General features: G+C 57.2%; 6 protein-coding genes across 14 annotated transcripts in view; all 6 read right to left on the bottom strand.

The window, feature by feature from the left end:
- Ppp1r12c (protein phosphatase 1 regulatory subunit 12C) overlaps positions 1–5,519 on the bottom strand; it is a 17,790-nt gene extending 12,271 nt beyond the window's left edge. For all 5 annotated transcript variants that reach the window (XM_027921088.2, XM_027921089.2, XM_027921090.2 and 2 more), the window contains exons 1-3: positions 5,187–5,519; positions 1,695–1,825; positions 1,499–1,617 (exon numbers count right to left, since the gene is read on the bottom strand). In XM_027921088.2, coding sequence (XP_027776889.2) covers positions 1,499–1,617; positions 1,695–1,825; positions 5,187–5,504 — 568 coding nt within the window. In that variant the 5' untranslated portion in view covers positions 5,505–5,519. The remainder of the gene's footprint in view (positions 1–1,498; positions 1,618–1,694; positions 1,826–5,186) is intronic.
- A 3,984-nt stretch (positions 5,520–9,503) lies between these two features.
- Positions 9,504–18,948, bottom strand: Tnnt1 (troponin T1, slow skeletal type). Of its 2 annotated transcripts, none has more exons than XM_027921233.3 (11): positions 18,849–18,948; positions 18,697–18,729; positions 17,867–17,888; positions 16,099–16,162; positions 15,801–15,917; positions 15,531–15,608; positions 13,734–13,847; positions 13,076–13,185; positions 10,449–10,539; positions 10,287–10,327; positions 9,504–9,658 (listed from the first exon to the last, which is right to left on the bottom strand). In XM_027921233.3, exons 5-11 carry the CDS (start codon positions 15,897–15,899, stop codon positions 9,613–9,615), a joined length of 579 nt encoding a protein of 192 aa, XP_027777034.2. In that variant the 5' UTR covers positions 15,900–15,917; positions 16,099–16,162; positions 17,867–17,888; positions 18,697–18,729; positions 18,849–18,948; the 3' UTR covers positions 9,504–9,612. The 2 variants fall into 2 exon arrangements, with proteins under 2 accessions (XP_027777034.2, XP_071460529.1); XM_071604428.1 differs by having other exon boundaries at positions 17,867–17,885.
- Positions 18,949–21,528: 2,580 nt separating this feature from the next.
- Tnni3 (troponin I3, cardiac type) lies at positions 21,529–24,104 on the bottom strand. The gene is made up of 7 exons (XM_071604908.1): positions 24,093–24,104; positions 23,950–24,036; positions 23,439–23,480; positions 23,095–23,226; positions 22,676–22,765; positions 21,998–22,174; positions 21,529–21,612 (listed from the first exon to the last, which is right to left on the bottom strand). Exons 1-7 carry the CDS (start codon positions 24,102–24,104, stop codon positions 21,529–21,531), a joined length of 624 nt encoding a protein of 207 aa, XP_071461009.1.
- Positions 24,105–25,233: 1,129 nt separating this feature from the next.
- Positions 25,234–31,080, bottom strand: Dnaaf3 (dynein axonemal assembly factor 3). 2 transcript variants are annotated; one of them, XM_027921287.2, is made up of 12 exons: positions 31,009–31,080; positions 30,821–30,909; positions 30,366–30,508; positions 29,666–29,759; positions 28,236–28,393; positions 27,757–27,939; positions 27,520–27,645; positions 27,293–27,415; positions 26,825–26,954; positions 26,182–26,296; positions 25,973–26,047; positions 25,234–25,887 (listed from the first exon to the last, which is right to left on the bottom strand). In XM_027921287.2, the coding sequence occupies exons 2-12, from the start codon at positions 30,903–30,905 to the stop codon at positions 25,497–25,499; spliced, it is 1,623 nt and encodes a 540-aa protein (XP_027777088.2). In that variant the 5' UTR covers positions 30,906–30,909; positions 31,009–31,080; the 3' UTR covers positions 25,234–25,496. The 2 variants fall into 2 exon arrangements, with proteins under 2 accessions (XP_027777088.2, XP_027777089.2); XM_027921288.2 differs by having other exon boundaries at positions 26,182–26,293.
- A 4,268-nt stretch (positions 31,081–35,348) lies between these two features.
- Positions 35,349–39,695, bottom strand: Syt5 (synaptotagmin 5). 2 transcript variants are annotated; one of them, XM_027921268.2, is made up of 8 exons: positions 39,524–39,695; positions 38,833–39,005; positions 38,267–38,386; positions 37,988–38,155; positions 37,422–37,589; positions 37,084–37,201; positions 36,698–36,831; positions 35,349–35,860 (listed from the first exon to the last, which is right to left on the bottom strand). In XM_027921268.2, exons 1-8 carry the CDS (start codon positions 39,600–39,602, stop codon positions 35,660–35,662), a joined length of 1,161 nt encoding a protein of 386 aa, XP_027777069.1. In that variant the 5' UTR covers positions 39,603–39,695; the 3' UTR covers positions 35,349–35,659. The 2 variants fall into 2 exon arrangements, with proteins under 2 accessions (XP_027777069.1, XP_027777070.1); XM_027921269.2 differs by having other exon boundaries at positions 37,084–37,198.
- A 1,736-nt stretch (positions 39,696–41,431) lies between these two features.
- Positions 41,432–64,661, bottom strand: Ptprh (protein tyrosine phosphatase receptor type H). 2 transcript variants are annotated; one of them, XM_071604266.1, is made up of 19 exons: positions 64,538–64,661; positions 60,722–60,755; positions 60,234–60,500; positions 59,301–59,567; positions 58,368–58,634; positions 56,799–57,065; positions 54,736–55,002; positions 54,110–54,376; positions 52,407–52,673; positions 50,407–50,485; positions 50,246–50,293; positions 46,715–46,805; positions 45,964–46,054; positions 45,612–45,688; positions 45,379–45,513; positions 44,697–44,819; positions 44,437–44,594; positions 42,404–42,539; positions 41,432–42,323 (listed from the first exon to the last, which is right to left on the bottom strand). In XM_071604266.1, the coding sequence occupies exons 1-19, from the start codon at positions 64,586–64,588 to the stop codon at positions 42,174–42,176; spliced, it is 3,042 nt and encodes a 1,013-aa protein (XP_071460367.1). In that variant the 5' UTR covers positions 64,589–64,661; the 3' UTR covers positions 41,432–42,173. The 2 variants fall into 2 exon arrangements, with proteins under 2 accessions (XP_071460367.1, XP_071460368.1); XM_071604267.1 differs by lacking the exons at positions 41,432–42,323; positions 42,404–42,539; positions 44,437–44,594 and having other exon boundaries at positions 44,726–44,819; positions 45,607–45,688.
- Between the last annotated feature and the right edge of the window lie 1,534 nt (positions 64,662–66,195).

Raw genomic sequence — 66,195 nt, 5'->3', positions numbered from 1 at the left:
ACTGTCCTTGTTGGAGACGCCAGCTGCGTATCAGGGGCCAAGAGTTCAATCTGCAGCAGTCTGAAAGTGGCTCAGAAATGGGATGGAGAGAGGGAGGAAAGGAAAAAAAGAAATGCGTTTATGTCTCTATGTATGGGAAGAAGGAAGTGAGAAGGAGGATGGGAAGGGGAGTGTGAGCATGCACACCATCAGAGGACCCTCAACACTGGACCCCACCTGGGGATGCCCAAGAGGGGCATCCACTCAGAAAGCAGGCTAGTGGGTGCCTAGGGCTTGGGGTGGAGCTGGGGGAGGGCTAAGGCCTGTGGGGTTCCTCTCATGGTACTGACTGCACAACTCTAAATGTAGTAAAAACCACTGAATTGTGCATTTCAAATGGGTACATTACAGGATATGTGAATTATTTCTTTAAAAACTGCTTTTAAAACAGTGACTATCAGCAGAGGTTACGCGGGCATTCATCACACTACCTCTGTGAGAATTAAGTTTTTCCAAAATAAAGTAAGGAGACGGGAGGGGAGAGCCCAGTTCTGCAGCTGACGGTATGGCCTCCCCCACTGAGCCCCAAGGGCAGCTCCCAACCTCCCATGGCCTCCATCCCACCTGCTCAACATGCCAGTGCCCAGCCCATAGGCCTCTCCACCCAGGCAGAGACGTGCAAGGCAGACGAGCCGGGAATCTGGGCACCACCTCCAGCTTCTGCTCCTCGCCAGCCTCCCTTACCTCCCAAATGGTCCTCCAGACCCACAGGTAGCACTGTGCCCGCACTGGGCCCTGACAAGGTGACAGGTGCATTGTCCCTGCTTTATGAACTAAAGAAGCCGAGCTTCAGGAACACTGGAGTCAAACAGCTGGCCACAGGTGGCACTGGGAACCAAGCCCAGTCAGGCTGCAGAAGCCACACTTGCAACCAGGGCTCCTCCAGGGGCATCCCTCAGGTGTCCCCTGCTCCCAGGGACCAAGATGGGCTGCTCAGCATCCCCCACCCAACATGCTCCCGGAAATCCTTGCTTCTATCCCTGAACTGGGGAGCTGTGGCCCCTCAGTTTACACCAACCATCCCCTGAACACACTTCTCAGGAAGATGAGGTACTCGCACCCTCACCTAGCCCTGGAGAGCCTTTCTAAGCAGGACACCCCCTCCCTAGAGACACAAGTGCTACCACACAGAGACTGAACAGGCTCCTGAACCCCACTGGAAGAACCCAGGGTACACAACCCTCAGACCTCAGGGGAGACCAGTGCCCAAAGACCCCTGTAGGCCTCTGCTCCCCCTCAGAAAACACACCACCTCTGGCTCTCATGCAGCCAACAAGGGGGTGCGCTCTCCCGTGCACAGCAACCTGGGAGATCTCCCCAAGCACAAGCACTAAACCCACCACTTCACAAACAGGAAACAGAAGCACAGAAATGCCAGAGAAGCCTGGAGGTGGGCTGGGCCTGCACCCAGGCAGCCTGATACGGCAGCACTCGACCTGCATGTAACACAGAGGCCCACCTCGGTGGGCGATCTCCGCCTTCAGCAGCCCCTCCATGGCGTCCGACTCGGCCAGGTCCAGGGGCAGGTCACCATCACTGTTGACGGCGGCAATGTTGGCCCCATGGCTCAGAAGGTACCTGGAGGCAAGGGCAGGTCAGGGCTGCCAGGTCTGGGCCCACCACCCAGTCCAGGTCCTGCCCACCCCCTGCCTCACCTGGCAATGTCCAGGTACCCACAGGAGGCAGCCACGTGCAGGGGTGTCCAGCCCTCATTGTCGGCCTGGTTCACAGTGGCACCCTGCTCCACTAGGAAGCGCACCACCTCCAGGTTCTCGTCGATGCAGGCCTGGGGTGGGGACAAACCCATCAGTTGGGCCTCACCTTGTCCTGCATGGAGGCCCAGCAAGGCAGGACTCCTGAAAAGGACCACGAAGCAGACCCAGGGTCCAGTGAGAGTGGCCCTGGAGAAAAGGGCCCTGATGGCCACTAGCACAGGCCCTGAGGCTCCTCTGGTCACCCAGCCGTTTAAGCCAGCTGGGTGTCCAGAGTTCAGTGGAGACAAGAGGACTTCAGCAGCCTGAACAGGACCCAGATAGAGAAGGGACAGGATACCACATCCTGTATGGAACGCCTCGATGGCACTGTGACAGAGCACAATCCACACTCACTACCTGCAAGACAGGGCTTCCCGTGTTCTAAGGGGTGAGGCCCAGCCAGGCTGGAGAACACTTGGCCGCAGACCCCCCAGGGACTATCCTTGAGGGGAGCCAGGACTCTGCCAGGCTGGTAAAGTCACCACATCCCCAAGACAACCAGGTTCGAGGGCAAGATTCCCACAAGGGGCATGTTCCCTGTGCCTAAGGCCCAAGCAGAAGGCCCTCTAGCAGCCAGAGGCCTACTGTGCACTCGGCCATCCTTTCTGATCCTCCTGCCCTGAGCAACTGAAAGCTCAGGGAAACCAGAGCCCGCACCAAGTCAGCACAGCACTGAGGGCCAGAGGAGGGAGTGGGGCTGGAGTCCATGTGGACGTGGGTGAGCACTGGGACCTGAACTGGGTTCAAAGGAAAGGGGATGGGCATGAACTCTTTTGAGTCCTCAGAATAAATTAACCCTCCAACTCCCTCTTCTCCCAAACTACCCATCTGGAGAAAGGGGAGGCAGCTATGAGGGCCAAGAGCATGAAGTCATGGAAACTCAGGCTGCAAGAGGGGGGCCACATGTGCCCTGGGAACGGGATGAACTCTGGGCTCCGTTTATTTCTACCCGGTTGTCATGGTGATGGGAGGGGGGGCAAGGAGGGAGATGGGTCTTTCCCTTTCAAGGACCTGGCCAGGCACAGGCATCCATGTGAAAGATGCCTGAGGCCTGGGCACCAAGGACCTAGAATCAGGCCCAGTTCCTCCTCCCTCAGACCCAGGGGTCCAGGCCCAGCCTCCTCCCTCAGACCCAGGGTCCAGGCCCAGTTCCTCCTCCCTCAGACCCAGGATCCAGGCCCCAGTCTCTCCCAGCTCAGACCTAAGAATCCTGGTTCGCAGCCCTACTGCTCCAGACCCACTGGTGCACAAGCAGGGAGAGGGGAGGAGAGGACCGGTCTTGCCCACCCTGAGGCAGGACTGAGGCGGGAGCACTCAAGGAACATAGCCGGCCAGGTAGTGGGGGCTTGGGACCAGGCTCAGGGAGGATTCCGCCAGGTGGAAAAACTAGCTCAAACTCTGGAGTCACCAGGTTATTCCTGGTGCTAACACCAGGCCAGTCCCAGGAAGCTGGTCCCCCACACCCAGGCCTGATGGAACCTCAGCTCTCACTGGCCTCCACGCTGAGCGAGACTCCCCTCTCCTCAGACCACCCAATCCTTCAGGCCTCCTGCAAAGCCCGGAGGGTAGGCTCGCCAGGGCTCGCGGCGGAGGAGACTTGTCTAGGAGGCCACTTGGTGGGAAAGGACAGAGGGACCCCCTGAGTCCAGTAAAGGAGGTTGCCTGGGGCCTGGGGGATGCAGAGGAAAGGGGCTAAGGAGCCCTCGCAGGGAAGCTCCAAGAGGAGCCAGGGCACGGGAGACGGAGAAGGAAGGGAGACTCCGGTGCCTGAACCCTTCTCCTGGCCTGGTAAAGAACTCAGACCCACGGAGGGAGCCTGCTCCGGAGAAGGAAAATGTCCCACACAGCACTGGGGCTTCCGCAGGCAAGGAAGGCGCAGCGTCTCCCCAGGGGACACCTGTGACACGCCAGACACACCAGCCCCAAGAAGGGAGCTCTCCATACATGAGCTGCCCCCACCCTAACCTCCTGGGGAGGGGCTGAGGGAGGCACAGAGGGGAAAGGCTCTCGGGGCTGGATCAGCATCAGGCCTGCGCGCGCGGCTGCTCTGGCTCTTCCTGGGAGTCTGAGAAGGGCTGGCGGAGCCTCCCAGCTCCACGCCCAGCCTCAGCCACGCTCTTTCCAGGGTCTCCTCTGCTTTCTTCAGTAACCAAACTACAGGGGGCTTAGCAAGGCGAAAAGGCGAGAAAGGGGAGGAGATGGGCTCTGCCCCCAGAGAAGGAAGCTGCAGCCAGGAGGGGGTGCTGAACAGTTCAGGAGCCCAGAAGGAAGGACTGGGGACGGGGCGTTCTGTGCCAACCCTGCTCCTGGTGGCACCAACCTGATACAGAAGCAAACAGAACCAGGGGAAACCCTGGGAACATAAAGTGGCACTAGCTCTAAGACACAGGCAGCAAGCAGGGTGTCTTTAAGGGGACAAGGGGCTCTGGAGGGGGAGGCTCCAGAACCCCTGGGGAGGTGACTTGACACCAGGGTTCGAAGCCTTCAGAGGGGGAAGCTGCCCAAATGAAGAAAGTGAGAGGTGACCCAAATCCACAGAAGGGGAGGGTGTCTGGGCAAAATGACCAAGAGAATAGAGAAGGAGCTCAAAGTCAGAAGTGGGATGCTTTGAGGGTGCCAAGGAAAGGGGAGAATGCAGAGGACAAACACCCCAACAGAAGGCCCAGCTGGGAGGAAAAGGGAGAAGGAAGAGAGAAACTGAGTCCCAGGGTACAGCAGATATGGGAGGTGACCCTACAAGGGAAGATGTGCCTCGAGGAACAAGGTACAGAGCTTAGACGCCGCTGGCAGAGAGGGATGATCCTAGGGCAGCAACAGCCGCGGCAAAGGAAAGGAGGAGTGTGGCATAGGTGCAGCCTGACGGTGGCACTGAAGGATCTGAGCCTAGCCAAGGAGGTGGCCAGGCCAGGCGCCGCAGAAGGAAGGAAGCACAGGCCCACGACAGAGGGGGATGCAGCTCCGTGGAAGTAGGACCTGCCTTGAAAAGGGAAACTAGGCCAGCGTAGGCATGGACGCCAGCAGACCTGCAAAACTAAGCGGTTCACGTAGGAAAGTGATGGCAGACTAGATGGCAGAGAGGTGGCACCGGTGGAGGTGGCACAGACGAGTGAAGGGCGAGCGGGGTCGGGAAGAGGGCAATGGTGCGACCCGCCAGACTGAGCTGTCAGAGATGGCTCACGTCCTGCGGAGGACCGCGCAAGGTGTCAGGGGCCAGGCCAGCGAGAGCTGCTCAGCACAAGGACAAGGAAGCTCGAGGCGGGCCGGCGAGGCGGGATAGCAAAGCGGGCCGGAAGACGGGGCAGCACAAGACTGAAAAGCCAGTGCCGGGAGCAGCGGTGGCTCGGGCCCGGGAGGGAGGACGCCAGGGCGGCGCAGACGAGGGCGGGCGCTGACCTGGTGCAGGGCGCTGATGCCGTCGGCGTTGGTGGAGTCGAGCACTGCGCGGGCGGGCGGCGGGGCGGCAGGGTCGGGCTCGGCGCCGGGGCCCGGGTCCGCCGCGCGCAGCATCAGGCGCGCCTCGTCCAGGTCTCCGCCCGCGCAGGCCGCCAGGAACTCGGCGGCGCGCTCGAAGCGGACGGTGCGGGCGCGCCGCTCCGCAGGGCCCGGCTCGGAGCCCGCCCGCGCCCCCCACTGCCGCAGCTGCTCCTGCCGGCGCTCGCGGGCCGCCGCCGCCGCCCCCGGGCCCGCCGCCGGGCCGTCCTCCCCCGACATCGCGCCGCCCGCCCGCCCAGCGAGCGAGCGAGCGCTCTGCGCCGAACCGCCGCCGCCGCCGCCCGCCCCGGGGGCCGCCGGGAACTGCTGTTCGCCGCGCTCCGCCTGGGGACCGTGGCCCGGCGCGCTGACGTCACGACGCCGTCCCAGGGCGCGCAGGGAAACGGAGTTCGCAGCGCCGAGAAGCCAAACGCCCGATGGGAAGGGGCGGGGCAGAAGCGGGCCGCGGGGATCGCTGGGAAAAGGAGTCCCTGGCGCAAGTTGCTCTGCTTGCTGTACGCGGAGGCACGCTGGGAAGTCGCGGCTCCAAGGCGTCAAACGGGATCCGCCTGGAGGAAGGCGTGCACCGTGGAACGCTGGGAAACGGACTCTACAGGGTGCCCCACGGCATCCTGGGAAGCGTAGTGTGAGATATAAAGGGACAAAGGCCGGGGATTCTCCGCCCACCCCAGCCCCGGCGCGCTGACGGGCTAGCTTTATACTTCAACAACTTTATTATGGGCTTTTATTTATCTGGGCCTGGGGGCCGGGGAGATGGCAGCGTCCTGAAAGACAGAACTAGCGTGGACAATCACGACACCGACTTTCCACATACAACTTTCTTAATCTTCCTCCTTCCACTAGAAATACGCTCACGAGGGCAGGGGCTTTTGTCTTGTGTGGGTGCTATTTATTCTCAGTGGCTGGAACTGAGCTCACAGCCCGCGAGGGGAAAAAACTTGAATGAATGGACTCCCTAGGCCGTGGGAAACGCCGGGGCGCATGGGAAATTGAGTCTTCAATCCGGAAATCATTTAAAGGCAAAGCACCCCCAGCTTGCCACAGGGTGGGTTGGGGAGCGCGCCTCGGGCTGCCGGGGAGTAAGACTTCAGGTGTAAAATTAGGGCGCTGGGCTAAGAGCCAGGAGGACACTGGGAAATGTAGGCCTCAGGGCCACGCCCCAGAAGTCCCCAGTCCGCACACTAGGCACACTATGCACTGAGGAGCCCCGCAGGTCAGCGACCCCACCAGCGCTCCCGGCCACGGAGCCCTCCGGGGAGTGTAGTCCCAGCTCCCCCGCTCTAGTTGCACGGTGGGATTTGAAGTCCCGAACGAAGTGCTTTCGTGGGCTTGGAAAGCCGGTGGGGTTTTTTTGTTGTTGTTGTTGTTTTTTAAATATTTTTTTAGATGCTGATGAACGTTTATTTTATTAATTTATTTGTATGTGGAGCTGAGAATTGCACCTAGTGCCTCACACATGCCAGGAAGCGCTCTGTCACTGAGCCACAACCCCAGCCCGGTTTTTGGTTTTTGGTTTTGGTTTTGGGTACTGGGGATTGAACTCAAGGACACTAAACCCCTGAGCCACATCACCAGCCCTTTGTTAATGTTTTTTTTTTTGTTTGTTTTGTTTTGTTTTTGTTTTTGTTTTTGAGACAGAGTCTTGCTAATTTGCTGAGGCTGGCCTCGAACTTGTGAACCTACTAACTCAGCCTCGACAGTCTGGATTTATAGGCACAGGCCACTGCACCCGACTTGGGCAGTGGTCTTAATAGTAGACCCAAGACAGAAGCATACCTTGGTGTTAAATATCCCGCACCCAAATCCAAACTAGGAAGGATATGAACACTTTGATATAGGAACACAAAAAAGCTGCCAAAACCTGGACAGAGATGATAAACTTTTTCCCAAGGACACTGGAGCAGCATGTCCACTATGAAATCCTTTAGCTTATGCAGAGACGCTACTGATGCCATGAGGCTGGGGATGGCAGGCCGTACATATAAAGAGTCAGTCCCATGGATCTTGAGTAGTAGTCGCGGAACCCCATCCTCCTTTCCTCACGTTAGCAAGAAGTAAATCGTCATGGTGCTGTTCAGTGTGGGTATGTGTGTTTCTGTGGCTCTTCGTAATTGTAATGTGTTGAAATTGTGTGTGTTTATGGTCCTGTCTGTGGTTGGACGTGTCTTGTTTATGAGCACTGCGATTGTGTTTGCAAGGGTTCATGTAAATATGTCTGTGTTCTTGCAACTATTATTATTTATGTGCAGGAAAGACACTTTGGGGCATCTGGTCAACCCACCCAGTGGTCTGTGAGACACATCTCAGCATAAGCGCTGTTAGTAATCTTCACATCAATTGCTAGCTTTATACTTCAACAATTTATTTTTTTATGGACCTTTATTATTTTTTTTAATCTTTATGTGGTGCTGAGAATTGAACCCAGTGCCTCACACATGCCAGGCAAGCACTCTACCACTGAGCCACAACCTCAGCCCTCAACTTCTTTTTTAAAATCCTGTTCTACCACAATGGTTGTGAAATCCAGCTCTGGATTTGACCATCCTGAGTTTGAATCTTGTCTCTACTTGCTTCCTAGCTCTGTGACCTGTGGCTAGTCTGTGCCTCCTGCAGCTGGAGAGATGGTGCCAGCATCATGCACCTTCACCCTCAGGTCCCACAGCATAAATCTCCCTCTGTCTTTGTTTATTTGTTTGTTTTTGCACCAGGGATTGATCCCAGGGGCTCTTAACCTCTGAGCCATATCCCCAGCCCTTTTTGTTTTTTATTTAGACAGGGACTCATCTTGTTGCTTAGAGTCTGCCTAAAATGCCGAGGCTGACCTCAAACTTGCAATACTCCTGCCTCAGCCTCCAGAGCCCCTGGGATCACAGGTGTGGCCAACATGCCCAGCTCTGCCCTTCTCTTTCTGGTGCTGAAGTCTTCACACTTCTCAGGACTGCTGTTTTCTCTCAACACCAACAGTGGAATTTTGGTGCTTTACCTCAGAACCCCAAGGCCCCCCCAACTGCTAGCAAAAATAAGCTCAGAACGATAAGAAGAAACTTTTCCCTCTTCCCCTGTGATGGCAGAAAAACAAACACTAGTCTGCACAGTAAAGATGGTTGGATAAGCGGGTGAGCTGAGAACACAGAAGTAACAAGCCAACTCCTATAAGGCTCAGAGCAGAGGGGAGACTCTGGTGTCAGCTCCAATCTCTGATTTTAAAACTCTCCTTAGAAGAGTTATTTGCACAGAGAAACAGTTTAAGAGAGATTATATCATCAGGGACATCCAGAGCTGGCCTGCCTGTGACACACTAAGCTGGGTCTCCAAACTCAGCCCAACAGGAAAGAGACTTTGCAACAGGTGTCCCCAGGAACAGTACCCTTCTGAAGGCTGGCTTGGCTCTGGGCCTGGCGGAATCCTCCCAGCACACAGCAGTTGCAGAGAGGGAGTGCGACCTGGGTGGGAAGCCGGCTCTTCCAGGTTGCTATCTGTCCCTGCTCCTGTCCAACCACTGTCCTGTGCTCCCCTCCCCCTTTCCCATAGGTCAGCTCCATGATGATGGCAATGATGACGTTTTCCCTGTTTCTCTTCCACCACTGTAGATTCAGGGAGCAAGAACCTGTCTTTATGTCTGTAGGATGTCCCTTTATGTCTTTATGTCTCTTCCAGAGACACAACCAAGTCTGACTCATAGGTTTGTTCCCACCCCTAAGAACCTGGGTTATGGTCCTTGGGAAGGAAGTGAATGAGTTCCATGTGCAGGTGCTGAAGTCTAGACACCTGTGTTGGAGTGGAAGGAACTGGCCAGGTCAGAGCTGCTTGACCCCCATAACTCCTTCTTCCTCAATAACACGGCCCTTATTTTGTCTGGTGTGGAAAAGCACCCCCTAACTGAAGACTGAGCCACGGATTCCCACATCCCGGCCTGGCCGGGGATGACGCTGCCCTGCACCTTCCCTCGCTGAGGGCCTGCTGGGAGGTATCTGCCTTTGGGAGTGACGGGAGTGCATAGGGTCTTGGAGGGCACCTATCCAGGGAGGAACTGCTGGGTCATGGGCAGCCCGGTTTCTCTTCCTGAGCACAGCTTTGCAGAGTAGCTGTGGGTGTCCACCCCTCGGGGAGTGCCAGGGTCCCACCGCACATCATTTTGGTGCTTCCTGGTGACTCTACCAAGCAATAGCTACTTGTCAAGCGCGAGCAGATCACCCACCCACATTAACACCAGAGCACTGAGAGGTGCCTCGGGGGAGCCTTTATTTCAAGCCACAGACGGGCGGAGCCCTCCAGTGCTCCCGGAACCTCGAGGGGGGCCGTCCGAACTCCTCACTTCCAGAGCTCCTCACTTCCAGCGGCCTCCAACTCGGCCCTTCCCTGCCCCCTTCCGGCTGTGGGACAAGGAGGCAGTATCAGGAGCTGAGGCTTCCCAGCCTCGGAGATGGGCACAGGCCCTTAATTCAGGAATTCCACCAGGGAAACACCCACCGCCGCCCAGAGGAAGAGGTGGGCAGATTGAGGGAGCACGGGAATGGGGGACTGTGGGCGAGTTCAGGGTGACCTGTGGTGCAGAGAAATGCCCATGGGGAAGGGTGGCCTGCGGGTGGGCGACATGCAAGGCAGGGCGGTGGCGGGGGTGGGGGCAGAGAGCGGGAAGCGCAGGACATCTGTAAAGCAGGGTTTCTCCACCAGGCACGGGTGACCAGGCGGCTCACTGTGCATTGTGGGTGTCGCGCAATCTCACCAGGGGCTCCACCCCCTGGACACCAAGTTGTGACAACCTGAGTGTCCCAGCATTGCATATGTCCCCTGCGGATCAAGATCTCTGGTTCCCCCCACCCCCCCACCCCAGGCTACATGGACACAGAAAAGGGACTGAAACCGGAGAGTGGAGACAGGACAGAGAAGGATGCCCTGAGAGCGAGGGACCAGGGAGAAAGCCCGGGATCTGCCAAGAGGCCTGGGTGGGAACCCAGCCTGGCTGCGGCTGGGGACGCCGGGACTGAGCCTCGCACTTACAACTTCTGGGCGTGGCTGATGCGGTTGTAGAGCACGTTGATCTGTGGGGGCGGGAGGCAGAGGCTGGGAAGGCCGAGGGGACACCCGCCTGCCCTGCCCTGCCCCTCCTGCCCGCCCTGCCAGCCCCGGGCCAGCCCGGCCTCCAGCAGGGGAGGCGCCCACCTCGTATTTCTGCTGCTTCAGCTTCTCCATCAGGTCGAACTTCTCGGACTCCAGCTGGTGTATCCAGTCCGACAGCTCCTGGGCCTTCTCCCTGGAGAGGCAGGAGGGCACGATGGAGGGGAGCCAGGCCGCAGAGACAGAGAGCCGCTTGGGCCCAGAGAGGCTGACAGCACCGCAGAGCGACACAGCCGGCTCCAAGCTTGGCACTGTCAGTCCTGGAAGCCAAGGACTTTCCATCTGTGCTCACTCTCTCAGCTCCCATGGTCAAGAGCTGCGGCCCCAGACACGGGAAGCCCAGGCTCCAGTCCTGGCTCTAGTCTCTCATTTATGACCATGGCCCAGGGACTTCTCTAGAACCTCTAGGATTCCTCCCCTAAAAAATGCAGAAATAAAACTGAAGCAAGGACGGCTGGCTGTCTACCAACCGTGCCCATATCCATTCTCCCTTTCTTCTTGGGAAACAGAACCCTGTGCCATAGGCCCAGCGGACAGGCAAACTCTCCACCCTCCTTGCAGGTAGGCGAGGCCAATGGGATCAGAGTAGCTCGCTGGCTTCAGCAAAGGCCTTGTGGCTCTTTCCTTGCAACCTCCTTCTGCTGCTTGGTGCCCCAGCAGCTCTACTGGACCATGAGGTGATTTCGAGGATGGGAATGTTGGACTAAGAATGGTAGAACAAGAAGACAGGCGTCTGCGTCTCTGGTGATTACACACCAGCCATGGACTACTTTCCTTCAGATTTCTTCTACATGAGAAACAAACCTCTGTGTTTTAGGCTGCTGTAGGCAGCCTCAGCTACTACAGGCCAAATCTGACCGAGCAAGGTCCAGGGCTCTGAGCCGCAGGGGGTGAGGCAAGGCGTGTGAAGTGCCTGGCACACAGGGAGCCCCCGGAGAGCCAGCCCTCCTACATCTGTTCATCATCATTAGCGTTCCTAGTCCCCTTTGGCTTCCCCGGGAGCTCTCCTCCATGGGGTACAGGTGGTCCCCCGCGGGTGCAGGTCCCTGAATTCCCTCCACAGTACCCCACCACTCCAGCCGCAGCACTTCCATTGTGTTAGCAACTGTGTGGGATCCGGCAATCACAGAGCGCAGAGGGTGTGCCCCCTCTAGCAGGTACTACAGTCACACGACAAGGGAGCTCGGTACCTGTGGGGTCCATACAACGTCCTGCTGGATACTGAGGGACACCTGTATTTTATTTAAAAGGCGTATAGCCCCTTATGCCTCAGTTTCTCTCATCCAATACATGAAATTTTGTAATTTGAGATTCTCAAAAACTACGATTGAACTTGAATTATGAGTAGGTGTGTAGCAGGGGGAAGGGGGAAAAGGAAGAAATAGGAAATATGAACATCATCACCACATTGCTTTACGCCAGGCCCCGTGAGGGTCTTTACGTGAACCATGTGTGGGGAGGGTGGACACACAGCACAAAGGACATCCAAGCCAAACTGTGCAGCTTGGGAGGCTGAGGCAGGAGGATGGCAAGTTGGAGCCCAGCCTCAGCAACTTAGCAAGACCCTGTCTTAAAGTGAATACTAAAAAGGGCTGGGGATGTGGCTCAGTGGTTAAGCGCCCCTGGATTCAATCCCTGGTATAAAACAAAACAGGATTTCCAATCCCCCTGCAACACCTGGCCCTGGACTATAAACCCCAGCGTGCCACAGGAGTGCGGGGGCCGGGACTACTGGGGGCCCAGGCGGGTCGCTGACACCTGGCTGGGCCCCCTGTGCGACCCTGGACTTCTCCGGACTGGCCCTACGGACTACATTTCCCAGCATTCCTGTGCACACTGCCCCAATTCCAGTGAGCTGCTCACCTTGGTAATTTGAAAGTGTTTACACCACGGAAATAGGCAAGCTGAGCCTAGACTCCAGCCCAGGACAGCCGACCATACACCTTTACTATCAAATCACTTCACAGCACAGTAGCAAGTACAGACCACCACACCAAACTGCTCGGGTTCAAGGCCCGGCTCTTCCACGTGCTTGCTGTTCAGCCCTGGAAAAGTTGCTTCACTTCTCGGTGCCTCAGGTTCCTCACCATGAACGTGAGGATGCCAACAGCGCCCACCTCGTGGCTGTGAGTCCCCCACAGGGGACTGCTATTTATTGTCCTCACCACACTGACCCCCTCAGAGCACCTGGAGGGGGAGCGTGCAGACTTTGCTCTCATAGAATCGTTGGGCCAATGAGAAGCAGGAGTCGGAAGCTAAAGCTCAGATGACCCAGCCCCTTCAGAACCCAGGCCAGCACACAACAAGACACAGGGAGCCCAGAGGGACAGGCCTGGGGACTGCACCCCTGCGGGGCAGAGGGAAGAGAAGAGCGTGCAAGGCCACAGGGCTCAGCCAGAAAGTCCCACCAGATGGCGGCTCGAGCGCGGAGGAAAAGGCGCCCCCAGCACCTCAGAAACAGCCGTCCAACCCCAGGCCAGGCCCCAGTCTCCATCCAGGGGCAGCCTGGACGTGGGTCCCCTGGAGCCGCACGATCCAGAGGGCAGCAGGAGCCAGAGGGGCTGCACATGCCGAGGTAAAGCAGCACCCAGCTCAGATCCAGAGCACTGCCCACCCAGGCTGAGCGAGGGTCCCTCACGTCCCCTCCCGCACCCAGGTGCCCCGCCACACACCGGAGCTGGTCCTCGCCCAGGTAGTCGATGTCCAGAGGCTTCTTCCGCTCCGACAGGATGCGCAGTTTCATCTCCCGACCCGTCTGCCGCTTCCCACGCTTCTGCTCTGCCTGGGAGTGGGAGAGAAACTGAGACAGGCCAGGAGAGCAGGCCAGCCTCCCCCCTCAGACCCAGGGTCCAGGCCAGCCTCCTCCCTCAGACCCAGGGTCCAGGCCCAGCCTCCTCCCTCAGACCCAGGGTCCAGGCCAGCCTCCTCCCTCAGACCCAGGGTCCAGGCCCAGCCTCCTCCCTCAGACCCAGGGTCTAGGCCCAGCCTCCTCCCTCAGACCCAAGGGGCCAGGCCCAGCCTCCTCCCTCAGACCCAGGGTCCAGGCCCAGCCTCTTCCCTCAGACCCAGGGTCCAGGCCTAGCCTCCTTCCTCAGAACCAGGGGTCCAGGCCCAGCCTCCTCCCTCAGACCCAAGGGGCCAGGCCCAGCCTCCTCCCTCAGACCCAGGGTCCAGGCCCAGCCTCCTCCCTCAGACCCAGGGTCCAGGCCCAGCCTCCTCCCTCAGACCGGGGGTCCAGGCCCAGCCATCCTCCATCCAGAACCAGAAGTCTGGGCCCACCATTCCCTCCCCATGGAATATAGACTCCCGGCCCTTGCAGGCTGAACACACCTTGACCAGGTAGCCCCCAAAGTGGGCCCCCATGTTGGACAGAACCTTCTTCTTCTTGGCATCGTCCTCTGCTCTCTTCTTGGCCTCCTCCTCTTCCTTTCGCATCTTCTCCTCCTGTGGGGGTGGGGGGTTCACCCACGGCCTCCCTTTTCCCTTGCAGACTGAGGGGGAGGCCCTGGGATGCAGCGGTATGGAGAATAGTGAGGAAAGTCCTGCCTCCCCTCCTGGCCTGGCTGTGTGGCCACCCACACAGTCCTCCCCTGGGGCTTGAATGTCCTCCCAGCAAACACTGAAGAATGGGGGGGGGGGTGCTGGCTTCTCCTGCGGCCTGCAGCCTGAATGGCCCCGTGGGCTCTGCTGTGAGCCTCGCCTCCCTGGTCTTGAGAGGCCAGAGGTGCTAACGCCAAGGTGTGGGGCGTACAGAGGCTGGTGGCCGGGGCTGGGCTGGGGTTCAGTGGTGCAGCACTTGCCTAGCATGTATGAGGCCCTGGGTTCCATCCCCAGCACCACAAAAAAGAAAAAGGGGCAGCCGGCCAGGCTCCAGGCACCACAGTGCTCCAGCGTCAGCAGGGCACCTTAGAGACCCGGGCTCCTGCAGCTGAGCCCCTCCCCTCTGAGGGGTGGTGGGACCATGGCTTCTGCAGGCCAGCCTTCTCTCCCCATCGCCAGCTGCTGCTGTAATCTGCAAACTTAAAGCAATGCAGTTCCGGGGTTCAGAAGCCTGAAATGGCCTCGCTGGGCCCAAACCGAGGGGTGAGCTGACCTGGTCCTCCAGGCTCCTGGGAGACGCCCTTCCCACCTTTTCTAGCTCCCAGGGGCAGTGCCCTCCCACCCGGCCTCTGGCTCCCAAGGCAGCAGGCAGCATCTTAAATCTCCCTGGCTCTGGCCTTCCATCCTCCCCCTCCTGAGGACCCTGGCGCAAGGGTGGCGGGAAGATGCAAATCCACAACCACCTTCCAGATCCTGATCTGGTCTCTTCTGCAAAGCCTGTTGGCTGGGCATAGTTGCACAACCCACAGACTGTGGGCCTGGGGTGTGGGCACCTCGGGGGCATATCCTGCCTTCCACTGCACCCTGCTCTCAGCCTTAAACAGTGGGTTGTGTGAGGACCCACTTCTTAATGCCAACACGGTGACATTTCAAACCACCCTAGCACCCTCCGGGGTCAGCTGTGGCCAGGGCTCAGCTCTGTGGGGGAAAGAGCAGCTTCAGTGCCTCCCTGGATTTGAGCAGAGTTTAGGCCAGGGCTGCTGGTGGTCACTCTGCAGGGTGATCAGCCATTGCAGTTTGCATGAGACTAACAGGATGTGGAAGTTTCATGGCTAAACCCAGGAAATTACCAGACAAGCCAAGAGGAGAGTTGGTCACCCTGGTATTCACAGAAAGGTGGCCAAGGATTGGACGAAGAAACGCTGTCTGTGGTGTCTGAGTCTCCTGATCCAATCACGCCTGAAGCAACAGCAGTTCTAGGCTTTTTTTTTTTTTTACCAGGGAGGGAACCAAGGGCACCTCCCCAGCCCTTTTTGTTTTGTTTTGAGACAGGGTCTCACTGAGGCTGGCGTTGAACTTGCAATACTCCTGCCTCCGCCTGCCAAGCGCCTGGGACCACACGCGTGCACCACCCGCCTTTCCTTTCTGCTGAACCCAGTGAGGGTTGAGTTTCCATCCCTTCCAACAGAAAGAGCCTTAGGTGATACAGCGTAGGGACTTCCGCAGAACCACGGAGAGTGTCAGGAACGGGAAAAGCAGCACCCCACCAGGAGGGAGGGTGCGCCCCAGGGGAGGGGAGGCACCCACCGCCAGCTTGGCCTGCCGCTCCCGCTCCTTCTCGGTTCGGAAGCGCTGCTGCTCGGCTCTCTCCGCCCGGCGCCGCTCCTGGGGGCAGGAGAATGAGAGGGTGGGAGGCGCCCGGCCGTCCCTGCCCAAGCGGGGCCCGAGGGTGGAGAGGAGGCCGGAGCGCCCGTTCCCGCAGCCTCCGTCCCGGCTCCGGACCAAGGGGAGCTCACGTCCCCCAAGATCCGGCGAGGCGCAGCGCGGGGAGGGCGGGCGCCCCAGTGCCCCACTCACAATGCGCTCCTTCAGCGCGACGAGCTCCTCCTCCTCTTTCTTCCGCTGCTCGAAATGCACGTCGATGAGCGTCTGCAGCTCCAGCAGGTCTTTCTCCATGCGCTTCCGGTGGATGTCCTGCGGGGCCAGGGGGACCCGCTGGAGTCGGCCGCAGGCCCCCGGTGTCGGGGTCCCAGCTGACGGCACGGAGGGCCCCCGCAGATGGCGGCAAAGCAGCGTGTGCGCGCGTCCAGCGAAGGCAGTGGGCAGCGCCTCCCTAACCCGCCGGGGCGCCGCTCTGGGGACGGCTGCTACTTACATCGAAGTCCACACGCTCCCCTTCTGGGATCTTCGGGGGGATCAAAGGAGGAACCACCGGACGGCTGCGGGGCAGGTGGGGACAGTGAGCGGACCGACCTCCCAGACGGGGTTTTATACGTGATGGCGTTTGAATACATTAGGTGGAATAAACTGTGCCTGGACAATTCATGTCACCTGCTTTTGCAGACATTTTTAAATGTGGCTAATAAAGCATTTCAATGACACATGTGGCTTGTGTCCTGTGTGTGTGTGGGGGGGCTGTCCTCGAGAACACTGTATTGTTTAGGGAATGATGTCAAGAGAAAAGCCTCTACGTGTTCGGTAGACACAATTGTTCTAACGTCTCTGATCTGCACCCGTGGAATTCACAATCCCGTGGTTCCCCCAGGAGGCCACTGTGCTGAGGCTGCACCAACTCCATCTCCAGCCCACCTCTCTCCTGAGCCCAGACTCATGTTGATGGACCCCTCCCGAACATTCTGTACCTCCCCACCCCGGGCCCCAGCAGAGCTCAGCAACTTCTGCAGGCAGTCCCAGCTCACTGTCCCTTTGTTCCCAGCCCAGAGACCCTTGAGGGCTGTCCTTGTCACCTCTCTCCCTTGCCCAACAGCTCATCTAACCCAAGTCCTGTCCCTTTACCTGGATTCTCTCAATCTGCCCCTTCCTTTACATCCCACAGCCCCCTGCCCCAGCACAGTCCTCTTTCCTTCCCACCTGAACCAACCTCCCAGCCTCCTCTCTGGCCTCCCTGCCTCCAGTTTGTGGCTCATCCTCCTTTAAGACTCCAGAGGGACCTTTCTAAACTCCTGATCTGAATCCTTCCTCAACTTGGCCCTACCCTAAATACAAGTCCAAGCAACTGGCCAGGATTCTGACCCTCCCCCATCACGCCCCTGCCAGCTTCTCCAAACCTCCCCTCCTCTCATCTTCTCATACGCATTCAGCAGTCCATGGTGCCCTGGTTGTGCCCCATGTCTTCACACCCCTGGGCCTTTGCACTTGCTGTGCCCTCTGCCTGATGCTCTTCCCCTGACAAACTCCACCCCCTTCTCCACAGACCTTCTCTGGCAGGGAAACTCATCTGCGTTCTCATGTACTCTCTCCACTAGATCTAGCCTTTCCATGGCTCCCCAGTGCCCTGGCCTCTACAACTCGGCTCCTTCTTGCACACTGAACTCTAGGTATAATGAAATTTGCACTACTTCCCATCCAGAATTGATGCTTCTGGTTTCCTTCATACTTGGATGGCTGCTTCCTTGCATCTCCAAGCCTTGTCCCCAATGTCACTCTATGAGCTCCCACAGCCTCCACTGATCTGCTTAGCTTAGGATGCTCATTATGAGAATGACTATCAGTACCCTGGGCTGGTTTATATGCGGCCACTAGTCCTGGCACACACCCAGCCTTCTCTCCTACAATGTCCCTCCTACCTCCTGTCCACTAGAGGTGACTCCCAGGAGAAGCCTTCCTGGAATGCCCAGAGCAAGGGCAGGGCCCCCTGCCAGGCTCCTCTGGAACCTGGGCTCCCATTACTGTCCCTGGGTCTATTTCACCATTATGGTGGCAAAGAGGGTCTGCCCTGCCACACACCGTGTGAGGTCCTGGAAATGCAAGCTGAGAGGTGTTGGCTTAGGTTGGGGTAGGGTTAGGTTAGTCGCCTCATTCCCATGCCCTGTCTTTTCTACCTTTTTATACCCTACCTCTGGAGGTGGGGGAATGTTTAGGAGCAATGATGAGTACCCCAGCCCCACCCCATAGAGTCTCACCTTGGTTTGGGGCGCTCTTCTTCTGGTGATAAAGGGGGATACAAAGAGACAATTAGGAAGAGTTATGGGGTGAAGAACCTGATACCCCGTAGGGAACCCCCAAGCTTCTGCCCAGGGCACCAGGGAAAGTCTCAGAGTCCAGTTCTGGGGAAGGGGCACAGGGAGAAGAAAGGGGAGAAGGAAGTCGGGTGGCCATAAGAGAGGAAGAGGATCACACGCATCGGATATACATTCAGCACTGGTGTGGGGGTCCCACCCCCTCTCCGGAAACCCCAAGTCCAAAGCCCAGACCCACCTCTCCTTATATGCCCAGAGCTCCTGCCCTCCTCCTTCAAGACCCGGCGTGGCGGGATCCCAATCCCTGTCTTCTTTCAGGGAGTTTGCTCCCGGCCCCTCCCCCCTTGGGACACCCCATTCTTACTAGGATCCTCGGTTCAGGCCCCAGCCTTTGAATGTATATGGGGAGGGAGAGAACGGGGTGGGCGAGGAGGCGGGGGGCGCGGCGGCGCCTCTCGGCGACCGTCCCACCCTTCCGCAAGCTCCTCTGGCTGGGGAAGAAGGCGGGGGTCGGTCCCTTTAAGGAAGGGAAAGCGCCCAGGCCACAGGCCATTTCCCTTCGCGGCCACCAGGGGGCGCGGGGCCCCGGGGCTTAAAGGGCCAGGCTGCGGGGCGGGAGCCGGGGCTGCGGGGCGGGAGCTGGGGCTGCGGGGCCGGAGCTGGGGCTGCGGGGCGGGAGCCGGGGCTGCGGGGCCGGAGCTGGGGGTGCGGGGGCGGCGGGTGCAGGCGCCGAGGACGTCGCGCGGCCTCGGGAAGCGGGGCAGCCGCGTTACCTCGCTCTGCCACCGGCTCCGGCTCCTCGGCGGCTGGGAGGGGGACAAGCGAGGGCGGGGAGGCCACGCGGGCGGGGGAGAGAGGGGACAGCGGTCAGGCCGGGCGCGGCGGGGCGCCCCTTCCCACCGCGCGGGCTCAGCGCGGGCCTCACCTTCCTCCTCCTCCGCCGCCTCCTCCTCTGCAGGGCGACCACACAGCGTTAGGAGCTCCGGGGCGGCCGCGTGCCCAGACCCCGGGCTGCGGTCTCGGGCGCCGGGACGCTGCGCCGTGGCTGCGGGGCGCGGGCGGGCGGGGGCCGGCAGGGCCCGCGGCGTCCCGGGAGCCACACCCGCACCGGCGCCCAGAGGCGGGGGCCGCCGGCGTCCCCACCCCCGGCCGCCGGTGTCGCCTCACCTTCCGCCTGCTCCCTGAGGACCGGGCAGGGGGAGAGAAGAGGGCGGGTTAGCCTTGACTTGGGGCGGGAGAGCCTCTCCGTCGCCGAGCCCGACCCTCCCGCCAGCGACACTCACTCCTCGTATTCCTGCTCTTCGGTGTCCGACATCCTGGTGTGACCTAAGACCAGAGGGAAGCGGCCAGTGGAGCGGGGTCCTCTAGGAAGAGGCTGGGTCTGGGCACCTGGGCCTGGGGCAGGAGCGGGGGTGGGGGCCCGGAATCCTAAATCGTGCTGGAGGACCTAGTGTGGAGGTGTGGCCCCAGCCTGGCACCGAGGCTGCAGGCCGCCCCCCTCACACAGCTGTCTTCTTTTGTCTGGTGACAGGCCCAGGGGAACCCGATAGGAGTGGGGATTAGGAGGTATTGGAAAAGGGACCGTGGCCTGAAGACAATAGCTGCCCCACCTCTAGTGCTATTTTGGAGGGATGTCGTAGTCGGTGAAACTGAGGACATTTCCTAAGAAGGGATTTGAGGAGGAGGGGGGCCTTCTGTGACAATTAGTCACACCCGTCCCCTCTCCTACCCTCACCACCCCCTGGGCTGTTTTCTCTCCCACCTGTCTCCTCTTTTCACCTTCACCCATATCCACTGACCGGGTGCATGCCACCAAGAGCAGCTTCTGTCCTCAGGCCTCATCCTGACCTGAAACACCCAGACCCCCACCCCAGGATCCCCCATGCCCCACAACACCCAGGTTAAGAGATGCCCAAATCCCCAAACCCACAGATTCTGATGCCCCTGGTCAGAAACAGCAAGTCCTGTATCTCCAGATTCTGAGGGATCCAATCCATGATGGTCCAGGCAGTAGCCTGACATCTTAAGACCCCCAGGCCTTGAGACCTCCAGGTGTGGAAAAAAAAAAATCACCATACCCATGCTCAGAGCCCAAGTTCCTGACACCCAAAATTATGGCATCACAGTTCCAAACCTTCCAATCAAAAGACCTCAGATTATGAGACCCTGCCCCAGTTTTGATACCCTCAGAGTCTGAGTCCCCAAATTCTGATACCCAGACTGTTTCACCTTCAAGCCCAGGTATCCCCAATTTCTGAGATTTTCCTGAACTCTAAGACCTCTGCAGTCCAAAGGAGGGATTCCTAGATTCTAATCCTGTACTTTCCTCTCCATCCCCAGTCCCCCTAAAGTCTGAGCCTCCTGAATTCCCAGACCTCCATACCTCTACCCCTCCCCACTAAAGCCCCCTCCCCCAAAGACATGAGCCACGGAGACCACAGAGCACAGACCCCTGTTACCTAAGGCTGGGTCCGCAGATGCTGTAAACCGTAGACTGGGCTGTGCCAGGGCAGGATGCCTCTGGTGGTTTATAGCTGTGGCTCAGCCCCGCCCCAAGTCAGAGGAGGGGAGAGAATTCCTTTGCTCAAACACATGTCCTTTGGCTCAGAGGCTGCCCTGCCCCCTTAGATTCAGGGTCCAAGCACCCTCTGGCTGCTCCTAAATCCCTTCCCCACCCGACAGCACCCCCCTGGAGACGCTGGCTGGATCAGGCACCCCCCAAGCTCCCTTATAGCACCAGCATCCTTTGCTGTCAAATCCCCAGGCTGCAAATAAGGTCCCTGGAGACTCTCCCATACCTCCCTAGTGACAGAGGGGCACTAGCGACGCTTCCTATTTCCATCTCTGTTCCCTCATCCTGTGTCTCTCTGGGCCTCCATTTCTCCATCCTCAACCCCCTGCCTGCGGTCTCTGCCTCTCATCTCTAGCTTTCCATCTGCCATTCTCTGTGTGTGTCTTTCTCCACTCCTGTGTTCCCCTCTGTGTCTGTCCATCTTTCTGACTCCCCCTCCCCACCCCCACCTCTTTGTCTGTCACCCGGATTCCACCCTGGTGACAACAGGCACTAAAGACTGGCAGCAGGTGTGTGGGGGGAGGATGGGGTGTCAGGCTGGTAGGACCTCATGCTCCCAACCCCCACCTCCATCTGACACTGATCTTTTTTGGTGTCCTCTTTCCCCCCTTTCCAGCCAAGCCGTGACCTTGAACTCCGGGGAAGCCAGCCTGGGAGTGCAGGCAGGCTTGGGCACCCCTCCACCCTGCCTGCTGGAGACTGTCCCTCCTGGTCTCCATCTTTGTGGTTTTGTTTGCATGCATTTCTCAGGGTGTCTCTTCAGGTCTCTCTCTTTGGGTCTCTGGCCCCCTCTGTCACTACAGCCTCTCTGTCCCCGCCTCTCCCTCTGGCCTTGTATGTACTGCACCCTCTGCAGAAGAGCTGAGAACACCCATGGTAGAAACCCAGCTTGCCCTGACCTGCTGGTGCCCCCTGCTTTCCATCTTTCCCATGACTCAGCCCCAAGGCAAAGGACACAAGGTCACTTCCAGCTCCGGGAGCAGCTTTTATTCCTCAGGGCCATACTCAGGGCCACAGTGGTGGGTAGGGAGGCTCAGCCCTCAAACTTCTTCTTGCGGCCTTCCATTCCGCTCAGCGCATCGATGTTCTTGCGCCAGTCTCCTACCTCCCGGTTCTCCTGGGGGGGGGGTCAGAGGTTAGGGTCTCCACCTGCTCTCTGGCTCACTGGGTTACTACCCTCCCATTTCCTGTCTCCCTCCCACACTTCCTGCCTGCTTCCTTTACTTCTCTTCCTGTTACACTCCTGTCTCTTCCTTCTTGTTCCCCTCCTGCTCTTTCCTCTTTCAGGGACTTGCTGTTGCTCTATGAACTTCCTGGACTCTTGCTACTTCCTGTCTCCCCTCCTCTTCTGTCTTCCACATGCACTTTGTGACTCTCCCATACCTCCTCCCCCTCGGTGCCTCTCATCCCAGCTCCAAGTGCCACCTGCCCTCCAGCGAGGTCCTAGGGTGGTTGGCCTCAGCACCCCCAGCATTGCCCTCCTGGCCCTCACCCACACTCACCTTCTCGGTGTCTTCCTTCTTCACCTGCTTGAGGTGGGCCCGCAGGTCCAAAGATTCCTTAGCTCGGGCCCCCAGCAGTGCCTGCATCATGGCATCCGCAGAGATGCGAACCCTCCGCAGGGTGGGCCGCTTGAACTTGCCACGAAGGTCAAAGATCTTCTGGGTCAGATCTGCAATCTGCAGTGAACATAGGGGGAGTGGAGGTGCCCTGCTTCCTCCTCCCCACACTCTCCCACCCTGTGGTCTCCTCCTCTCCCTGTCCTGCCTCCCAGTACCTCGGTACCTAGGCCTTGTCCACTCTTCCCAGCTCAGACCTCTATTCTGGAACTTAGAGCCCTCAATGCGATCCACCCTCATCTCTCAAAACTTCTGACACACCACTATCCTGGAGGGACACACGCATTCCCGGGCCTGGCCTGGACTCACTCACCCAAGGGTACCCACCGCTCCACCCTCCCATTCCCAGCCAGACCTCACCCGGCCCTGCAGGTGCTGTCCCAGTGCCAGAGCAGCCTTCCCAGGCAGACTGTTCTCACTCTTCTGCACCCACGCTGCTCACAGCGTTCTCCTGGGTCTCTTGGGACCCACAACCAAAGGCAGCTGCAATAGTCAGGCTGAGACCACAACCCCAGCCTCTCGCCCTACCCGGCAGGTGCCCAGAGTGCTCAGTGCTCCCACCTCCTTAATGTTCTTGGTGACCTTTGCCTCTACGTCATATCTCTCTTCATCCACCTTGTCCACGCGGGCGTGCAGCTGGCGGCACAAGTCCTGGGGGGAGGGCACCGTGTGTGCTGTGGGAGCAAAGCTAGGGACCAGAATTTCTGCGTCTGAGGGAGGAGGGCTGGGATCTGGACTCCTGGGTCTGAGGAGTAGTAGTTGAGGCCTGAACATGTTGTCCAGAAGGAGTAGGCCGCCTTCTGGACAGCCGGGAGTCCAGGGGACTGTCAGCCAAGCGTTCTAGGGGCCTGGAGTCCTGAGAAGCTGACCGGTTCAGGGCTGCAGGGATGATGTCTGGGTTTTGGGATTGCAAGTGACTTCCATCAGGACTTCTGTACCCCCGGGGCAGGGCAGGGGTCCCTGCCTCGTGTGAGCAGTACCTGTAGCTCCCCGAAGCCCAGCCCGGCCAGCTCCAGAGGCTGGCAGCGGGTGCTCAGAGCGCGTGTCTTCTCTCCCCGCCGCTCTTCGGCCTCCCGATCCAGCTCCTGCTTCGCAATCTGCAGCATCAGGGTCTGCAGAGGGGCGGGAGGGGCCGCGGTCCCCCGAGCACGGGGATCAAACTTCGTCCTGCGTGTCCCAGCCACCTGGCCATCCAAGGTTGGTCTCCTTCCTTCAAAAGCTCCTCCCCTCCCGCAGAGCGATTCCCCAAATCAAGGCAGCCCCTAAGGTAAAGCCCCCCACCCGCCCACGTACCCGGAACCCCGCCCCCCGAGCACATTCACACCTTGAGCTGCAGTTTTCTTGAGGCGGAGATCTTAGACTTTTTCTGCCAGGGGGACATGTTGAAAGGAAGATGGAGAGGATAGATCCGAAGATGGGTGGTGGGAGGGAGACACCCCCCACACCTTCAAATTTCAGATGTGGGCCCATCTCCCAATTGAACTGGAAGCCGTGCCCCTCGGACCCACCGATCTTGGGCTCTCGCTCAAGCTAGGCACCGTCCACTCGCCTCCTAAGCCGTGCTGTGGACACGGGAGCTCCGCCCACAGGTGGGTCTCGCCAATCCGAACCTGACCCTTCTGGAAACTCCGCCCCACCCTCCTGGGCGTTCACTCCGCCCCAGAGACGGAGCGGGAATTTCAGATTCCATTTCGGGGATTCTAAGTTCCATCCCTAGAATCCTACGTGACCAGAGTCTCCCGGGTCGGAGGACCGGCCCCGCCCCTCTCCCGTAAGGAGTGGGCCCCGGGGGATTCCGAACCCGCGAAGCCCCGCCCCGTGGAGGACCCACCCACCTTGGCGTGCGGTTCGGTGGCGTAGGCTCGGTAGTTGGCGGAGGAGCGGCGTCGCACCGGGGCGGGCGCGGGGCGCGGGTCCCCGGCCTGGGGGTGGGGGAGCGGGCCGCGTCACCACGGAGACCCTGCAGCCTTCCACGTACCCGCTCCCTCATGCCCCAGCCCCTCCCCGCAGCGCCCACCCGGACCGCAAGGTCCCCGCCCGTGCCCACGACGCGCGGGTCTCACCGCATCGCTGCTGCTGGAAGGAGAGAAACAGGAGCGGGATTAGCGGTGGCGCGTGTCTGTCCCCGAAGTTCCATCTCCTAAGGCCTCGCAGACCAAGAGACCCAGGCAAGCAGCTCCCCCTTGCTGGGTCCCAGGAGTCGGATTCCCACATTCTCACGCGTTTCCACCCAGGAGCCCACCCTGACCCCTGCTCAGGCCAGGTGTTGAGCCTAGCTGCTCCTACCCTCAGGCACGCTGGCGGCCGCCCACCTCCCCTGCCCTCGGGCCTCAGGGTCCGGGTTGTCCAGCTTCACTCACTCAGCCATGCAGAGACAGATGGGGGTCTCAGGAGACGGAGAAGGGGTACCGGGGCTCTATGAGGAGGGTCGACCCTGTCCCGGTGACCTTGGAGGTCCCAGACGTTTGTCTCCTCCCGGCTGCTCAGGCCTCACGGAGGACACTGAGATAACAGGCGAGGGCAGACTAAATATACTGCTGTCTCCTCCCTCTGCTCAGCATGGGAGATAACGGGGCGCGTGAGGGGTGGGGCTGGCCACCCTCCAGCAGAACCACCAGGTCACCTTGGTGGCCAGGGAACCCAGACCCCTTTCTGCCCTCCCCCCAACTCTGGAGATTCTGACTCCTTCCCACCCAGACTCAGAAAAAGTCCTGGCTCCACGCCACTCCTCCCTCAAACCCCCCTCCAGAGACCAGTCCAGGCCCCAGCCCCTCACTCAACTGCAGTCTCCAAGTGTGCTAGAACTTTAACCCTTTCACTGTCTAGTCAGTTCACGAGCCCCAACCTGTTGGCCCCTCCACACGTGTTTATTAGTCCCAGGAGCAGGTGCGGGCCCCATTTTCAGGCTGCAGCATTGAGAAATGCATCCCTAGTGCACTTGGAAACCTAGGGTGTCCGGTCTCCTTGGCTCTGCCCTCTCCCAACCCTGAAGACAGACTGTTGACAGGAAAGACACTAGGACACACAGTGAAGAGGACCCAATACTCTTTACTTGAACCACCTGTGAGGTGACCAGCCCCAGGGGGCCCCAGGGGGAAGGTACCCCCAGGCTAGTGAGGAATGGGGCTTCTGGAGAGAAGGCAGGGAAGGCCCGGGCCTGACATCCAGGGTGCAATCAGGAGCCTGGGTTTAGTCTGGGGGTGGAATCCGGGATTCTGAGAGAACAATGTAGGTTTCTAGGGATCGAACTTAGCATCCCGAAATGGAATTTGAAATTCCCGCTCCATCTCTGGGGCTGAGTGAACGTGAAGGTCCAGCTGCGAAGCCCCCGCAGAGGTTGAGAATTGTCGGAGCGGCTCCAATTCCAGGGTCTGACTTTGAGTTAGGGATGGGGCGCTTGATCTGGGGTCGGGGCAGACTCTAGGTTCTGGGCTGGACTCTCGGTGGTCAGCGCCTCCTGGGGCGGGGCTGGGACCTCTGCGCTGGAATCCTGAGGCTGGGAGGACAGCCGGGGAGACCCCGTCGCTGGGGCTGGGTCCGCCCTGGGCACGCTCACTACTTCGAGGGGGCAGGCCAGGACTTCGCCAGGTGCAGGTTCGGATTCCAGAGCTGGGTCCAGGCCGCTGGGGGCAGAGTCCCCGGACTTGCAGAAGCGCGCGAAGGTTTCAGAGGGGCTGGCCCCAGTCTGCGGGGCGAAGCCGGCCTCTCGAGCTAGCTCCGAGACCCGGGCGGAGAACGCCTGCAGCTGCTCGGGCCGCAGGTCCACTAGGTACCTGGAGCGGGCAGCCGCATGAGGGAACCGGCCCGGGAACCCGCCCGGCCCAGACGTTCCCACCCTCGCTCGCTCGGCTGGCTCACCGGGCTAATTCCACAACCAGGTTCCCACCGGGGGACACGCAGGCCCCGAGCTCAGGGCCGAGGAGATGGACCATCCTGCGGAGAGGAGAGGGGAGAGGCTGGGGACGCAGACCCGGAGGGAGGAGGCGGCTGCTCAAGTCCTGGGTCCTGGGAGAAGAGGGGCTGGGCCTGGGCCTGGGTCCTAGTGACCGTAGCTGCCTTCCCCTTACCCGCAGGCCACGTAGAGAAGCTGGAACCGGCCCTGGTAGCAGCGCTTGTGGTGGAGAGTCTGTGCAGAACCGAGGGCCAGGAAGTGGACCGTGAAGGATTCCCGGGCAGATGCTGCTGGGAAAGGGCCAAAAGGGGTCACTTCTGGAGGGTGCAACCCTGAGGACAGAAACCCAGACAGACACAGAGACACGCCCAACTGGGCAGACACAAGCCTGAAGATGACATCTGTAAATTTTCACCCTTTCTCTGAGGTGCATTTCTGTAAAAGTCTGGAAAGGTTGGCTTGGCCTACAGAGACGCATTTCACAGACCAAGCAACTGAAACTCAAGGGAGAAGAGTGGGTGACCCAGAGCCACAAGGGGCATCCCCTGTAGAAAGGGACAAACATCCAGGGAGAGGATGGTTAGAAGGGACAGCCAGAATCCAGGAGGGAGCTGGGCAGCTCCCTGTTGGGTCTCTACAGGTAGCTGAGAATGCTCCTGGGCAGACACGCAACCCAAGGCCTTAGGAGAGAGCCAAACAAGGAGAGAGAAAAGGAGACGCAAAATCAAGGAGGAGAGGTCACCTGCCTAGGTATGCCAAACCAGCTCAGGCCACGCTCGGATGCGCAGTAGCTGGAGCTGAATCAGCCTGCGGTTTACCTGAAGTCCAGGGCTGCGGCTCGAGGCGCAGCTCCTCTTCCTGGTCCCCCTGGGCGGCTCTCGGTCGCCCCCAGGCGGCCACTTCGCGGAACAGCTCTGTCACGTTGTGCTGAGTGATCTCCCCAGCGGTCTGTTGGGAGAGGGGTGGTGGCCAGACCCTGGGGCTAGGACCGCGAGGGCAGAGCCAGGACGCGGGGCGGGACTTGAAGTGCTTGGCGTAAGCTAGCCTGGGCCTAGAATTTCGGGCGCGCTAGTACGCCCAGGTTTGAACTAGCACTGCGCAGGGACCCGACAGAGCCCGCAAAGGCTTGCGTGCGCAAAGTCGTTGGGGGCAGGTCCTTGGAGGGAGTCGCCTCACTCACACTAGGACCCTGTTCGCCAGGGGTGGGGCCTGGCAGGAAGAGGCGGAGCTTGGGAGGAGTCCAAAGCCTTGAGCATTGGTCCCCATTCAGCGACCCCCTCCCACACCTTGACCGGCTGTCCATTGCTGGTCCGCAGCAAGCTCTGGTCATCTGCCTCAATGCCGAAGGCCACGAAGGGTCCGGTGGCAATGTCCCCCCAGTACCCACGCGCTGCCACGCGCTCTCCGCGCTGGAAAAGCAGGGAGAGAGGAGGCAGGTGAGGTCCACGTTGGGGACCCTGACTACTCCTGGGTCCATGAAAAGAAGAAGACCACACCAGATGTGGATACACACGTGACTCAGGAGGCGACCAGATGCCAGAGTCCTGTTGGGCACGTGGTAGGCGCTGGAGTCTCTGAGTTCAAAGGCCACACCTGTGTCCCTCCAGCGTCGGAATTCGTGGGTGTGGATAACTTGGGCCTGGGGTAGTGGCAGAGAAGGGAGGCCTGAGTGAACCTGGCATAGGGTGTCCTGGGCCGTCCCCCTCAGACCCAGCCCTCCTCCTTCACACCCCGGTCCCCGGCACCTCACCCCGCGGTCGTGCAGCTTCATATGCAGGTCCCAGTCGCTGACTCCGCGCCGGGCGTCGTAGCGGGAGCCCAGGTAGTGGCGCAGCCGCGAGTCCCAGAGGCGGCTCATGGGGAAGGCCTCGGGCCCCCTCTCCCCTCCGGACCAGAAGCGGAACACTGCCTCCAGGGCATCCCGCTCGCGGAACTGCGCGGCCAGGCACGCGTGCGGAGGAAGCGGGGAGCGCGGGATGCAGGAGGGCAGCTTCTCCTGCCTGGCCCTCCCTTCCTTCCCCGGAGGTGGGATAAAGAACCGGGGCTCCGAGAGCAGAAGCCGGCCGGACCCCTAGAGTAAACCCTACATGGGAGCAGGGAGCTGCAATTCGAAATTCGAAGCTCCCATCCCGCTCCATCAACGCAGATCCATCAGGACTGCCCATTTCCACACTTCCCGAAGCTACTGGATCCCAGGCAATGACCGGGAGATTGGGGCAGCGGCAGCACCTTGAGAGCGCGAAGGCTGAGCCAGGGCAGCTGCTCCGCCAGGCGGTCGGGCTCCGGGACCAGGTTCGCTAGGCGCTCCGCCTGGGCACGCACCAAGGCGGCCACCGGGGGGCGCAGCAGCGCGTTCCCCCACACCTCCAGGAAGGCCTCGCTCCGCTCTGGGGGAAGGCCGAAACAACGGGGAGCCAAGTGAGCCCAGAGATCAGGCCCCTGACATCTATTACTGCACTGTCACACCGTGAGCACGAGGATTCCCGGCAGACCTCGCACCGTCCCCGGACCTACTCCTTGAAGGACAATCACTTCTAAACTAGGGATCGAGCCTATTCTTCCCTTCCCCCGAAGGGAACCCCAAGCCTGAGTTTCATGTTTAAACTCCTTATCTTCAAGATAGAGAAAGTGATCTGCACATATAGATGGAGATATGCGCGTTTTAAAATGTAGTGTTAAATTGTTTGACTTTAGTTTAAGAATTTTATAGGATAAAACCATACCTTTAGTTGTACACGAGATATACACATATATCATGTTGTATGTGCAACACAAAATAGAGATATATAGAGGTGAAAATATAGTTTTATTTTACTTAAGAATCTTATAGAAGAGAACTATAGATCTTTAGGTGGTTAATTAGATTAGTTCTAGTTGTTTAAAAACCTTTTAAAAGGATTATTGTGCAATGTATTCTAAATGCTCTGGGCTTTTAATGACAATGACTATCTATAATAATGTTAAAAATAGTAACCTCCTGGGGGTGGGGTTGAGGCTCAGTGGTAGAGCGCTTGCCTCACACGTGTGAGGCCCTGGGTTGGATCCTCAGCACCGCATAAAAATAAAAAAATAAAATAAAAATAAAGGGTATTGTGTTCATCTACAACTAAAAATAAAAAAAAATTTTAAAATAGTAATCCCTCAAGAGTACTGAGTTGATGTCCTAAACTAAGCACTTTATGCACTTTCTTCTCAATCCCCACAAGAATCCTATGGGTGGAGAAACTTTTAGGAGCCCTAGCTTATAAATGGAAGACTGAGGTCCAGAAAAGGGTAGACTCCAGCCCCAGGTCACACAGCAAATCAAGCAGGAATTTGAATGCAGCCTGATTCTGGAGACTTTAGACACTAGGCTGAAGATATTACCAAGAATGACCATTTTCTGCTTCTCGACGTCCTGGACACTTGATACCTCTCTGACATTCCTGATCTCTTGCGGCCCTCACCCTCCTTTTTCTGTAGATTTTTCTCCTAAAATTCTCTGTGGCTCCAGGAGGTAATATACTTAGTCCCATTATACAGTTGGGAACTAAGTTTCTAAGACTGCAAATGATGAAGTAAGGGAGAATGACTATAGTGTTTAATTATACCACTGAAAGGGCAGAATCCCTGTAGGGAGAGGAGACTAGGGTCAAAATGCCTGGGTCTTAGCAACCGACCTCGAAGCCCCATCTTCTCCGGCTCCTCCAGGGCTAGGCTGAAGATCAGCATGTGACGTGCCACAGCTTCCAGATTATTCTCTAGCACGTAGAACTGGAAGGGTGGACAGGGCAGGACAATTCTGAGACTCTCATCTCTAACCCTTAGAGGCCAGGAGAACAGGCCCTCAGCCCCCTTCTTCCACCAACCTAGGAGTCCTGATCAGGTCCCGTCCTTCACACACAGGAGTCTAGGCCTCTCGAATGCTGCCCTCACCACTACTGGAGACCTGATCTTTAAACTTCACCAAGAAATTGAACCCTTAACCTTTGAGCCACATTCCCAGCCTTTTAAAATATTTTATTTAGAGACAAGGCCTTGCTGAGTTGCTTTGGGCCTCACCAAGTTGCTGCCACTGGCTTTGAACTCATGAACTCCTGCCTCAGCCTCAGCCTCCCAAGCTGATGGGATTACAGACATGCACGGGCCTGATCCCTAAATTCTTCCTGCCTCTGACTCAGCAGTACCATATGCCAGCGGCTCCCGTCCCCAGGAAAATGGATCTGGCTCCCACCTTCTATCTCCTTCAGATTTGGGACTCCGGCCTCCAACCCCTTTTTTTGAACCAAGCATTTTTGAATGCAATTCCCTCTTCTCAAAGACTCGGGAATCTGAGCTCTCATCTTCAACCTTCTTCCATGACCCCCAAACCCAACTCACATTAAATCTCCTTCGAGGCCACAGCGCTGCCCGTGCCAGGGTCCTCAGAAGATGCCGCCCATCAACCGAGCCCAGCAGCAGCACATCTAGCTCAGGGGTCTTGTGCGCCGTATCTGCCTGCGAGTCTGGGTCCACAGGAGGACCTGGCAAGACGACGGGCTCGGGCTGATGGCCATCAGGGCGGCTCCTGCAGTTGCCCCTAGAGCTCAACTACCAATCTAGCAGGCCTCACGCGGGGCCTGGGTTCCTAGGGGAGCTGAGCCTCTATGCATTCTGGGATTCGAAGTCCGCGGAGAGGAAGGACACTGGAGCGCCCGCGCCCCTTGCCGTTGAGCCGTGGGGACATTGGGCGACCCTGCCAAGGACTCCCGGACTACAGGTCCTAAAAAAAGCCTGCGCATGCTAGGAAGGCACCGCTGTCTCAGGCCCTATGTGGTCCCAGGGTAAGGACTCACTTTCAGCCTGCAGGTCCAGCGCCGGGGACAGCCCCCACCAGCACACCGAGCCGAAGCCAGCGCCGGAGCCCGCCGGTGTGGTCATGGCTCTGCGGGACAGACATTCTGGGAACCCCACACTCGTACAGCCCATCCCCTTCTCACCGCCCTTCACTCCTCGCCCCTTTGATCCCACGGGACCCCCTCACCTTTGTCTTTCCAAGTATGCGGACCTCCCCTTCCCGGTGTCAGGTGCTGTGCGGCAGTCCAGCGCACCGGCTCGGCCGCGGCGCAGAGCCCCGCCCTCTTCTTTCAATCAGCCAATGGGAGCATGCGGGCTTGCACCGCCGCTATCAACCGACCAATACCCATGCGTAAGGTCCGCCCATTATGAACTTTTGACCAATAGGAGAGTTGAGGAACCGTCTCCGCGAGAACAGGGGAGGAGGGCGTGTGGACGCGGTTGTCAAGACGATAGCGCGCGCGGAGTGGGGACAAGGCTGCAGGTTGCCGGGGAAGGGGCCGGGCGGTCCAAATTTGTGGGAAGGAGAAGGCCCGGACTGCGGCTTCAAATTAAGGCAAAACGGAACAGATCTTAATAAATGAACTAAACAGGTGGCCTCGACTGCAGACTGCAAACCTCTGGGTCCCCTTTTCCCCTCACACACTGGGACGACTGCCTTCACACAGGCCTTCTAAGAAGGTAGGCATCAGGGCAGCTGCTCGTATATTTTTGGAATTTCATAGTGAATTGCTACTCACATTTATTATTTAAAATTATATTAAAGGTAAAAATGCTCAAAACTCATCATTTAAAAAATGTTATTATACTTTACTATTATGATGCCCTAGAGAAGAAATGTTATTTTAGGGTTGGTGGTATGCCTCAGTGGTGCAGCGCTTGCCTAGCTTGTGGGAAATACCCTGGGTTCCATCCTGAAGGCTGCCAACACATACAGTATGTGTATATATAATATATATGTAAAATAACTTTTAAAAAACAGCCTTTAAATATAGGTGTCACCAGCACCTGTCTATATAAATAAAGTTCTCTTAGAACTGGAACCAGGAAGCCAGGGCTGGTGATGCATGCCTGTAATCTCAGCGATTTGGGAGGCTAAACCAGGAGGATTTTAAGTTCAAATCCAGCCTGGGCAACTTATCCAGGCACTGTCTCAAAATAAAAAAATAATAAAGATTTTTTTAAAAACCCAGGGCCCAAGACTAGAGGAGGTTGGCATGTCTAAGTGCAAGGTTGTTTTATTTATTTTTTAAAGTGCAAAGTTGTATCCTGTGTTCACATTTTTAAAATTTTCCATTGTGGATTTTCTTTTTGATGTTATTTTTATTTTAAACAACTTTGCATTAAAGTACCATTTATTTGACTGCTTTGCTTGATTCATCTTAAATTTGGGGAGGCTCATCCAGGCCCTAGGAAATACTGTGATACTGTATTAGTAGGCTTTTTTTTTTTTTTTTTTTTTTTTTTGTACTGGGGGTTGAACCCAGGGGCACTTTACCACTGAGCCATACCCCAAGTCCTTCTCATACTTTATTTATTTTTTTTTTTAATATTTATTTGTTTATTTATTTTTTTAGTTCTCGGCGGACACAACATCTCTGTATGTGGTGCTGAGGATCGAACCCGGGCCGCAAGCATGCCAGGCGAGTGCGCTACCGCTTGAGCCACATCCCCAGCCCTCTCATACTTTATTTTGAGACAGGGTCTCACTAAGTTGCTGAGGGCCTCATTAAGTTGCTGAGGCTGGCCTTGAACATGTAATCCTCCTATCTCAGCCTCCTGAGTCAGTGGGATTAAGGCATGAGCCATCCTTCTTGGCTAGGCATCTCTTCTTAATTCCATATTTAGTGACTTTACATTAGCTGCTTGAAATCAACTATGGTGGGGATATTTTCTTTTCTTTTTTTTTTTTTAAAGAGAGAGTGAGAGAGAGAGAGAGAGAATTTTTTTTTAATATTTATTTTTTAGTTTTCGGTGGACACAACATCTTTGTTTGTATGTGGTGCTGAGGATCGAACCTGGGCCGCACGCATTCCAGGCAAGCGCACTACCACTTGAGCCACATCCCCAGCCCCAGGTGGGGATATTTTCAGCATGGAAAGAGCACACCTCACTCCAGCATGGGAGAAGTTGGTAACAGCACTGGAAGCACACAAGCCCCTCTTGCCTCCAAATCTGGATTTTTTGCAGGGTTCCCTCTGTCAATTATCTTCCCTCCTTTGCCCGACAAAAGTCCTGCTCATCCTTCCAACTCCAGCAGGGAATCTTCTCCCGAGTTCTGCTTCTGCCTTTCCACAGAATGGACACAGTCCTCTACCCGTGACTTCCCACTGCTTGGTCTTCAGGGGACCACACACAGAGCCCTTGGGGGAGGGGGTGGCTGTTGGTGTCAGGCAAGCCTGGATTTGCATCTCACCTAGTCTCTTGATGGCTGAGCAGCCTTGGTCACATGACTTCACCTGCCTGAGTGGCAGGAGCTAGCAATACCTACCAATATCAGAGTAATACTATGTCATAATATCTATCGATATCATGGTAATATTGTATGTAACATTATCTGCCAGTGTCACAGAACTGATAAGGAGACCTGGTGCTTATAAATGCATTCACCGAGGCACACGGCAGGAACTCAGGGCTGGAGCGGCTGTGGGCTTAGCTGGTCCTGGGCCCCACCTGGGAAGGGGGCACGGCAGCCCTCAGCCCAGGCAGCCTCTGCCTGGCGCCCCCCAGGGAGGCCTGATGCCACCTCCCTATTGAAAACTCACCCACTTATGAAAATTCCCACCCACGTATCATTGATTATCCCTCCAACAAATGGATTAAGAGAGACACAACATTTTAAGAAACCTATCCTTTAGGGGACTTTCCAGCATTACCTACTGACCAGATAATGGAGGCCACATCGGCCTGAGGAGCTCGAGACTGACCAGAGATGTCATCTCCATGCCCCTCCCCAAGCCCGCCCCTCCCCATGCCCTGTGCCTTCAGTGTGGGTCCTTCGTTTTCCTAAGCAAACCTCCACGCTGAAACACTCTCCATCCCCCACGTCCAGGACCCCCCACTCATCCTCCAGAGGGCATTAGCAGCACTCAGGGCATCTGGAGACACTTCCAGTGACCTCTCTCTAGTGACAGTGTGGCTTTTCACAGCATCTGCCACTAGGAGTGACATTTCCAGGTCCATCCACACTGAAGCACAGATGAGCGTTTCATTCCTTCCTGATGAGACAATATTCCAGGTATTTCATGCTGTTGGCAAACTTCGTCCTTCTCCTCATTCACCTCTCAGCTGAAACCTCCCTCCTCAGGAAGAATGTCCCCCATCCCCCTTTCCAAACCATAGCCACCTTCGCTGGTTGCCTTCCCGACCTGGAGGGCCATGTAATGGATTTATTCTTCTCATTAATCTGTTTTCTTGTTGGGAAAGAACCAGGGACCCCAACGTTATCATCTAAATTGGAACATTCAACCTCAGGACTCAGAGACTGTATGATTCTGAGCAAGTCACGTTGATTCTCCATCCCTCACTTGTCATGTGGGAATTAAAATTGTGGGATTTTGTTGTTTGATTTTTGGTACTTGGGCTTGAACCCAGGGTGCTTAGTCACTGAGCTATATCCCCAGCCCTTTTCATTTTTTATTTTGAGACAGAGTCTTGCTAAGTTGCTGTGCTGTGAGAATTATTGTTGGCAGTGGTAGCAGTAACAGTTAAAACACAGTGCTGTCTTCATAAAGACACACCGGAGAGATTACTGCGTTCCTTTAGGGAAATTTTTAAATCACACAGACATCATAATGCATGGAATGGATCTGATTCTCTTTTCCCACTGGCTACTAGGAACCTCAGGGATAAGTTTTTACTCTGACTCTCTCCTTAGCACTTGGGGGTACTTTTGGCCCCGTTTTCCATTCAACTTGCTGCTCAGAAACTCCCTTGCCAGATTTCACAGCCCTTTGTCCACCACCCAAAACCCTGTCTGGTGAGGGGGAAGTCAATGAATCCATCATCTTCCCAGAAACAAACTGGGAAATAGCATTTGTTGAAAGAAGAATGAGGTGGAGACGAATCGCTCTTCTAAATAAGTCCTTTCTCCCAGGCTTGGAGATTTTGTGGGAGACTGTTACTCCTTCCTGGACGAGTCAGCGGCTTGGGGTGGGTCTGGGTTTGTATCTGTTCTGGGTCCACAGCATCCAGTGGAATCGGGCACACAGGAGATGGTGGGCGATGCCCGGAGGACAGAGGGCGGGAGGGGGAGGCGCAAGGCTGGGTAGTGGGGGGCTCTCCTGCTGCAGCAAATGCGGAAGGTATTATCATCCCATCTTTTCAGATGAGGAAAGCGAGGCTGGGGGTGGTGAATGAAAAAGAGAGAAAGGCCGAGTGGGTGGGCGCTGGCGATCCCGCCCCAGGGCTGCCCAATGCCAGAGCGCGCTGCGTGGAGGTGGGTTCCCTCTTGGCCCCCAGCCCTGCCCACCCCTCAAGGAGCACTGGGGCCAGGCCACCAGAGCTGCTGAGTATTTATTCGGCCGGGAGAGCAGTGCAGGAGTCAAGCTGTGGGAAAAGGGTGCTGGGAGCAAGGGGATCCCAGACGGAGGCTGATTGTCAGAGCAGAGGGTGGGGGCCTGGGGCAGGCCGGCCAGGCTGCTCTCCCTCCCCGGGGTTCCTGGGACTTCTGGGTATGCTGCTGGGGTTGGGAAGCTGTCCTGGTGCATGGTGGGGTGGGAGGCAGGCAAGGACCCGACGGTTGGGGCCGCCAGGGCGAGAGGCCGAGGCCAAAGGTAGGGCTGAGAGTCTGGGGTCAGTGCCAGAATCCAGGTTTGGTGGGGTCTTGGGAGTGGAGATCAGGGCGCTGGCAGCAGCCTCACTCGGTCAGGGGGCCGCAGCGAGTGCCACTGCGCTATGGGCCTCCGGGGATTGGCCAGCATGTCGGCCCAGTGCCGCAGGCCAGCCCCGCCCACGGCCGCGCCCACAGCCACCCTCCCGATGGCCTCGTTCTTGCCCAGCTTGTCGTAGTCCAGCACGGTCAGCTCCACCTGGACCTTCTGAAATGGGCGGGGTGGAAGAGAAGACACGAGGGTGAGGGAAGGAGGCACCAGGAGGCGCTCAGCTCTCATTGCTAAGGGCGCCTCTCCATGTGATCCCAGAAATCAATGTGCCTTTCCAGAGGGCACAGAGAGGGGCAGGTGGGAGGGAGGGAGGCCTGTGGTGAGAAGATGCCCTGAAGCCTGCCTTACTTCAATAACAGATTGGGGGAGGTGGGAAGGTAGCCCATGCTTGTAATTCCAATGACTTGGGAGGCTGAGAATGGAGGATCACAAGTTTGAGGCCAGGCTCAGCAATTTAGCAGGGCCTCTCAAAAACAAAACAAAAGGACTGGGGATGTGGTTCAGTGCCAAGTGTCCCTGGGTTCAATCCCTGGTAAAACAAAACAAAACAAAACAAAAAACCCGGATTCTTAAGTAAGGTATGGATTGCTAAGTAAGATGTGGTCAGGAACCTCCTAGGGGTGCAGTCCCCCCAGAGTGGCAAACCTTCAGAACTGCTACAGGCAGGCAAGGGCCAAGCCAAGGGCCCTGTCCCTAAAGAGGTGGGGTGGAATCCTAGTAGCCAGGACCCTAAGGGGTGGAAAAAGCTGGTCTGGTTTAGGTGGAGCATCTTGGAGGTGGGGAGAGAATGCCAAGCCCAGGTTTTAGAAGACTCTTCCTCAGTGGGCTGGGCCTCCAGACCCTCACGGGAGGAAACAGATCCATAACACACCTCAGCCCCAGGACCTGGTTTCTGTGGGGATGCGGAGTGCCTCCCTTCCTCTTGCAACAGTGGCTCCCAAGACCTGGGCCCTTGGGCAGGGGCTGCTGCGGCAGAGGCAGGTCTGGGCTCACCTGGACTTGGTCACAGGGCACCTCGAAGCTGAAGGCCTCGTTGTAATAGGGGTTGAGAGTGTTCTTCTTAATGGTAGTTTTCTTCTTCCGCACTTTTTTGCCGCCCTGCAGCAGGTGGACCTTGACGTAGGGATCTGGGAGAGGGAGGAGGGTCTTATAGCGCCCCCACCCCGCACTACTGAGCTCAGGGGTTCTGGAGAATGGATGACCCTCTGGACCATCATAGATACTCCGACCATACGCCCGGGTCTCCCTCTCTCCGCCAAAATGTAATCTGAATGTCCCATAGCACCGGGAGCTCCACTTCCCAGACACCCCGCCCTCCGGCTGCGGAGCCAGAGCCCTGGTGCACGGCCACAGACACCATTTTCTTGTTTCCTGCACACCTGATAGTCCGCCCACATCCATCTTCTTCAAGTTTTTAGCCTCCAGGACAATAACGGTGAGCTTCCCGGCGGTGGGGACATAACGGAGAGAGAAGCAGATGTCCCCGAGTTTCTCCTGCTAAAGGAGGAAAGGGATGCGTCACCAGAGCCCCAGCTCCATATCCATCTTCTCTCAGCTTTCTTTCCTCCCCCATGGGAAAGGGCCGGAGTTAAGCGCCCGGGTCCACTGGTTCTAGGGTCTAACCCTCCGGCTCCGTGGGGTGTGCTCTGAAAACCTACCCGCTGATTGGCCCAAGGTAGGAGTGGGCGGGTGCCAGGGCGTGGCCCCGAGTGCTCACCTCCTCCCTCGGGGCCGCCTGCAGTTCCAGCCAGGCCTGCACAGGTCGTCCCAGATCCACAGAGCTCATAGGAACCCGCGCCTCCCCAATGGCGTCGTTGCGGGAGAAGCGGTCGAAGTCATATACCGCCATGACCAGCACCCTGCCCCCCAGCTCCACATAGGGGACCTGGGTGGGGAGGGAGCACGGAGAAAATAAAAGTGGAGGGGAGAAAGGAAGAGGAAGTGGAGTACAGTATGTTCCAGTGAAGGGCGCCCAGCGCAGCAGTGAGGGAGGGCGCCGAGGGAACAGTGGGGACATTAATGGAACCAGGTGGGGGAGTACTGGGATCCACAGGAACAGAACCACGGGCCAACAGAACCCAAGTGGAGGGCCTAAGGGCCAAGGCAACAGCCCAGGTGTCCTAGTGCCTCCCCCCCAACACAGGGTCCAGTGAACAGCCCCCAGGTGGTCGCTGCCATCTGAGCTGTGATTGCCTCCCAGAAAGGCTGAAGAGGGTGGGTCCCCAGCATTCCAGCTCCTGGAACATTCCACAGCCTGCCTCCGCAAGGAAGACAGGAGCTCACCTTGAAAGCGAAGGTCTCCCCAAAGTGTGGGTTCAGCGTCTGCCGATGCACCTTGGTCTCATATCGCCTCCGCTTGTCTGGCAGCAGGTAGACCCGCACATATGGGTCCGAAGAACCTCCCAGGTCCAAGGCAGCCAATCCTTCAGCTTCCAGGATACCCACCAGCAGCTGTAGGGGCCCAGCAGAGGAAACCCAAGTCTTAGTGTCCGTTCCAGGGCATCCTCTGGGGGGGGGGGGGGCTGAGCTCCCCTGGGAGGCATCCCCCTCCTCCACACCCACCTGGCCACTCTGGAAGTCATAATCCAGGGAGTACTGCAGTCGTCCTAGCGCATGCTTCTCTGCTGCTTGCTGCCCTGGCCCCGACAGTGAGGGTTCCAGCTCCTCGACTTCTGGCTGCACCTTGGGGAGCCAGGGGCAAGGCAGGTGAGGTCTTCCCCTGATAGCAGAATCAGAAGTCACAGGACACTCACAGATCCCCTAGACTACGCCTGATCACTTGCAGGCTAAGCAAAGTCAGGGTTTGATTATTGATGTCTGTCACAGGCGGGAACTAAACAGATCCTTCTGTGACTCTCTAGGCGGTGGGGTGCTTTCTCTGTGACACTCAAGTGCCCTACTCTCCCTTGCAGGTGACACATACCATCCAGTTTTGTATCTGACTCCCCTACCAGACTGGAAAGTTCTCAGATCTGGTCCATCTCTGGGTCCCCAGAGTCCAGGGAGCTGGACACACAGGGAAGAATGCCCCAGATTTAGGAGGGAAGGGACTAGTGATGGAGATCCACTGGACCACAGAGAGGAGCAGGGTGGAGAAGGGCAGATTGAGGGATGGGGCCAGGCCACACCTTATCTATGTAACTCCGGCCCAGTTCCTTCACTTCCTGAAGGTGGACCTGGGCTTGGGCCTGACTCTTCTTGCCCAGCCGCCTGCGACAGCGCTTCCGGTAGAAACAGAAACAGCAGCTGAAGACAAGGAGGCCTGAGACCAGCACGATGGTGGCCAGAGCCCAGGGGGGCACTGTAGAGGAGTGGAGAGAACACACAGTGACACAGGGAAAGCAGCCGGGCTGATTCCGTTTGGAGCCTTCGTGGAAGGTATAATCCTGGCCTCATTTTCCTTCCAGCCACTTCCATTCCATTCCCTCCCGTGTTTTCCTTCCAGCTAGTTGATGCCCCTACCAGGATGACACCATCCAGATTGGCTTGCTTATTAGTTCCACCATCTTTTCTGCCCAACCCCTGATGCTTGCCCGTGCCAGGTCCTCAGTAGAGGCAACTTAAGAGAGAAGTGGACTTTCCCGACCGGTCACCAATCCGGGATCCTAGTCCATGCCCCACCCCTTGGTCCACTTCTGGTCTTTCTTGCAAACCTGTTAGCTCCTGCCCTCCGCACGCCCCGTTCCATTCCGTTTCCAGTCCTGGACGCCGACCACAGCCCTAGCCTCGCAGCCAGCCAGCCGGCCCGGGCGGGGCTCCCATCCCGCCCGCGATGATCCCGCTGGGCTGTCAGTCAGCTCCCGCCCCGGGTCTCCTCACCTGCGCCGTGGCGGATGCGGCTGGAATCCGGGAGCGCGTCGGGAGCTGCAGGCCCCGGGGTCGGGGGCTCCAGCAACATAGCGGCGGGGTCCTGCGGTCCTTGCTGCAGAGGCACCCAAGCGCCCTAGCCCCCCACTCCCACCCCAGGCATCCATTGAGTTCTCCGCTGAGTCCTCCGCACCACCGAGAACTCTCGCTGTCGCGGCTTTCTGTGTATGCTGGGAGTTGTAGTCTCAGCCCTCCCGCGACCGCGGGCAGGCTTGCGGGGCCTGGTTCCATCCCAAAGGGACGCCCCTCCCTCGAAGGCACCCGCCCCCAGGTTTCTAGCCCTTCCTGGCCCCGACCCTTGGCCCGAACTGGCTGTGGGCGAGGCGGGCGTGGGAACCCGCGGACTGTGTTGCCCAGAGCAACTGCGCGGCTTCACTCGGATGGGGTGGGAGCAAAGCTGGTTGCCTGGCAACAGCCTGTTGCCAGGACAACGGGCGGGGCTGACGCACGGAAGCAGAGTCCGGGCGGGGCGTGCTGGCTCCGGGCCTAGCTGAAGCCTGAGACCCCGCAACTGAGATTCCCTGGCCGCGGAGAGTGGCTAGGGGCGGCCCGGCCTCCGCGCGCACAGCGGCTCCTCCATGCGCATGTGGCCCTCTCCGCTCTTGCTGGGGTGGGGGCTGCCCAGTATTTCTGAAGGACCCCACATCCTTCTCTGGCCTGTCGGTCTCTCCCGTGCATCCCACAATGCCTTCACACCTGTTCTCCCAACCCGCTTCTCTCTGGCCCCAGCAGGCGTTCCCCATTGTGTCTGCCTTCCATTTGCCTGAGCTCCAGTCTCCCCAGCCCCTGCCTGTGATCCGGCCTCTGTCCCCAGGGGTTCCTCCCCTCCCCCTCTGCCTGGCCCCTATCCCGCCCTCTGGCATCTTGTCTCCACACCTGTGTCGCCTCTCAATTGATTCAGGCTCCAACCTCCTGCTCCCTTCTGTTGGTCCTTCCCAGTGTCCCTCCATCCACCGCCCACCCCACCCCTCCCACACATGCCGTCCCTTAAGCGATGGCACTGAGGATGGGGGCTCAGGCAAGGGTCCCAGCAGCTCCTACCTGCCGAGCGGCGGGACTGGACCCTCCTGCACACACTGAGACGCAGGCGGGCCAGGACCCCGCCCAGCTCGTGGGCGGCCGGCGCTGTCCCGGGTGCTGATCGCGGGGCTGGGCAGGGCGGGGGCGCGGTTGAGAGGAGCCCCGCGGTGCCCGCGCGTGCGCGCCTATGTGTATGTCTACATGTCTTTGTGTGTGTGTGTGTGTGTCTGTGTGTGTCTGTGTCTGCGTGTGAGAGAGAGAGACAGAGAGAGAAGGAGGGACAGAAAGAGGGAGAGAGAGGAAGCAGCGCGTGGTCAGGCCGGTAAGAGAGAACGACCCGCCCCTCGGCCCGCCCCACCCGGGAACCACGATGGCGCCCACTGATGTGGATCCCGGAGCCCTACAAGTTTCTATCTTCTGGTCCAGCCGTTTGACATCCACACTGATCCCCGACTCCACAATACACACACAAAACACCTGGCACAACCAAAAGATCTGAGTCCAGGACATACTGACCCAGGACCCAAGAGAACCTCCTCTGGAGACCCACCTCGTGGAGTCCCCAGACCACACAGTCAGGGCATCAAAGCCGCCAGCATATGGGCTCCCAGAGCTTTCCTCCCTCTAAAGCAAACCCCAAGCCCTGAGCTCAAAACAACGGCTCACAGGCTGACCTTGGACACAGGTCCAGATCCACAGCCCTCTCTGAGACTGGACCAGCAAAACTAAGGATCCCAAGAGTTTCCTCCCACGGACAGTTTGCTTAGGACCTTAGATCAGGAGCCCACTCCGCACTCCCACCCTAAAATTATCTCTGGACCCAGAAATCCACGGAGCAGCTCTGGGGAGAACATTGTTTAATAAGGCCTGGGATAGAAGGGAGTGTGTGCAGAGCCTGGGGTGCCCAGACGCCCAGACAGAGGGAGCCCTGTGGCCTCTGGTCACAAAGACCCAGCTGGCTTCTGAGGTAAACGAAGGGCAGGATCCTGCCTGCCCTTGCTCCTCAGGTCACCAGAAGTCCACACTTAGAATCCAGGTTCCAGCCTGGTTCCTTGAAAGCCTGCACTCATGGCCACAGCCTCCTCCTCCCTTAAAGAACTAGGAAATCTAAACCTGGCTGGAGACACACACCTGTATCCCCGCCACCCGGAGGATGAGGCAAGAGGATGGCAAGTTCAGACCAGCCTGGGCAATATAGTTAGACCCTGTCTTAAAATAAAATAAAAAGTGCTGGGATGTAGCTCAGTGGTAAAGCACTTAGCATGCCTAAGGCCTTGGGTTCCATCCCTAGTACCCCAAAAAAAAAAAAAAAAAAGCAACGAAACACTAGGAAATCCTCTACCACCTCTCTCCTCCTGCAAGGGCCAGGAATCCAGGTCCTGGCTCCCACCGGATCTGTGAGTTGAAGACCCATAACCCCTCTCCTCTTTGAAACAGGACTGTGGCTTCCCAGGGCACTCCTCCAGCAGGGCCTGGGAGTCCCGGGTCACAGCCCGCTGTCTCCCCAGGGTCCAGGAATCTGGCTGCAGTGGGGATTCAGATCTGAGTCTTGCTGAGCTGCAGGACCAGCTGCCTGTGTGACTTAAACCTCCAGCTCCTGGGCCTGGATGGCAGCCACATTCTCATAGATGAGACTTGCCACGTTCTCGTAGGTGGCCTCCGGCTGGGCTGGGGCCGCGGCCGACTGCTGGAGGAACCGCAGGATGCATTGGTGCAGGAATACGTACTGGGCCTGGGGAGAAGGCATGGAGCATGAGGGGTGCCTCCCCAGGCCCCACATCCCCGCCCCACCCCGCCCCACACCCCCATCACCTCGGTCTGCACCATCAATGGCCGGCTCTCTCTCATCTTCCTCACGAAGCTGAAGGGCCCCAAGAGACCCTCGCACTCCAACTGCCGAAGCAGGACATCAAGAGCGATGAGGGTGCCTGTGCGACCCACGCCAGCACTAGGCAGGGACAAGGCCAGGAGGGGAGGGAAGTCAGGTGTGGAGGCTGAGTCCAGGGAGCTGCTGCTGGAGCAGCCAGGATCGCAGTGCTCAGGTGGGGCTGCTTACTGGGTACACAGTGACAGTGACTGCCGGGCTCTTTCCTCTGCCGGGCCCTGTTCTCAGTGCTGCACACCCTCCCGTCCTTCCCAAGCCTAAGGAGCATGGCTGTTTTACAGATGGAGACTGGGGAGAGGACCCCATATCTCTCAGGCCATGTAACTTATGGATGACAAGCTGGGGTCCAGGCCCAGGAAGATGAACTCCCGATCTAATCATTTCTAAACTTCTTTAAACGCAAAACCAACCGTTTTAATGTGACCAATCCAGTGGCATTCGTACACATACAGCTGTTCAACTGCCACCTCTTTCCAGTCACAAAACTTACTCCATCCCCAGCAGAGACCCCACGCCCCATTCCAAGACCCTCCTCCTCCAGCCCCTGAAAACCACTGGCCTGCTTTCTATCTCTGTGGATTTTATCTGTTCTGGGCTGTTTGTGTTAATAGAGTCAGACAAGGTGTCTTTTTTCTGACTTTCACTGAATGCGGGGATTCCGGAGTTCATCCATGCTGTCACATGTTAGTGCTTCATTGCTTTTTGTGGCTCCAGTTAATCCTCTTAACTAACCAGCTATGCAGCTGCACTTGGAGGGAAGGGACCATGTGAAACTGGGGACATCTCCTGGGGGCACCACCTGGCGACAGGGTCTGTCTCTGGACACAGTGCAGAGAGTGGTTAGGGCCCCCCCAGGGGCCAGGCAGAAAGGAATCCCAGCCTGGCCTTGAAGACAATAAGTCAGACTTTAAACGGGAGGAAGGCCCCTTGTGAGGTTGTGCTGAGGACCAGCATGACTGGCTGTGTCTCATGTCAACTGTCATCGGAAGGACACCCCAATTCAGAGACTGTCATGGTGGAGCCATCCCCTTTCCTCATCCCCTAAGTGTTCATGCAGATGGATCTCCTCTGTGCAGGCTTCAGCACACTCCCCAGGAACACAGGGAACAGGGAGGCGCAGCAGGGGAGCCCAGGGTATGTCACATGTTCCTCAAAAGCGTGCAGCTCCCTGCTCCCCTGCCGTCCACACCTGCTCTTCCTTCAGGCTTTCTTTCCCATCCTCATCTTCAGTGTCTTCCTCTCCCCCTCCCCTCCCCTCCCCCTCTCCCTCCCCTCCCTCTCCCTCCCCCTCCCTCCCCTCCCTCCCCTCCCTCTCCCTCTCCCTCTCCCTCTCCCTCCCTCTCCCTCTCCCTCCCCCTCTCCCTCCCCCTCCTTCTCCCTCTCCCTCTCCCTCTCCCTCTCCCTCCCCTCTCTCTCCCTCTCCCTCTCCCTCTCCCTCCCTTTCCCTCCCCCTCTCCCTCTCCCTCCCCCTCTCCCTCCCCCTCCTTCTCCCTCTCCCTCTCCCCCTCCCTCCCCTCCCCCTCCCTCCCCTCCCTCTCCCTCCCCCTCCCTCCCCTCCCTCTCCCTCTCCCTCTCCCTCTCCCTCTCCCTCTCCCTCCCTCTCCCTCCCCCTCTCCCTCTCCCTCCCCCTCTCCCTCTCCCTCTCCCTCTCCCTCTCCCTCTCCCTCCCCCTCTCCCTCCCCCTCCTCCCTCTCCCTCTCCCTCTCCCTCTCTTCTCCTTCTCCCTCTCCCTCTCTCCTCTTCCTTGCCTTCCTCCATCCTGTTTTCATTGCTGGAGAGCAAACTGAACTATACCCCCAGATTTCATCATCATCTAAATCTGCTTTATAACCCTCATCACTCTGCATTCACCTCCTCCTTCTCTTCCACCTCTCTACAAGTCCCCAGGGACCTATCTAACACCCTTCCCTGAGTCCCAATGGGGGCTCTCTCCAAGAGAGGGTGCCAGGGTGATGTGTACCTGCAGTGCACAATGGGGGGGCCTCCCTCCGAGGTCTGGTCCAGCCACTGCCGGAGCACCTTCCAGAAAGCCAGCAAGGGGTCTGGTTGGGGGACACCGTGGTCCGGCCATGCCAGGTAGTGGAACTGACGCACAGAGAGGGTCTTCCGCTCCTCCATCTGGAAGGAGGAAGGGTTGGTGGGAGAGCGTGCCGTGCCTGCAGGGCGCCCTGCAGTCTGACTTCATGAAGAGCTCTGCGCACACAGGCTGGAGGGACTCACATGCAGGAGCTGCAGATCCCTGACCGTCCAGTTCTCCATCACCTCCTCACCCACCAGAGCCACCTGCAGGTCCCCATGAGTACAGGGTTGAGCATCCAGAGGCCAGTAATGCTCGCACTTCACCTGGTGGAGGACAGGACAGTCAGTGGGAAAGCCTCTGCATGTGGCTCTTCTGCTCAAGGTGGGACCCATAGGCAGCCAGGTACAGAGGCATGCCAGCCAGGAGTCCCTCCAGCCCAAGGTCAGAGGGGTCAGCTCCACTCCCTGCTGAGGTTTGAACCTGTCCCCCAAACAGTTGAAAACCTCGTCCCCAAATTCACACGGTAATGGCATTTGGAGGTGGAGCCTTGGGAGGTGATTAGGGCTGGAGGGGGTCTTGAGGGTGGGGCCTAGCTAGCCTGCTGCTCTGTGATGCCCTCCACCACGCTAGGACCAGCAAGAATGTGCTCTCCAGATGCCTGCTCCGTGTTCCTCAGCCTCCAGCCTCCAGACTTTATAAATTACCCAGTCTATGGTACTCAGTTATAGCAACAGAAAAAGGACTAAGACCCTTCCACAAGTCATCTGGTGGACAGCCGAGAGGGCGGGGAGGAGGGTCCACACTGGGGTCATAGTGGAGGAAGCAGAGAGGTGTGTGTCAGGATCTACACTGAGTAAATGTCTAGGACAGAGGCCCTCTTACCCGGCCAGACTCCATGCAGTTGGTCAACATAACCAGGGTGCGGCTCCGTTGTTCCCACACCATGCGCCAGAAGTCACCCACAGTTTGGGGCAGAGGGCCCTGGGCTGCAATGAACTCCCTGGGGCTCCAGAGTCCCTGGTTGAGGAGAACATGCATATCAAGGGTCATCTGATGATTCAGCTTTTACCGGTGAGCCTCCCTGAGCATCCTTCCGGCCCCAGCCCCCACCTTACAGGCATGAAGCTGGCATTGATGTAGTCAGAGCCCGGTTCTTCATGGAGGAGTTCCAGGGGCACCCGGGACCAGTCATCTAGGAGAAGAAATCAGCATTAGCAAAAATACACACAGACCCAGAGAGGCAGAGGGAAGCCTGAGACCCAGGGACTGAAGACACACCCAGATGCAGACCGACACTGGGAGCTATGTAGGGATTGAGAGGGGCAGAGGGACCCCAGCTGGCAGAGTGGGCTAGGAGCCCACCAAGGGGAGGAGCTTTGTCTTTCATAAGGATAGAGAAGGGGACCAGGAATGGAGTGTGGACAACATCAGGGCTAGGGATGAAGATAGCAGAAATGAAAAACTCACAGGGCAGCACATTTCTGTAGCGGTTCTTGGCCTTGTTCTCAGGAGCTAAAGCCACCATCTGAGACTGGCCATGACCTTCCAGGGCCAGTTGCTGGGGACAGAGGAAAAGGGGGTGCATGGTGTTACACTATCCCTACCTCCCCAAGAACCCCAGGGCTCCCCATCCCTCTTCAGCATCACCTCCTGTTTTTCCGTTACACCCTGGGATTCTGTGTCACCCACAAAAATAGAAGAGATGTGCTACCCACCCTGTGGGGCAGTTGAGAGGATGTGGGGAGAAGTTAGGGACAGGCATTAGGGGAAAGACAGAGCACCCCAGTGGGAGTGGGGGAATTGCCGTAAGGTTGACCTGGAGCTCATCATTGTTTAAGATGTCAACGTGTTGAGCCAGGCGCAGGGGCGCACACCTGTAATCCTAGTGACTCAGGAGGCTGAGGCAGGAGGATGGTGAGTTCAAAGCCAGCCTTAGCAAAAGCAAGGCACTAAACAACTCAGTGAGACCCTGTCTCTAAATAAAATAGGGTTGGGGATGTGGCTTAGTAGCCGAGTGCCCCTGAGTTCAATCCCTGGTACCCCCCCCCCCCGCCGGCCAAAAAAAAAAGAAGTCAACATGTTGGAAAGATGACCACTCCTGATAGTATCTGCACAACTGAACAAGGTCTGTGTTGCTGCTCAAAACCCAAAGGGTGCGGGAAGGTCTGGATAGGGTGGAGGCACAGGGAACTGAGCGTGGCCCCTGTGCCCAGCCCACCTGGTACTCCTCTGCAAACCCACAGTTGCTGTCCTTCTCGTTTCTCCTAACATGATCAGCAAAGTCTTGAGCCAGGATATCCTCTGGAAATCTGTGTCGGGAAGGAAAGGAGAAATGTTTTTTAACCTCTTTTAATCTTGTGCTCTGGGAATTAAAGATAAAGTTTTGATCCAATAATGCCACTTCTGGGTGTAGACCCCCAAGGAAATGAGACCAGGGACTCAAAGAGATGTTTGTACACCCACGGCCACGGTGGCAGTAGGCACATTTGCCCAAAGGTGGAAGCAACGCAGATGCCCACTGGTGGATGAGTGGATCAACACGACACAGTTCCCCACACACAGGGAAACTCTCTTCACCGCAGGACAGAAGAATGCTGGCATGGGCTACAGTGCTGATGACCCTCACGACCGTGTGCAAGACAGAGTCTGCAGTGGACCACCCACAGGAGTCAAGCCCAAACTGGGCGCCAGGGACTAGGAGGCCGGTGGGGAGTTACTGTTCAGTGGGTCAGAGTTTCAGTTTTGTAAGATGAAAAGAGCTGCCAGGTGGGCGCCTTGGCGCACACCTGTAATCCCAGCAGCTTGGGAGGCTGAGACAGGAGGATCGCAAGTTCAAAGCCAGCCTCTGGTCACTAAGCAACTCAGTGAGACCCTGTTTCTAGATAAAATACAAAATAGGGCTGGGGACGTGGCTCAGTGGTGGAATGCCCCTGAGTTCAACCCCCAATACAAAGAAAAAAAAAAAGATGAAGAGAGCTGCAGAGCTGGACAGCAGCCTACAACCACAGCCACCGAGTGCTGCTGCACTACAGGCACAAAACTGGGGAAAGCGGTAAACTGCTTGCCACGGTTGAAATTTTAATAAATATTCTTAAAGGAGCCGGTGTTTCTCCTGTCTTTCAGGACTACTCCCCTATTCCCTTTTCCGGGGTTCTTTTCCTATGTCTCAGAGCCTGCAGCCATGGCTTCCCCTGCTCTGTGTCTGCTACCATCCCTTCTTTCTCTTTGGCTTGTAGACCTGTTTGCCCCTGTGAGTGTGAAGCTCCTCGACTTTCTGAGATTCCAGTGGTTTCTGTCTGCTCCCACGGAGCACAGTTTTTATTGGTGCATTGTGATCATGCACAATAGGGAACTGATCACGACATATTCATGCACACACACGAGCTCCCTCGACCAGCTTCATTCCCCAGTGCTCCCGCCCTGCCTATCCCTGGTCCCCTTCCTCTACTGTATGGCTCTCCACTGCTCTGCCTTCTATTTCCATGAGGTCATTTAGAAAATTTTTTTTTCTATCTTCCATATATTAGAAAAAACATTCCATTTAACACAATGGCATCCAGTTTTCTACATTTTCCTGCAAATGACACAATTTCATTTTTTTGTGGCCAAATATAACTCTGTGTATGTATAACTCTATGGTGTACGTACGACACATTCTCTTTATCCATTCATCTTTTGATGGACATCTAGGCTGGTTCCATAGTTTGGCTATTGTGAGTGTTGCTGCTGTAGACATGGGTGTGTACGTATCACTGTAGCAAGATGACTTCAGTTCTCCAAGATAAACACCAAGGAGTGGTATAGCTGAGTCATATGGTGGTTCCATGCCGAGTCTTTCTTTCTTTTTTCTTTTTTTTTTGGGGGGGGAGGTATCAAGGAATGAACCCAGTGCATAACCACTGAGCCATACCCCCAGCCTTTTTTTTTTTTTTTTTGTATTTTATTTAGAGACAGGAACTCACTTAGTTGCTTAGCGCCTTGCTAAGTTGCTGAGGCTGGCTTTGAACTTGAGATGCTCCTGCCTCAGCCTCCCAAGCTGCTGGGATTACAGCATGTGCCATAGCACCCAGCCATGCCTAGACTTTTGAGGAACCTCCATTCTGATTTCCATAGTCTTTATACTAATTTACAACCCCATCAAGAGTGTGAAAGTATTCCTTTTCCCCTACATTCTCACCTGCATTTATTATTATTTGTATCTTTGATTATTGCCATTTTAACTGGAGTGGAGTGAAATCTTAATGCCATTTTTATTTCCCTGATGCTGTAGGTGTTGAACATTTTTTGATGTATTTGTTGGACATTTGTATTTCTCATTTTAAATGTCTATTTAGTTCATTTGCTCATTTATTGGTTGGATTGTTTAGGGTTTTGTGTGTATATGTTAAATGCTTTGAGTTCTTTATGTTTTCTGGATGTCAACCCTCTGTTGGAAGAGCAGATGGCAAAGATTTTCTCTCATTCTGCGGGCCATCTTCACACTCTTGTTTCCTTTGCTGTGCCCAAGCTTGTAAGTTTGAGGCCACCTACTTATTAATTCTCGGAGTTGCTTCCTGGGCTCCAGGAGTCCTGTTGAGGAAGCTCCGTATTGGACTGTTAGCCCTAGGCTTTCTTCCAGCACTTGCAGACTGGTCTTATTCCCAGGTCTTTGACCCATTTTTTGGTTGACTTTTGTGCAGAGTGAGAGACAGTGATCTAATCTCATTCTTCTACGTATGGATATCCAGTTTGCCCAGCACCATTTACTAAAAGGAGTCTTTTCTCCAATGAATGTTTATGGCACATTTGTCAAGGATCAGAGGACTGTGTCTGTGGGGGTTTGTCTCTGTGTCTTCTAGTCTTTTCCATCCATCTATATGTCAACACCGGGCTGCTTCTGTTACTGCAGCTCTGTAGTATAATTTGAAATCAGGTATTGTGATGCCTCTAGCATCTTTTTTTTTTTTTTTTAATATTTTTAAATTGTAGTTGGAAACAATACCTTTATTTATTTATTTATTTTTTAGTTGTAGTTGGACACAATTCCTTTATTTTACTTATTTATTTTTATGTGGTGCTGAGGATTGAACCTGGGGTCTCACATGTGCTACGCGAGCGTCCTACCGCTGAGCCACAACCCCAGCCCCCCTGCCCCGCCCCCCAGCATCTTTTTTACTCAAAATTTCTTTGGCTATCCTGGGTCTTTTAATTCTTGTATATGAATCTTAGGACTTCTTTTTTCTAGTTCTGTGAAGACTATCAGTGGTAATTTGATGGGGATTGGCAGATTCTATAGATCATTTTTGGTAATATGATCATTTTTAAATACTCTATTTATCCGTAAACCTGATAGGTCTTTGTACCTCTGGTGTCCCCTCTGTTTCCTTCCTTGGTGTTCTGTCACGTTGTTGTCTTGGTGTTGTCCCCTCTGTGGCTTCATCTGTCTTCACACATGCATCCTAATCTATATTCTCTCACTCAATGTCTCCCGTGCTAGAGGGCAAACTGCACAGGAGGAACCGTTCCTAGAAGAGTGTCCAACACGCTTCCCATACTTGGTGGTATTTGAGGAACGCAGGATGTCCTGGACCTGACCCAGAAAGTAATTAGGAAGTGCCTGGGCCCCGTTGCAGAGGGTACTAGTCCTCTCTGAGGCTGCTCTGGGTGGATTCGCTGGTCCCGCCCTCTGATCTGACCAGTTACCAGCAAGCACCCCTTGATATGAACTGACAGCGATCCTTTTAGATGGTCCCCCAAGCCCTCTACTCACCCGAACACCAGATCCCTGGGCACTGCCTTCTCCTGGTGCTTCTTATTCCTGGGGAAAGAATGTTGGGATGTAAGGCTCAGCACTAGGCTGGGACCAGGGATCCTCACCCTTCCTTGCCTTGTCCCCACCCCCTAGGTGGTCAGTCCTGCACTGAGTCTCACCTCTTCTTCAGGAAAAAGATCAGCAGGCCCACCAGGATGAGAAACAGGAGGACACCCACAATGGCTCCAGCAATGACCCCTGGGGGAGGAGGCAAGGGGAGCCTTCAGAGCCCAAGTCTCGTCTGTTGACCTACCTCTGGCCGCACCCAGCTGTGCTCAGAGGCCTAGGGTGGAGAAGCTCAGGCAGAGGAGGGAAAGGGCCACCTCCTTCAAAGCTGCCTTGATCCGACCTCCCTTCTCATGTCCTTAGGTCCCCATCCAAAGACACCCTGTTCTGAGCAGAGCTGGTAGCCAAACAGGGACCCCCTTGCTGTCCCAACCAGTGGCTCTCACAGGGCAAGGTTGCCCCTTAGGGACTCTGTACACTGTTTGGAGACATCTTTGGGTGTCACAGCCTGGTAGTGGGGGTGCTTCTGGCATCTGATGGGTGGAGGTGGACAGCCTGCCATGACAACAGAGGCCAAAGCCAAGGCTGAGGGGACTCCCCGACACACACTTCCCCCCAGCCCGAGGCTTGGACTTCCAGAGGTCCTGTTTGCTGAGGGAAGGGCTCCCCGCAGGGGACCATCGAGGTCTGGTGGGGCCTAAGGCCTTGGCTGGTTCCAGGCTCTGATGGGCACAGCTACCCGACATCTATCCTTAAATGCCTGGCCTCAGGGGGACACAAGCCCCCGCCCATCTTCATCACCATGGAGACCCCAGCTGCAGCTGCTCAATAGTCCTGGGCAGGCTGCTGCACAGGCTCCAGCAGGACACACAGCCTCCACGGGCACTGTTTCCCTATGCACTTGGACCTACCACACCGCAGCAGAGCATCTGTCCTCTGAGGGACCCTTGCTGCTACGAGGAGGACAGTGCTGAGCAACGGAATCTGGCAAAGCCCAGTCTGGAGTGGCATCCATGTATCATCATGTCACTCTCTCTCCAGACTGGAGGCCCACTGTTAGAAGACACCCTGACTCTAGGAAGGGATGAACAGGGCAAAGCGAGGTCTACAGCCACAGTTATGACACGTGATCAGACTTTTCAAAGTCTAAGCTGCAAACGTCTTCAAGTACCATTGCTAAATGTAAAATGGTGCAGTCACTTTGGGTAAAAATGTGAAAGTTAAATATAGAGTACAACACCAGGGTGGCAGCACACGCCTGTAATCATAGCAACTTGGGAGGCTGAGGCAGGAGGGTGGCAAGTTTGAGACCAGCCTTGGTGACTTAGCAAGACCCTGTCTCCAAATAAAAAATAAAAAGGGCTAAGGATGTGGCTCGGTGTTAAGTGTTCACCAAGTTTTATCCCCAGTACCACAAAGAACAAAATAAAACAAAAAACACAGTTGCCATATGACCCACCAATTCCACTCCTGGGCATATACCCAACAAAAATAAAAACATGTCCACACAAAAACCTGTACACAAATGTCATAGCAATACTGATCACAGAGGCCAAAAGGCATAAATGGCACAAAGGATCCATCAGCTGATGAATGAATAAAACAACATGGTATATACATCCACGAGTATTATTCTGCAATAAAAAGATAGTACTGATGCATGCTCATGCACAAATGACCCTCAAACACATTACGCTCAGTGGAGGTCCCAAGGATCACGTAATGGATGATTTTGTTTTTATAAAACATCCAGGGAAGCAAATCTATAGAGATAGGAAACATATTGGAGATGGAGATCTATGGAGATAGAAGTGAGAGGCTGTCTAGGGCTCAGTGGTTGAGAACGGGGATCTAGGAGGTGATGGCTAAGGGGACAGAGCGTCCTCCTCAGGGCATGGCAGTGTTCGGGGATGAATGCATGATGTTTGCACGATGTTACCAATGCACTGAAAGCCACTGAATTGCCTCATACTGGGAGAACTGTGTGTTCTGTGAATAATATCTCAATAAAGCTCTTTTAGAGAAATCAGGAAGCAAAAGACAAACAGACAAACCAAAGAGCCCTGTGTGTACCCTCACAGCAGGGCCCGGAAGCCACCCCACTCCCACTCACCTGCGCTCTCGGTGCTGCAGGTCTTGGGGACAGACGATGCCCTCATTCCATTTGAGATAGTTGTGACGGTGGCCGGGTAGGACTGAGCCGGCCCAAGACCGAGCACAGACACGTCCTTGCCACATGAAGATCCATCCTGGGAGCCACGCTGCCCGCCCACCTCCCATTCAAAGGCCTCATAGCCCCCGGAGGGGCAGGACCAGGTCAGGATGACCCCATACCCCCTAGAGGTGCTGACGCAGGAGGTGATGGTGACAGGGTCTGGGGCTGGTGAAGGGAAGGAGAGGAGTCAGTGGGGGCCACCCGCCATGCCTTCCAAGCCACCCCACCAGTCATACCTGTCCCCAGAACTAGCCACAGGCTCGAATGCCTCATCTCCCCTCAGTTTCTATTCTCCCCAAATGGACGTGAGTCCCCTCAAACTGAACCCCAAACCCTGGACTTGGTGTCACTGCAGCCTTAGAAAGACATGACACCAGGGCCTAAAGGACCTATAGGCCACGCTCCTCTCCTGGCCCTTGCCCTCTCCACAGTGAGGGTGGGCAGGGCAAGTCACCTGTGTGCCCAGAGGCTGTGTGTGGAGCTGGTATATTCTCCCTCTCCTACGCACTGAAGTTGAACAGAATATCAGGCTTGAGGGCTGCCCCCTCATACCAAGTCTCATTTGTCCTGCCCATTGATTTGGTCTAGTCTCGGGCGGGATCCTGCTCCCTCGGGGGATGCTCCTCCCTAGCCCACTGCACCCAGTATGTGTAGAGCCCAGAATGAGGGTCTGCGGGGGCCTGCCACCTCAGGGTCTCTGAGTTGCTGGTCTGACTTGCATTCTTCAGATGTAGGACCTCACTGGAAGCTGAGAAGTGAGGTCGGAGCCTCAAGTGGGTGTATCCTCAAAGAACCTTCTCCCTGAATCCCTGAATCTGCTTGCCTCCTGCTCACAGCCAAGCTGAGCTGCCCTGGTTATCCGTGGCTCTAGAGACCACAGAAAAGAACTCAGAAACTTGTGGCCTGGTGAGGACCCGCATCATCTGAGCTCTTGCTGTCCCCTGGTTACACCCCTGGGTCTTCTCCATCCTTTTTTCTTCTCCCCAAAGGAAAACACGTCCCTTAAAACTACAACTCCCATGAGCCCTTGGATTCTATCATGGTAGTTTATGAAGTCTTGACCCCACGGCATGATGGGATTTGAGGTCCACTCACCTCAGCCCACAAAATCTAAACCTCTCACTCCTGGACATACCAGGTTGCTAGTGGGAGCTTCCAACTTTAGTTTTGTTAGCCCGAAGGGCCAACCCAGGGTTTAATGCTCCCAGATTCCATCCATCAACAATGAACCCAGTCTCTGGAGTCAGTAATTTTGATTCTTCTGACTTGAGAGTCTCCATGTGCAAGCTGAGAGCCCTTTGTTCATCAAATTCACCGGAACCATCTGCTGGCTATAGTCCAGCTGATGACTCTTGGTTCCCAGGAGGTGGTACTGGCTCCCCCCATCCAAAAGAGCTTATTTCCCAAAGGCAGGAAAGACAGGCTCCATGGCTTCAAAATCCCTGGTTGCTGGACTCCTAGAATGGCCCTATAAGTCCAAGCTGCCGTGAGACTGCATAGCTGTTGGGCTCTCTTTACCTCCTAGAAGCTTTCAAAGTCCCCCCATGATTTCCCAGCCCCCATCGCAGTCAGGCTGGGACCAGAACTGGACCCTGTCTCACCAGTGGCCTCCATGAGGGTACTGGCATAACCTCTGACTTCATTCCTCTCAGCCCAGACGGTGACGTGGTACAGGCTCCCAGCTTCCAGCGCGGTCAGTGTGATTCTGGTATCAGAGGTGTTGCGGGACGCAGCAGTACTGCCCGTCTTGACCCACGAGACGCAGTAGGTGTACGGGGGATGAGTGGGGCCCACAGGAGCTGTCCAGCTCAAGGTGATGGAGTTGTTGGTCTGATCCTGTTTTCCGAGACTTGCCACAGCATTAGGGACTGGTGGGAGGAGCAGAGAGTCAGGACTTCCACAGTCTTAGTCCTGGGGGGCGCAGAGCCCACTCACACCCAAGCCTGTGCAGCTCAGCTGGTCAAGGGACGCTTCTTAGCCATGGAGCCTGCAGTGGCCTGGGCTCCTGCAGCCCGGCAACCAGTGGCAGGGGACAGCTATACAAGCGCTCCTCTTCTTTAGGACAGAGCCATTCCCCAGGTGTGGCCACATCTCTCCCATAGTCCTGGCTCCGTGGGGCCAAGGAGACCAGGGATCAAAGAGCTGGAGCCCAGGCCCAGAGGAGGATCCGTCTTTGTCAGTTCCCCATCGCTCACCAGAACAGGGAGTGGGCGGTGGGGGTCCTCACCTGTGGCCATCCTGAGATTCTGCCTGGAGCTGGGTACTCCATTCTTTTCTGCCCACACGGAGAACTGGTACAAGGTTCCAGGTTCCAGTGCCTCAGCCGTGACACTGGTGCTTGTCGTGTGTCGGGTCTCATTCTTGTCACTATCTCCAGTGCACTGCACCCAATATGTATAGTCCTGGAGCTCGGGGCCACTGGGGGCCTCCCAGCTCAGGGTGATGGAGCTGTTGGTCTGACCCTCCAAAGACAGGCTTCGAATTGGGTTAGGGGCTAAAAAATTAGGAAGAGTCCAAACTGAGTAGGGGTGTAGAGTACAGAGTGGCCGTCAGTGGCACTCTTGACCCCCAAAGTGCCCAGTTCTGCATTAATTGCTTGTCCTGGTAGATAAGGGGGTGTGGTCTCTACCAGAGCTTCTAGAACTTTCGAGTACATACACCACTGAGGGATGGCTACAATGCAATTTCTGAATCAGATCTAGCAGGAGACAGATTCTGCATTTCCAGCCAACTCTGTGGATACTGAACTGCCAACACATGGGCCACCATCTAAGTAGTACTGTGACCAGAACAGCTGTGCTCCCCTGAAATTCCTATGTTGAAACCTAATCCTCCACATGACACTCACAAGAGGTGGGGCCTCCAGGAGGTGAATAGTTCCTAAGTCTGGGCCCTCATGTGGAGAATCAGTGCCCCTACAGAGGCACAGGGGGTGTTTCCTAGTGTCCATCAAGGTAGGCACACTGGTGGAAGATGAAGGGATTCCTGGGAGCCCTTCACCAGGGCTGAATCTGTAGAGAATCAGATGTGACTGCGTTACTATTACTGTCCTTGATGGAGTCTGCCTGCAAACAGGATATTCTGTCAAGGTATAGATAGGTAACAGCGGACCTGCTTGAAAACGAGGTGTCTGCTGTCCTTGGGAGGACTTGCCTGCAAACGGGATGTTCTGCCAAGTGGGCTAGGAGGGCGCTGAGAAAAATTTTATTATCTGTTCTTAACAAAGAGCAGAGCTCAACATACTCCGGGCCGAGAATAGATTAGCCATGAGAAGGGGTCACTTCTGATTAGAGAGTAAAACTTCTGTATGCTATGTTTAATTAGCTGAAAGGCCTGATTCATTGATGTTGGAAGGCTGCCTTCTTTGTTCACAAGACTATAAAAAGATTGCTTGTACACAATAAAGGACTTTTTTTCTGCTGCTGCTTTGCTTGCTCTGCTTCTTCTTTCTTTTCCCATGCTGACCTGCAAGTGAATTACTGCAACATGAATCTGTAACTTTATGCAACTTAATTACGTGTAGGTAGCCACGACAGCCAGGAGCTACGCTATTGGACAATGTAGATCTACAGAGTGGGAGCTGTCCACATCAAGCTGCTGTCCCTGATCATCTGAATGTCCATCCTCCATGTGTGACACAATTGGGAGGAATGGAGTGATCCAGCTGGCAGTATGTAAGCCCCACAGAGCTCAGGTGGCAGGCCTTGGCCCCTCACATCCTTGTGGGTGCAGGAAGATACACACCCTGGTGTTTGGGACGGCCTTCAGGAGCCTTAGACCTTGACCAACTCCTATTGGAAGCAGAAGGCGCTATGGACAATCTTTTTTCATCACCTGAGACCGGAACACCCCTGGATGTGATGCTCACTAGTATCTGGCTCACGAGGGCCCCAATGCAGTGTGTTCCCGGCAGCCCCCATAGTCTCCTGTCACTCCAAGACCATCACACACCACCTCTCTCAGCAAAGGGAAGGACAGTGATGCACTCCCGCTGGCAGTAATTAGTCTCTGGGGAGCTACTAACCCGCTTCTTCTCCACCCGCAACCCAAATGCATACACAGACCCAGAGTCTCTTGTGTTTTGGATCTTGTTTCTGCCACTGGCTCGAGGCTGGTCTTGAACTTGCCATCCTCCTGCCTCAGCCTCCTAAACCCCTGGGATCACAACCACGTGCACCACACACTGCCTGTGTGGCCTGGTCATTCTACTGGCTCCCCTCCTCTTGCCAGTTCCCAACCATCCTTCCACCTCCCTGTAACAAAGAAATGATTAAAGCACCTTCCTCTCACCTGTGGCAGTATTGAGGGTCACCTGGGAGCCAGACGCTCCGTCCTTCTCGGCCCACACTGAGAGTGTGTACCAGGACGCGGCTTCAAGTCCGTGCACTGTGACGCTGGTGTCTGTCGTGTTTTGAGTCTCGTTTCTGCCACCATCTCCAGTGCACTGGACCCAGTAGGTGAGGCTCTGGGAGTCCGGGCCCTGGGGGACCTCCCAGTGCAGGGTGAGGGAGCTGTTGCTTCGAGCGTCCACTCTCAGGTTTCTCACTGGGTTGGGGGCTGAGGGATTAACAAGAAGGATCCAACGTGAGCAGAGGAGCAGCACAAGGGACGGGGACCCAGGGACACTGGGCCCTTAGCATTCCTAGCTCTCCTTCCTTGCGGTCCCAGTGGACTGGGGCATGGTCTGGACCCGAGCTTCTCAGACGGAGCCTGCATGTACATCCCGGGAGCTCTTGAGGCAGATTCAGAAGGTCTGGCCTGGAGCTGAGGTCCTGCGTCTCCCATCAGCCCCAGGAGGTGCTAGAGCTGCCCACACATGACCTCACCTGAGTAGCAAGGACCCAGACCAGGGCTTTCCCAAGGGACGTCTGACGAAGGCTGTGCTTCCCCACTGCTCAGTATGGCAGGCACTGGCCCCATGAGGACAGGGCTGGGACTGGAGTCTTTCAACAGGACTCCTGAGTCCATGTTTATTGTTGTTTTTGTTTGGTTGGGGGTACTGGGGATGGAACTCAGGGCACTCCACCACTGAGCCCCACCCCCAGCCCTCCTTTTCATTTTATGTACAGACAGGGTCTTGCTGAGTTGCTTAGAGCCTCGCTAAGTTGCTGAGGCTGACTTTGAACTGGAGATCCTCCTGCCTCAGCCTCCCAAGTCACTGGGATTACAGGAGAGCAGCATGGCACCCAGCTCCTCTTGACTACATGAAACGTGGACCTGACTCTATAATTTTAGTGGACTTACAGTTCAAAAGCCAGACGTAGCCAGGCATGGTGGCAGGGCCTGTCATCAGCACTTAGATGGCTGAGTCAGGAGGATCACTTGAGACAAGGAGTTCACGGCCAGCTTGGCCAACATGAAGAGACTCCGCTCAAAAACTAGAAATAAGAAGCCTCCTGTGGTGGTGCCTACCATATCAGATAGCAAGGCCTAGACAAGGACGCTGTCCATCAGGGGATGGTTGCTGGGTCTGAGCTTCCAGGACGTGGCCCAGTGGGAGACTGGGGAAGAGTCAGGGGACCAGAGTGTCCCCACAGCACAGCTCTGATCTCCTGCCCTGGCTCCTTCCGAGCCGTGGTTGCTACGACGCCCTGGCATTATGGTCTGGAAGGCCTGCTCACCCCCTACTCAGAGGCAGGAGAGCCCATGCACACCTTCCCTGTCTCCTGAAGAAAGGTGACCCTGGATGCGGCCAGTCTCTCCTGCAGGTCACCGAGGGTCCAGTCCGATGCATCCCAAGTCTGGACAAGCGTCCAGTGTGGAGGACGAGGAGCTGACCCCGCTTGGAGCTTCTCCATGCCCTCTGCCACCCATCTTCATGGAGATGACAGGATAGGACTGGGACTTGGTGCCTCTCACCTGTGGTTGCGTTGAGGACCTCCCTGGAGCCAGACGCTCCGTCCTTCTCGGCCCACACTGAGAGTGTGTACCGGGACGCGGCTTCAAGTCCGTGCACTGTGACGCTGGTGTCTGTCGTGTTTTGGGTCTCGTTTCTGCCACCATCTCCAGTGCACTGGACCCAGTAGGTGAGGCTCTGGGTGTCCGGGCCCTGGGGGACCTCCCAGTGCAGGGTGAGGGAGCTGTTGCTTCGAGCGTCCACTCTCAGGTTTCTCACTGGGTTGGGGGCTGGAAATAGGAAGAGAAATCAGTTGTGGCTTCTGGTCCTCAGAATTTCCAGCTCTTCTATAACCCTTGGACCCAGCAGGTGAGAGGGGTGGCTCGGACCCGCATTGTCCCACATGATAGCACAAGCCCCACGTGGCTATCCTATGTGATGTGCCTTGTCCCGGTGGAGATGTACCATGAGAGTGACATAAAGAATGAAACACTGGTGTGAAATTAAGGACAACCTCGTGGGTCCTTCTTATACCGATCACAGGTGGAGATGATACTGTTGGGGATCTGCTGAGCCCCATGAAACAGCTCCTGGTGACTCATCTCACCAGCCTCTTTTTCTTTATTGTGATATGGCTGACAGAAAATGGAAGTCAATATGTGTCTTTTTGCGGAGGTGAGGGGACTGGGGATTGAACCTAGGGTGCTTAACCACTGAAACACATTCCCAGCCCTCTTTATTGTTTATTTTAGACGGGGTCTCACTAAGTTGCCGAGGCTGGTCTCAAACTTGCCATCCTCCTGCCTCAGCCTCCTAAACCCCTGGGATCACAACCACGTGCACCACACACTGCCTGTGTGGCCTGGTCATTCTACTGGCTCCCCTCCTCTTGCCAGTTCCCAACCATCCTTCCACCTCCCTGTAACAAAGAAATGATTAAAGCACCTTCCTCTCACCTGTGGCAGTATTGAGGGTCACCTGGGAGCCAGGCACTCCGTCCTTCTCGGCCCACACTGAGAGTGTGTACCGGGACGCTGCGTCAAGTCCGTGCACTGTGACGCTGGTGTCTGTCGTGTTTTGGGTCTCGTTTCTGCCACCATCTCCAGTGCACTGGACCCAGTAGGTGAGGCTCTGGGTGTCCGGGCCCTGGGGGACCTCCCAGTGCAGGGTGAGGGAGCTGTTGCTTCGAGCGTCCACTCTCAGGTTTCTCACTGGGTTGGGGGCTGGAAATAGGAAGAGAAATCAGTTGTGGCTTCTGGTCCTCAGAATTTCCAGCTCTTCTATAACCCTTGGACCCAGCAGGTGAGAGGGGTGGCTTGGACCCGCATTGTCCCACATGATAGCACAAGCCCCACGTGGCTATCCTATGTGATGTGCCTTGTCCCAGTGGAGATGTACCATGAGAGTGACATAAAGAATGAAACACTGGTGTGAAATTAAAGACAACCTCGTGGGTCCTTCTTATACAGATCACAGGTAGAGATGATACTGTTGGGGATCTGCTGAGCCCCATGAAACAGCTCCTGGTGACTCATCTCACCAGCCTCTTTTTCTTTATTGTGATATGGCTGACAGAAAATGGAAGTCAATATGTGTCTTTTTGCGGAGGTGAGGGGACTGGGGATTGAACCTAGGGTGCTTAACCACTGAAACACATTCCCAGCCCTCTTTATTGTTTATTTTAGACGGGGTCTCACTAAGTTGCCGAGGCTGGTCTCAAACTTGCCATCCTCCTGCCTCAGCCTCCTAAACCCCTGGGATCACAACCACGTGCACCACACACTGCCTGTGTGGCCTGGTCATTCTACTGGCTCCCCTCCTCTTGCCAGTTCCCAACCATCCTTCCACCTCCCTGTAACAAAGAAATGATTAAAGCACCTTCCTCTCACCTGTGGCAGTATTGAGGGTCACCTGGGAGCCAGGCACTCCGTCCTTCTCAGCCCACACTGAGAGTGTGTACCGGGACGCGGCATCAAGTCCGTGCACTGTGACGCTGGTGTCTGTCGTGTTTTGGGTCTCATTTCTGCCACCATCTCCAGTGCACTGGACCCAGTAGGTGAGGCTCTGGGTGTCCGGGCCCTGGGGGACCTCCCAGTGCAGGGTGAGGGAGCTGTTGCTTTGAGCGTCCACTCTCAGGTTTCTCACTGGGTTGGGGCCTGAGGAGGGAGAAGAGAACCACATAGACCAAGGAGCAGAGGACTGCCATCCCTCCCACTCCCCAAGGTCTGCTCCAAGCTCAGAAACAACCCCGTTCATCAGGCCTTGCCACGGACCACCAGGACCTCCATGAAGACTCTAGGAGGGTCATGGGAGTTGAAGTCCTGGTTGGTTTTTTGTTTTGTTTTTGTGGACAGTGAATTCGGATGGGCTCACTCACCGGCTGCCCTGGACCCTGTCCAACTGCACAGAATCTGTGGAAAGCCCAGGGAAAACACCATTAGACACAGCCCCACTTCCCCGTTGGAGCAACCCACCCCGCCCCCATGAGTCACCAAGCCCGAGGAGAGGAGCAAAGGTCACCCTAGCATTCAAGTGCTCTGGGCAGGGAGAGCATGCCAGGGTGGGGCTCCAGGGCGCAGGAGCTAAGGTTGGCTCCCCGCTGAGGACAAGACATAAACTTAATGGTTTCACTTTCAGAAAAATATAACCTTGTAATACTGGGAACAGGGAAGCAATCAACAAATACAGAAGAGGTGGGAAAACAGGGAAATTGAAGCCCAGTGCAGTGGCGCAGGCCTGTGATCCCAGTGGCTCAGGAGGCTGAGGCAGGAGAATTGCAAGTTCAAAGCCAGCCTCAGCAAAAGTGAAGCCCCAAGTGAAGACCCTGTCTCTAAAAAAGCAATACAAAATAGAGCTGGGGACAGGGCTCAGTGGCTAAGAGCCCCTGAGTTCAATCCCTGGTACTAAAAAAATTTTAAAAAGAGGAAACTGAAGTCTATAGCTCACACACCACACCAGGGAGGGGGCTGGGCCTGGACCCTGGGTCTGAGGGAGGAGGCTGGGCCTGGACCCTGGGTCTGAGGGAGGAGGCTGGAAATGGACCCCTGGGTCTGAGGGAGGAGGCTGGGCCTGGACCCTGGGTCTGGGGGAGGAGGCTGGAAATGGACCCCTGGGTCTGAGGGAGGAGGCTGGTCCTGGACCCTGGGTCTGAGGGAGGAGGCTGGGCCTGGACCCCTGGGTCTGAGGGAGGAGGCTGGGCCTGGACCCCTGGGTCTGAGGGAGGAGGCTGGGCCTGGACCCTGGGTCTGAGAGAGGAGGCTGGGCCTGGACCCTGGGTCTGAGAGAGGAGGCTGGGCCTGGACCCTGGGTCTGAGGGAGGAGGCTGGGCCTGGACCCTGGGTCTGAGGGAGGAGGCTGGTCCTGGACCCTGGGTCTGAGGGAGGAGGCTGGTCCTGGACCCTGGGTCTGAGGGAGGGGGCTGGGCCTGGACCCTGGGTCTGAGGGAGGGGGCTGGGCCTGGACCCTGGGTCTGAGGGAGGAGGCTGGTCCTGGACCCTGGGTCTGAGGGAGGGGGCTGGGCCTGGACCCTGGGTCTGAGGGAGGGGGCTGGGCCTGGACCCTGGGTCTGAGGGAGGAGGCTGGGCCTGGACCCTGGGTCTGAGGGAGGGGGCTGGGCCTGGACCCTGGGTCTGAGGGAGGAGGCTGGGCCTGGACCCTGGGTCTGAGGGAGGGGGCTGGGCCTGGACCCTGGGTCTGAGGGAGGGGGCTGGGCCTGGACCCTGGGTCTGAGGGAGGAGGCTGGTCCTGGACCCTGGGTCTGAGGGAGGGGGCTGGGCCTGGACCCTGGGTCTGAGGGAGGGGGCTGGGCCTGGACCCTGGGTCTGAGGGAGGAGGCTGGTCCTGGACCCTGGGTCTGAGGGAGGGGGCTGGGCCTGGACCCTGGGTCTGAGGGAGGAGGCTGGGCCTGGACCCTGGGTCTGAGGGAGGAGGCTGGGCCTGGACCCCTGGGTCTGAGGGAGGAGGCTGGGCCTGGACCCTGGGTCTGAGGGAGGAGGCTGGGCCTGGACCCTGGGTCTGAGGGAGGAGGCTGGTCCTGGACCCTGGGTCTGAGGGAGGGGGCTGGGCCTGGACCCTGGGTCTGAGGGAGGGGGCTGGGCCTGGACCCTGGGTCTGAGGGAGGGGGCTGGGCCTGGACCCTGGGTCTGAGGGAGGGGGCTGGGCCTGGACCCTGGGTCTGAGGGAGGAGGCTGGTCCTGGACCCTGGGTCTGAGGGAGGGGGCTGGGCCTGGACCCTGGGTCTGAGGGAGGAGGCTGGGCCTGGACCCTGGGTCTGAGGGAGGGGGCTGGGCCTGGACCCTGGGTCTGAGGGAGGGGGCTGGGCCTGGACCCTGGGTCTGAGGGAGGGGGCTGGTCCTGGACCCTGGGTCTGAGGGAGGGGGCTGGGCCTGGACCCTGGGTCTGAGGGAGGGGGCTGGGCCTGGACCCTGGGTCTGAGGGAGGGGGCTGGGCCTGGACCCTGGGTCTGAGGGAGGGGGCTGGTCCTGGACCCTGGGTCTGAGGGAGGGGGCTGGGCCTGGACCCTGGGTCTGAGGGAGGGGGCTGGGCCTGGACCCTGGGTCTGAGGGAGGAGGCTGGGCCTGGACCCAGGTCCTGGACCCTGGGTCTGAGAGAGGAGGCTGGGCCTGGACCCCTGGGTCTGAGGGAGGAGGCTGGGCCTGGACCCTGGGTCTGAGAGAGGAGGCTGGGCCTGGACCCTGGGTCTGAGAGAGGAGGCTGGGCCTGGACCCTGGGTCTGAGGGAGGAGGCTGGTCCTGGACCCTGGGTCTGAGGGAGGGGGCTGGGCCTGGACCCTGGGTCTGAGGGAGGGGGCTGGGCCTGGACCCTGGGTCTGAGGGAGGAGGCTGGGCCTGGACCCAGGGCCTGGACCCTGGGTCTGAGAGAGGAGGCTGGGCCTGGACCCCTGGGTCTGAGGGAGGAGGCTGGGCCTGGACCCTGGGTCTGAGAGAGGAGGCTGGGCCTGGACCCCTGGGTCTGAGGGAGGAGGCTGGGCCTGGACCCTGGGTCTGAGAGAGGAGGCTGGGCCTGGACCCCTGGGTCTGAGGGAGGAGGCTGGGCCTGGACCCTGGGTCTGAGAGAGGAGGCTGGGCCTGGACCCCTGGGTCTGAGGGAGGAGGCTGGGCCTGGACCCTGGGTCTGAGAGAGGAGGCTGGGCCTGGACCCTGGGTCTGAGGGAGGAGGCTGGTCCTGGACCCTGGGTCTGAGGGAGGAGGCTGGGCCTGGACCCTGGGTCTGAGGGAGGGGGCTGGGCCTGGACCCTGGGTCTGAGGGAGGAGGCTGGGCCTGGACCCAGGGCCTGGACCCTGGGTCTGAGAGAGGAGGCTGGGCCTGGACCCCTGGGTCTGAGGGAGGAGGCTGGGCCTGGACCCTGGGTCTGAGAGAGGAGGCTGGGCCTGGACCCTGGGTCTGAGAGAGGAGGCTGGGCCTGGACCCTGGGTCTGAGGGAGGAGGCTGGTCCTGGACCCTGGGTCTGAGGGAGGGGGCTGGGCCTGGACCCTGGGTCTGAGGGAGGGGGCTGGGCCTGGACCCTGGGTCTGAGGGAGGAGGCTGGGCCTGGACCCAGGGCCTGGACCCTGGGTCTGAGAGAGGAGGCTGGGCCTGGACCCCTGGGTCTGAGGGAGGAGGCTGGGCCTGGACCCTGGGTCTGAGAGAGGAGGCTGGGCCTGGACCCCTGGGTCTGAGGGAGGAGGCTGGGCCTGGACCCTGGGTCTGAGAGAGGAGGCTGGGCCTGGACCCCTGGGTCTGAGGGAGGAGGCTGGGCCTGGACCCTGGGTCTGAGAGAGGAGGCTGGGCCTGGACCCCTGGGTCTGAGGGAGGAGGCTGGGCCTGGACCCTGGGTCTGAGAGAGGAGGCTGGGCCTGGACCCTGGGTCTGAGAGAGGAGGCTGGGCCTGGACCCTGGGTCTGAGAGAGGAGGCTGGGCCTGGACCCTGGGTCTGAGGGAGGGGTCTGGGTCTGAGTCAGCAATGATCTTGGAGCTCTGTGTGCACTGCAGCAACTGGGAGTCAGCCTCTGGGCTCCCTGTGTGCCCTGCACCCTAGGTGTGAGACTCGCCCGTCTCCCCCAACCTTAATCTGCCTTCCTTCTCCAGGAGACCAGTCCCTCCTCCTCAGGTCCCAGGCCCAGGACCCAGCTCCCTCACACCAGTCTCCCCTTCCTTGTGACCCAAGCTCTTTCCTGAGAAGGGGAGGACTTACCAGTAGCACCAAGCTCCCCCGGACCCTGAGGGCCCCGCCAGTGCTGGCCATGTGTCCAGACACTGGAGGAACACAGGAGTCCCTGACCTGGTTCTTCCACCTGCTGGACTTTCAACTCAAGAGTTCCCCCTTTCCCAGTCCAGTGGTGAGGCCAGAGGCGAGGGCAGGAAGGGGAGGAGGAGGAAGTAGAGGCTTCTAGCCTGTGAACTGGGCTCGCCCTGCACTGGCCTCACCTCTGCTCCTTACCCTGTGGCAGGCTCCTGCTCCGTCTCTCCGGATCCCCTCAGGATCCTGGGCCCCAGCCCCATCTGCTCGGTCCCTGCACTCAGGCGAAGGAACACCTGGAGGGGGCACTGCTCCAGCTGTTGTAAGAAGGCAGTGTGCAGATTCTGTGGTCAGAGCAGGACAGTCCAGGAGACTGACGGACTCCCTCTCCTCCCAGGGAATGGCAGCAAGTGGAGGCCAGCCCAGGAAGAGCTTGTGTCCCCGGGCCCTTTCGCGTCTCCTGCCCCACAAAGCCTTGCGCTCTGACAGAGGAACCAGGAGGTCTCACCTCCCGCCTTTGCACATGCCTCCTCCCCCAGGGGCGTCTTCCCACTCTGTGGGGACATCTCATTCCATCTCTCCCTTGGGATCAGTTCAGAAACCACATGCTCTGGGTCACCCTGGGCTGCATCTGTGCCTACACCATGATTCGCTTTTGCATTATCCATTTTCCACGGTCCACCTGTGACCTCAAGCAAACGACCAGCTCATGGTAACTCAGATGCCTCTAAAACCACGGGCACAGCCCTTTGTAAACACACGGTGAGGAGCGAGTGAGACGAGCGTGGAAGTGTACACTAGTTAGCACCGTGCCTGCTCCCTGAAGCTCCCGGCGACTCAGCCACACTCACTTTGGGTTCCATGCCCAGAAGCGGCCTTTGGGTGTCTCCTGGACTTGCTGCTGGCCTGCCCCACGGGTGCCTGCACTGCACACAGTTGCAGGGGACAAGGGTGAGCACTGGAGCCGCCACCTGTGTTTGCATTCTTGCCGGTCACCTGTGCAACCTGGAGTGATTCATTCCATCTCCCTGTCTGTTTCCTCATTTATAAATTGAATTTTGAATACTAGTTTCCTCAGATACAAAGCAGCTACCCACTTCTGGCCAGCTCCAGAGAGTGGCTATCTCAGTGTCCCTGTTTGGATAAAAGGGCTGCCCACTGGTCATCTTGACGGAGCCTGATGGAAGAGGCAGGTGCGTATCTGGCCTCACCCATCGACTTGGGAAGCATCTTCCTTGGTTGATGAAGAGTACCTCAGTTAATGCTTACTCACTTCTTCTAGGAGGTCATTAAGTGTCTTATGTGGCATTCATTATAAAAAATAAAATAAAAAAGGGAAAAAGTCTTACCTGCCTGAAAACGTGGTGAATTATGCTAAGGTATACGGGCGTGTTAGTGGTCTCCACGGGGTGACACGTCACTCCGAGACTCGCTGGCATTCATTATCTGTCCACTCCTGGGTCTGGGAGTCCAGTGGCATCCTGGCTGGGCAGTTCCTGCTCTGGGTTCCTCCTGAGGCTGCCGTCAAGGTGTGGGCCGAGCTGCATTCATCAGCAGGTGCCGTTGGCTTGGGGACGGGGAGCCTCTCGGCTCTCGGTGTGAGGCCTCAGCAG

This window comes from Marmota flaviventris, chromosome 18, assembly GCF_047511675.1.
Source record: "Marmota flaviventris isolate mMarFla1 chromosome 18, mMarFla1.hap1, whole genome shotgun sequence".
NCBI lineage: Eukaryota > Metazoa > Chordata > Mammalia > Rodentia > Sciuridae > Marmota > Marmota flaviventris.
This window is presented reverse-complemented; position numbering and strand designations above follow the sequence as displayed.

Coding starts and splice junctions, on each gene's coding strand:
- Tnnt1 (XM_027921233.3), bottom strand. CDS start 15,899: ATGGAGAAAGACCTGCTGGAGCTGCAGACGCTCATCGACGTGCATTTC. Junction 10,540..13,075: donor CTGGGCGAGGACCAGCTCCG/GTGTGTGGCGGG, acceptor CTGCCTCTCCAG/GGAGAAGGCCCAGGAGCTGT. Junction 9,659..10,286: donor ATCAGCCACGCCCAGAAGTT/GTAAGTGCGAGG, acceptor CTTGTCCCACAG/CCGGAAGGGGGCAGGGAAGG.
- Tnni3 (XM_071604908.1), bottom strand. Junction 23,481..23,949: donor CCACCGAACCGCACGCCAAG/GTGGGTGGGTCC, acceptor TCCCCCTGGCAG/AAAAAGTCTAAGATCTCCGC. Junction 21,613..21,997: donor AGAAGGAAGACACCGAGAAG/GTGAGTGTGGGT, acceptor CCCCCCCCCCAG/GAGAACCGGGAGGTAGGAGA.
- Syt5 (XM_027921268.2), bottom strand. CDS start 39,602: ATGTTGCTGGAGCCCCCGACCCCGGGGCCTGCAGCTCCCGACGCGCTC. Junction 37,590..37,987: donor GGGAGACCTTCGCTTTCAAG/GTGAGCTCCTGT, acceptor CTCCCCACCCAG/GTCCCCTATGTGGAGCTGGG. Junction 35,861..36,697: donor TGCCCTGTGACCAAGTCCAG/GTGAGCCCAGAC, acceptor CGCCCATTTCAG/AAGGTCCAGGTGGAGCTGAC.
- Ptprh (XM_071604266.1), bottom strand. CDS start 64,588: ATGGCCAGCACTGGCGGGGCCCTCAGGGTCCGGGGGAGCTTGGTGCTA. Junction 52,674..54,109: donor TACCCTCATGGAGGCCACTG/GTGAGACAGGGT, acceptor TCCCTTCACCAG/CCCCAGACCCTGTCACCATC. Junction 44,820..45,378: donor ACTGCATGGAGTCTGGCCGG/GTAAGAGGGCCT, acceptor GTCCTCCACCAG/GTGAAGTGCGAGCATTACTG.
- Dnaaf3 (XM_027921287.2), bottom strand. CDS start 30,905: ATGACCACACCGGCGGGCTCCGGCGCTGGCTTCGGCTCGGTGTGCTGG. Junction 27,646..27,756: donor TGAAGCTGCACGACCGCGGG/GTGAGGTGCCGG, acceptor CCACTACCCCAG/GCCCAAGTTATCCACACCCA. Junction 27,416..27,519: donor CTGGTCGCCTCCTGAGTCAC/GTGTGTATCCAC, acceptor CTGCTTTTCCAG/CGCGGAGAGCGCGTGGCAGC.